Genomic DNA, 72,089 nt, shown 5'->3' with positions numbered 1-72,089 from the left:
AATAAATGGCTTGGCACATTTATCGATAGAAAAGACTCACTATTATTATAATGTCAGTTCTGCTCAAATTGGCCTATAAATTTAGCATAATATCAACTGAAATACCAACAAACTTTTTATAAAATTTGGCAAAACTTATTCTAAAATTATTATAATAATATAAAGGAACTAGAATAGCTAAAACCTTTTTAAAAAGATTAACAAAGATGAACGAAGTTAGAAGATTAGACACATAGATCAATGAAACAGAATAAAGAATCTACAAACAAACCCATGCATGTATATACAGTCAACTGATTTTTAACAAGGATGCTGAGGCGATTCAATGCAGAAAGAATAATCTTTTTAATAAATGGTACTGGAACAGTGGAATATTTATATAAAAAAAGTGAGAGAGAATCTTGACCTTACCTCATGACATACAAATCAATTGGCAATGCATCACAGGCCTATAAGAGCTCGAACTATATACCTTTTAGTAGAAAGCAGAAGAAAATCTGCTATATTGGGATACACTTACAACTCCTCAACACAAATGTAGAAGGGAATTAATGCCCATGGAGTCATCCTGACCAATAGGGTAGGAGAGCCAATATACAAATGTAGTCAGCTCCAAATCATTATTGTATAAGCTCCCACGGAGATGGCCAAACTGCTAATGCACCCATGTGCTGCCTTCTCTTCCTTCCTTGTTTTACTCCTCTTGTCCCTCACTCCTCCCCTGGGATCATTTCACAATAAACTGCTTTCATGACAGTTTCTATTTCATACTCTGCTTTTGGGGGAATGCAGGCTAGGATACCATAAGAAGGCAAGTAATAATAAAATAGTGATCGTAGCTAAAAAGTATTACATGCTTACTATATGCTAGATACTATTTTAAAATTTCTACATATGTTATCTTATTTAAATCTAACAACAACCCCATTTTATATTACAAGGAAACAGAGGCAGAAAAAAAGATAAGTGGTGGGTAGGAAAGGGGTCAACAAGGACAAATACTACCAAAAAGACATGAAGTTCATTAAATTTTACATAAATTTAACTTTATGAAAGCAACTTCAGTGGAGTAAAGGGTATGGAATCTAGATTTGAGAATTTTTTTTACCTTAACTGAATATCAGTTCCCAATTATGCACAAACGTGAACATCATAACACTTAGAGAAATAGTAAGAAATATTGTCTTGAATAAGCTTAACAAAGCCTTCATATACACTCAGATTCTAAACTTCAAATCTTTTCCACACAGAGCATTTGATATCGAGAACTTCAGAATATGTAGTAAAGGAATTTTGTTCTTAGACTTCCAGATATATGGGTAAGGTAGTGAATAAAGTGAAACAATAATAAAATGTGTTGCTGTAAGAGAAAGAGTATTGAATACAATACAACCCAAAAACGATTGAATACAATAGGGGTAAGAAGAAACCGAAAAATATCCAAGGCCAACTCTGTGACTTCAGCCATTTATCATGATAGAACTTTTGTATCTCAGAGTAAATTCACCAAAATAATACATTTCATATTTTAGTTTTCTTTGTGATAATGCTGGATTGTATACTGTTTCTCTGCAAATGCTAAATTAAAAAAAAAAATTAGAAAAAAAAAGCATGAAGTCCAACAAGAACTATTGATTTGAAAAAAATCAAAAATCTATTCAACATTTGTCCTACTTTTGCCAGTCACTGTCTATATTCTTGGTCAGAGGTAAACCTTGAGACTTCAAATTTCTGGTAAATAAATGAGCATGTGCCATGTTTATAGTGAAGTTGCAAGGTCATGATCATTAATCATCCTTTTCTGCTATGGAATTCAACATGGCGAAAAGCTACACAGTTCGTAATGCAACAAGTTCTAAACACCCAAATCCTGGCCCCCTGTTTTGACCCTTATCACTGCAAAGTTCAGATTGGAAAGTTAGTATATTTAAATATAAATCCCAATAAATGAAACAGCAGCTAATATTCTTAGTAGTCTTGTGGCAATTGGTGTCTATCCACCAGCTCTGATGGCACATCGGTCCACTAATATTCTCATCATTGTAACAAGTGCTGTCATTTATCAGGTGTTCATTACATTAAAATAAAAGTAAACTTGAAAAAACTGAAAGCAAAACTTCATAAGATGTCTATGCACTCTAGAAATAAGAGGAGGCTTGGCAGGAATAAATATATGCTGGCAACACGTCTCTTCTTATATTTCAAGGACAAAATTGAAACCATATTTCCATGGGGTACAAACATTGATTGCTACATGTTCTTATAAACAGAGAACTACAAACAGTACAGTGCATTCTCTTGATCCTCCTTTACTTTTATGTGAAGTCCAAAAATGTATCAGTTAAAGGAGGCTTCTGAATTCAATTCAGAAAACAGACAGGGATTCATATGTCAAGAGTAGAGGCAGAGTATACCCTAGGTAAGAGTAAAACAAACAAAACCACAGTTGTGTTCGATTTGAAATATTTAAACCTAATGTTTACTAATGGATATAAAATGAGTAAGCACAAATCGTAAATTATCTCAAAGCTTCATTTAAGTTGTGAGTTTTGTCCTTTCATTTCTCTTTCTCCCTTCATGAATGGTAAGGTCTGGTCATTCAGGTCCAGGCAGTCGAAGTACTTCTTAATCCCTCTCCATTTAATTTCCTTCAGTAGTTTTATCATCACCTACAAGGCACTGTTTTATTTAGCTCCTACCACCCTTTGGAGCTTCATCTGTCACCACCCTCCCTTTTTTTCTCTAATGAGCATCAGCCACAACAGAATTTTCTTCAGTTTCTCAAATTCTCCCTGGGTCTTTCTGCCTATGATGTTAACACATGTTACTTACTACCTTTGCCTAAAAAACCATTTCCCATCAGAGTTCACCTGGTTTACTTCTATGCATTCTTCAGATTTCAACTATAATCTACTTATACCAGGCAGATGACCCCCTACGCGTAAAGATTGTCTCAAGTCCTATCATGTTCTTTCATCTCTTTATTTCTTTATAGTACTTACAATTATAGCCAAATCATTCATTTTGAAATTATTTATGTGGTGTTTGAGTGTAGGTTTCTTAAAAGCTGATACCTTGTCTGTCGTGTTGGGCATTAGGTCCAAAGTATCAATTAGTGATCAAAACACTTAAATGAATGAATAATTATTTGGGAGGAAAAGAGGGTAGAAAAAGAAGGAAATAGAATGTAGGAGGGAGGAGAAAGAAAGCAAGAAATCAAAGAGAGAAAAATGGAAAGAAGAGGAAAGGAGTGAAGGAGGAAAGGAAAAAAGAAGAAAATGAAACAACGACTGAGTGCCTATTATTGAATGTTCTATATGAGGATACAATGTCCAGGTGGTAAAATTATGCTTAAAACCTATCACAAGCACGTTTCAAAGTCAAGGGAAGAAAATCAGAGGCACTCAAATAGCAGCAGGTAGGAGTACATAGTGTGCTGGTTAATTTTATGTGTCAATTTACTGGCCATGGAATATACTCATTAAACATTAATTCTGGGTATGTCAGTGAAGGTGTTTCCAGACAAGATTAGCATTTAAATGAGTGAAATCAGTAAAATAGATGGCCCTCCAAATGCGAGTGGGCATAAATTAACCAATTCCTTGAAGGCCTAAATAGAACAAAAGGCAGAAGAAGGAAGAATTACCCCCTACACCCCACACCACCCTTTTTTTTTGGTTTTTGATTTTTGATTTTTGATTTTTGCCTGTTGGAAAAATCTCATCTCTGGCCCTGTAGCTGAGATTTAAACCATTGGCTCCTCTGGTTTTCAGGCCTTTGGACTTGACCTGAATTACACCACTGGCTTTCTCCATTCTTCAGTTTACAGACAAAAAATTGTGGGACTTCTCAGTCTCCATAATCAGTTAATCAATTACTCATAATTAATACACACACACACACACACACACACACCCCTACTGGTTCTGTTTCACTGGTGAAGGCTGGCTAATATATATAGATAGAATCTAGAGATGAGGAAAGCAAGAAGGGCGTGTCTGCACACTGTCTTCAGTTTTGCTTGTATGATAAGCTGGGTCCATACAGACACCTACATAAAGTAACGTTAGGCCATTTCTTTTCATCCAGATTTTGATTCTGGTCAATCTCAACAGTTTAGTCAACATATACTCCCTGTCTGATTGTCAAGTATTAGACATACGAAGTTTAACTTCTAGTAAATTAGACAAGTGTTTTTAAGTTAAATGAAATCTTACAGACCCAGTAAAATGTTCAGTGAGGTTTTATTCCCTTTAATAGGTGTTATACAAATAGTAATGTTTTTGTTTTTGTGATAAGTGAATTTTATTGAAATGTAAAATTCTGGTTATTTTTAATTGAATTAATATATTTAACATATATCTACCACAATCTTAAAACCATTTCTTCTGTTTTAAAACTTGTTTACTAATCACCCAGTAGAATTTGAAAGATACAAATAAGAAGATTCAAGTTGGAAGAGTCGAAAGTGAACAATTTTACTTACTAGAATTTAGTCACTAATATTACTAGAATTTGGTGAGAAAGTGTATAAGACCCAGGCCTTGCTACAAAAATAAGCAAACAAAATACCTTCTTAAGGGATAGTGCTTTCCTGAATTTATCTGTTCTGATTATTATAGAATTGTCTGGCTTAATTGTGTGTCAGTCTACACAGTCTCTCTGATATAACAAAACCTGAACATATTTTGAATTTACAACTTTATAAAAACAAAGGATAATTGCACTCTGTAGTTTCTGATCTCCAAACATAGTTGCCATTAATTCCTCCCTTCCCTGTTTATGCAGGCCACTCACCTATGAAGAGGTGAAGTTAATTTCCCCTTCCTTTGAATCTGGGCTAGCGAGATGTACTGCTTTGACCAATAGAAGGCAGAGGAAGTAATATTCACGGACACTGAGTATTAGAGGATGCCATACTTCATTATGCAAGAATCTATTGTATTAGTACTAAGAGGAGGGATTTCACAAGCTAATTAATTTGTCTTTTCTCTTGTTATCCCTAAACACTCTTGCTGCTCAAATCTTCCTCTTACTTCAAAGCTGTGTCTACCACCAATATCAACAGTTGCATAACCCACACAGTTTCAAGGTATTCAGAGGAGTTCCTTTTTGGTCGAAAAAGTAAGTCAAGAAACATGGAGAATCATTTCACTGTGGCTGGAATAGTTTTAATCTCAAAGGTAAATGTTTAAGAGTATGGGACTTACTGTGCCAATGCTGAATGCTGGATCCAAGTAAAAAAAACCCTCATTTGTTACTTTTAAAATAATTTTTTACTTAATTCATTTTAAAATGAAAATTAATGTATTACATGTGAGCATAATAGCATTTTCTTATGAAACATAACTACATTCTCTTCTAAACAAAAATAGTTAATAAAAATGGTGTTTAATATTTTTGCAAATCTCATTTAGTGAAGACAGCTAGATCGTCATATTTGTAGTTATATTCAACCTGCTGCCATGTTATTTTTAAAGTGCGTAAAGAAAATCTAGCACAACATGTATGTGTAATAAGAATAAAAAAGAGTATTTTAATACTCTTTTAAGATAATTCTAGAAATTCTTCTTTGATAGTACACCAAAACTCAATAAGTGGAAGCTTCTTAAAATTTAGGTACAATGTCAACAAACTTTTCATACTCTGTAAAAACTTTTTGTAACATTTAAATCCCTTGGTTCCTCTTATACTTTAAGTGGATCATTTTATCCATGTGCCATTTTGTAACATCCTTATTGTTTAGAGAAGAAAAGTTCACTAAGTTGAGCAGATATTCTAAATGTTTATTATATTTATTATATAATCTTAAATATATATATATATTTGGTTTTAAATATCATTTGATTTATTTTTATAAAATATCTACCAAACACCTACGTCTAAATAACCATAATTTTGTCTGCAAGTCATTTTTTCAAGTAAAAATGGTGTTCCCTGAGAAAAGTGGCCATTTCAGTTTACAACTGAAACAATTGTAACTCACTGCAGAATGAGTCCTATTCCTCTTGACAAATATACTTGTTTGCAGTAAAAGTACTTTATGCATACTTCCCATTTTATCACATAGAATATTTTAAAAATGTGCTCAAGGGTTAAGACCTAATAAAAAATGTTTTACTGCTTCATCAAGGACATTCTTAAGTAAAACTGGTTCCTTTTTTTCCCAATGTGTAGTGGTAAAGAAATTGATGACTACTAATATAATTTGGGGCCATGGCTTTGATTTGTGCCAACAGTTTTACTCAGCAATTCCTTTTGCACCATCAGAGCAAATGTCGAACTTTTTTTTCAGAAGACACAATATGACTCAAAAAAAGATATTCAACAATTTTAATATTTTAGCACCATTTTTTCCTTGACACACTTAACATAAAAGATCTTCAGTCATTGGTTTTTGCTTATATTGGAATATAAGCAAAATGGCAAGCCCGGTCATATCTGTATTTCCTTTTTAAGCAAAAGGTAAAATTCTACAGAGATGATATTGAGTTGATCTTCGGCTTTGCAGTTAAATTTTTAATTTGATGAAATACTGTAGTGTTGTAAAGTGGCAGTGCCATGATATCTTTTCTCAATTTTTTCATTGCACAGACATTCAGCAATGTCAACTGTACAGGCTGTATAGTGTGTGCTTCCCCAGATAATGCAGTATGATAACCTACTTTGCATGAGGCTTCTGTAATAACTTTTTAGTTTCTAGTTTAAAAAATTGTAACATATTTTCTTTTAAAGAGTTTATTATGTCTACATTTAAAATTTTACTTTAAAAAAAAAAACGCTGATTAGTCTCAAAATGCCATTGTAATGTAATTGGCACAATAATACTATTTAAAATGTTCTATGGATCAAGACACATGAAAGTAAATTATTAATGTCTGTAAAGCCTAAGAAAGAACAGTTTTCATTTTATTTATGTTTTAATTTACATTTCACACCATTTTTTAAATCAGATTCCTCCCTTCCATGAATTAAACTGTACAAATGTCATTTCTCTTTTTTCTTGAAGCAGCTGTGGATTGAGAAAGCAAGACTTCTAATCTTCCTTTTAAAAATCAAAGTTCATCTTTCTGATATAACCACTCTAAGATACTGCAAATGAGAAGTTGGGGTCTTAGTGCCACACATGGCCACAGGTCACACCACCAAGAACATAAGAAAAGGCCTCATTTGTTATTTAAGTAATTTATTTTTGTTCTTTGGGGATATGTAGAACACACTAGAGTGTGGAACTCAGGGAAAAGACCCTTCTTTTATGAGTCTAAGGTGTTACAAGGACACCCTTGGCAAGACAGCGTAAACAGTCTAAAACTTCTTATGTAATCCTTTCAGACAACCTACCTAGCCAAGAATGCTCTGAAGGTTGATGCAGAACTTGGGGTTTCCAAGCATACAAACTTGAACCAAATGCATTTTCTGCAGAAAATCAATCTATTAATCTCTCAAATATACAGAGCTCCTATGGTCTTGTTGTGCAATTGAGTCTTTAAGATGTCTATTAAAAACCAAACCATTTTACTTAAATAAAATAAAATAAAATAAAATAAAATAAAATAAAATAAAATAAAATAAAATAAAATAAAATAAAATAAAATAAAATAAAAAAATAAAATAAAACAAAACAATACCTCTTAAAATTCCAGGATGGGAATGCTTTAATTATAAACCAAACATCTTTCCATTATAATGAATTTCTAATCTAGATCGACATCTCATTTATATTTTATAATAACATGTATGTTCTGTCTGACCTAAGGAGGTTCTAAACCAGGACTTTCCCAGGTTAAGGGTTAGTGCCAAATCAGAATATAGATATCTATGCCAATCAACTCCCAAGTTCACAGAATTTTGGCCTCTGAAACCCCATCGAACACCCGCTACATCACTTCATCCACCCATATCCACAACCACTCTTTTGTCTTTACTCAGAACTACTTAATCCTTTAATTTTAAACTCCCATGTTTCTCTTTATTTTGTCCAGAGTTTAGCTAGTGCATGTAAGATCAATGTCTATCTTGCTTACCACTGTATCTTATACAATTTATCTTTCAGAGCCTCATTCGCTGATATTATATTCTATGTTTATTTTTATTGTCTCTCATTTTTCTTATAAGATCCATGAGTGCCTGAATTTTGTTTTATTCACTGCCGTGTCCCCAGCATCTAGAACAATACTCATCTCATCATATGTGCTCAGTATTTTAGTTGAATGAAAGGAATGCCAGTGTTAGAGCAGCACCCTGAACATAACCTGTGGTTAATAAGTGAATAATAAATAATAATGAGTAATACTGAGTGTTTAATCTGTGATGGGCACATTCTAATTTCTGTAAATGGATCAATCTCATTTTATTTTTTAAATGCCCTGTAAAGTATGTAGCATTATTATTGCCGTTTTGCATATAAACAAATTTAATTGTGAAAATATACAAGCAAGCCAAAACAGACTTACATACTGTGTGATTTCAACTAATGCACAGAAAAAGAGTAGAAAGGAACACCTGAATATTCCCACAACTTCCCACAATGGAGCAGTAGGCTATGCCTACTGAAAGCCATGGGGTGGAGGTAACTTGCAAATTCATTCCATCCACAGCAAAAAATTTCTGTACTCCAATTTTTTTTTAATTACTTATTTTAATGTCTACAAATATTCTTTTGGGAGCAATTGGAAGAATAGATGTATAATGCTTCCGTGGCCAAATATCCCAACATGGTTAGATGATGCTTACAGAGAAGAAAAGGCAAAAATTTACAATTCTCAAGTGTATATTCTCAATCACCTCTCCTCTAACTCATTCTCTTTTTCCAAAACAAAAGTGTATTTAATGCTTCAGACCTTCAGAACAATGTCAACTCATGAAATCTTCAAGTAGTGAACTATTTCTAAGATGACTGGGCCCCATCCACTTAGTTCTTAGGAGATTATATGTAACACTTTTTTAAAAATCATCTCACACAGAATCTTTGCCATGTACTATAATGCAGTTTTGACCCATATCGAGGATTTTTTTCTAGAAGTTTCAATTTTGAATTTTGCTTGTGGATAATTTATATTAACAAAAAAAGAGGTGAAAAGTTCTTTTTGGCTTTTGTCTTCACTCCTACTGAAAAAGTAATCACTGACATTAAATCACTTAGAGGAAAATTAGCCTTACCACTGAATTAAACTTTATGATCTGTGAATTTTAATTAGGTAAGTTTTCAGTCTGTCCCATAATGAGCTAAGTAGTCAAGTAAAAAGAAACTGAATCATGGACATAGATGTCAAAGATCTAATTTAAAAAATAAAACAGTAAAATAAGCTGTAGCTGAAATGATTAGGACTTGAGTGGTAGACAGCACAGAAGTAGCAATGTATTTTGAAACATTTATAGTTTTAACTTACGACAGTCACATAGACTTCTGTTTGTATAGGAAAAAGTTCAGAAAGAATATAAAGCCACTGCAGGTGGTAGTCAATTTTTATCTATCCAGGATCACCCATCAACAAAAAAAGAAATCAGTCATAAGCTATACAAAAGTTAAAAAGCAAAATTAACTTGGGCATTTTGGAGATACAACACACACAAACTTTTTATTCAGTTTTTAACTGCATAGAAAACATAAAGTTACCTTCGATAATCAATAAAATATGTCTCACATCTCAAGCTATTGATTGGTAGGGAGACAAGGACATGTTTGAAGAAATGTTGCCTTGCTCAGTTAAGACTCTTCCTTCCTCTGTGCTCTGGGATTCACTCGACCATCTATCATCCTCTTCTTTCTCTATTTTATTGGTTGTTAGTAGATTCATTAGTTAATAAGTGTCCTCAAAATTACTGCTTCCTTCCCTTCCAATTGCAAAAACAAACTAAAGAAAACTTCCCTTGGTTGTGTGGCTCCCAGTAGCAATCAGTCCAACTCTCTTGTTTCTTTTCACCAAGCTGAAAAGTTTTACTCAGGGATATAATAATCTGATTGACATTTTGATAAAATCACTCTAGCTGTGAGGAGAAAGATTGAAAGGAGGGACATAATTTAAGGTGGCTAGCAGTCTAGGTTATGGATTGCAGAAATGGAGAGGTGAACAAATTCAAGGAATTCTGTGGAGATTGAGGCAAAGAGTCTTGCTCTTAGGTTGGATGTGCAGAGTAAAGAAATGAGACAACTCAAGAATAAATGGCTCCAAGTTTTTATGCTTAAGCAAGTGGTCAGATAATTGTACTGGATTTGAGAAAAAGACTATAATAGGTAGATAAAGGTGTGGGGACTGAGGACAACCAGGTGATCTGCTTTAGACATGTTAAAACTTGAAATTCCTAGTAGACATTGCTATGGACTGAACTATGCTCCCCTACCCCCAATTTATATGTTGAAGTCCTAACCCATAATGTGACTGTATTAGATATAGGGCCTTTAAAGAGATGATTAAGGGTAAATGAGGTCATAAAGGTGGAGCCCTTATCTAATAGAACTAGTATTCTTATAAAAGAGGAAGAAACGCCAGATATATATCTGTCCTCCTATCTTCTTCTTCTCTTCTTCCCCTTTCTCCCTCATTTCTTCCCTTCCTCTATCCAACATGTGAGGTCACAGCAAGAAAGTAATTGCCAGCAATCTAGGAAGAGAATTCTTATAAGAAACAGAACACTGCCAGACTTTGATCTTGAACTTTCCAACTTCCAGAACTATGAGATAAAATTCTGTTGTTTAAGTCACCCAATATATGATGTTTTTGTTATGATAGACTGAGTTGACTAATACAGTCATCTTCGTAGGATAATAGCTTGATATGTTACCTGATGTTTACTTTTCTTTACTCCCCAACCCTTACTCAAAGAGCCATACTATTTTGTACTTAATTGATTTAAGGTAAGGATCTGACTGTAGCATCCAGAGAGAAGAGGGAGACTTCCTGGCTTTGGATCCCCTCATACCATAGTGAAGATTCCTTGCTTGGATAAAATGTTTGGGAGAGACATAATTAGATGGATCAGGCCCTTACTTCACCATGCCCTCACCCATTCTTGTGATCCTTTTCCCAATAGCTAGGGTAAAAAAAAAAAACAAAATGAGAGAGAGAGAGAGATTCCCTGACATAAAAGGCACAACAACAAAAAAAAGAGATGATTAGAGTAGAGAGGTTGGTGGTTTGAGTCAAGAGCACTAGACCTGAGTGTACCTGGTGAGCAGAAATGAGGATTGGCTCGGCAAAGGATACAGTGAGGAGCATCGCTAAGGTGCCTTGCAACCATGTGGAAGTCATCAACTAATGAGTGCCCTGGCCTACTTTATTATTATTATTTTTTTTTATGAAATCACTGTCCATCCCTTGTGCCCTGAGATCATGCAAGCTGTTCTTTTCATCAATGGTTAATAAAGGCATCTCTTCAATAGCCTCTGGCACTTCTCCAGCCACTGCTCAGCAGGAATGACACCTGTTGGTGCTTCAGATTTTGCTTGACCCCTCTCTGACTTACCCCATATGGACAAATAGACAAATCATTTTTGTAATATCCCAGTGACTCACGTAAGTTAAAACTATAAATGTTTCAAAATACATTGCTACTTCTGTGCTGTCTACCACTCAAGTCCTTATCATTTCAGCTACAACTTATTTTACTGTTTTATTTTTTAAATTAGATCTTTGACATCTATGTCCATGATTCAGTTTCTTTTTACTTGACTACTTAGCTCATTATGGGACAGATTGATACTTAGTGCGGAGATGATGGTCTGGAAGGGAAGACTCCCCACACATGTAGTAAATGGAGTGGAATGCCAGCGAGACCACCTTATGATGCTTTCTAAATTGAGACAATGATGAAATATATTCAAGTACATAATTGAATGTGAATCTGAAGCTCAAGAAAGTCATGACACAACAGTAAAATATAAAACCATAGAAATGGGCGAGATCACATAATGAGAGAGGTCAGCCAAAGAAAAAGAGAGAGCCAAGTCTTGAAGAAGAATAATTGTTAGAGAGAGCATCAAAGAAGAATGAAAGATGAAGTGGCCAGCGTGGTAGGAAAACAGCCAGGAGAAGAGATATAGAACCCAAGGTCAAAGATGGCTATGAGAAGGACCTAGAAATCATGTTGCATGCTGCTGACAGGTCTAAAAAGATGAAGATAGAAAAGAGTTCATTGGCTTCAATGGCATAAAGATCAACATCAATGATGAAATGGATATATGGATCTAGATTGGAAAAGACTGGAAAAGTAAAGTAAAGGAGAGGTTGGGAGGTGAAGGCAGAGTGTGTAGAAAATTTTTTCAATACATTTTGATATGATATGGGACAGAGAAATGGGTTGATAGAGTGCTTAAAGGACAAGTTTCCTTTCCTCTCTCCTCTTCCATCTCCTCCTCTATCTTCTGCTTTTTCAACATAGGAGACATTTGAAGATGTTTAAGCTGGTGAGAAGGCTCCAGCAGAGAGGAAGAGATTAATTTAGTAGAAAAAAAGTAATAGTAGAGATAGATTTCTATATAAGGCAAAAGTGAATAGACTAACCTTTGATTGAAGGAGGGATACTTTTTCTAAGATTATAGGAAAGAGAAAGAGAAAGATAGTGCAGATACAAGTAGCCTATATGTTCGTTTGGTAGTGGGAAGATGAAGATGTTGTTAAATGGTCTTCTATTTAAAAAAAAAAAAAATGAGGTAAGATTATCAACAGAGAGTGCAGTGGGAGAAGACAGAGGTTTAAGAAAAGAAGAGAAACTGGGAAGACTTGTCTTAAGAATTTCAAACTGAACCTAAAGAAAGACATAACAAAATCGCTGAGTATTGTTGAGAGTTTATTTGGAGTACATAATCACAAATTTTAAATTAATCTATTAGTTTGGTTGTATAATTTTCAGGTATGGGTCCTGTAGAGACAAGAAGGATGGCATTCTTTTCAGGTGTTTGGTGGACGGTTAAAGGCCAAAAATTGGAGAGTATTTTGTGATTACTGAGGAGATGACTCTCCTCTGAGAAAACATTGCCTCTTGTTCATACTTTGAGCATATTTATTATCATCTAGAACCATGACTGTTGGTCGTGTGCATGCTTTGTTATTAGACCGTGAGACCATTTCAAATAGTTTATATTTCACATCTGTAGTTTCAAAAATCAGTGAGGACTAAAATGTTTGCTCGAGGATTTTATAGAAAAACCTTGGGAGATGGGTCGATATAGAAAATGACATTAGATTTTTTTAAATTTCACAAGTTGTAGAGTGGACTTCAGCATCTGAGTTCCCACAGAGATGAGAAGCACAACCATAAACATGGAATGATCAAACCCTAAGAGAAAAAAATGTTATCAGGGAAGAGAATGCTGAAAAGGCATGAGGCCCAGGAAGAGCAGTGAGCTCGAAAGACCAACGCCTTCTTCAATATGAGCAGAGGTAGTGTAACATTGAGAAAAGTCTGACAGCTAACAGCTACAAGATCTATTTCAGTGTCCTAGGGATTCAGAGTTAAGGAGTGCTTTGCAATCATCAAAAGAAGTCTTTGCTATAATACAGAAAGTTAAAATATCCTGAGCAAAGGGTTTTAATTACAAAGGATCATAATAACTTAGCTCATCTGATCACAGGCTAAAGAAGTTTCAGTGAGTGCTGTAGGTAACTGGCCACTGGAGATGGAGGGGAGAGTGAAATGTCTAAAACATAAACTCAGTTTACTTCAGTAGATACGAGTGCCTATTGTGTTCCAGGCACTGTACTCAGTGGCAAAACCTCCAGGTATACAGCTTATGTCAAGACAGCCCATTTGACTTCATCAGGAGCAATGTGTTGTGTTTATTATGTGCACTTCTGTACGTATAATAGATTATGTTTATTTTTATTCTATGTCAACTTCTTCCAGAAAATGTTTCTTAGAATACTAGAGTTCCATGAGATATTAATAAATGTTCTGGATAGAGAAGAGTTTCCAAATACAAATAAGTTGGAAAGATTATGTTGAACAAAGTTAAATGGATTTCTTATGACAGAACTTCTAGAAGACTTTAAAGTGCTAATAAGTGCTAAGGTTTTCTAAGAAATGGGGAATAAAATAATAATTCAGCACTACCAAACTTATTTGATTGTGGACTCTTTTCATGAAACAAGTTTTAACACCTCAGAGGATTACTGTTTCATTACTTAAGAAATTCTGAATCATATAACATTGTATGTTTTATATTAAATCTGCATAGTGTGTATTATATATGTATATTCATATGTGTTAATTATCTTCCATTCTCATTTTCAGCTCCAACTTTGAACAGATTGTAGAGATATTTTACATCAGTTTATTTTAAAAATATGAACATTTTCATCCTAATTAAATTTAGATATTTTAATAAATAGCAAATAGCTATAATTATACATATTCTTAAGAAGCTTATATAAAGGATTACAGAGTAAGAAATAAAACAGGAAATATTTTATCTCAGACTAAAGCACCAAGTAAACCTTCAGTCCCAGAAGATGTACATTTCAAAATATCAATTACTCCAAGTATTTTACAAGATAAAAAACTATTAGGATTATTTCAAAGTCTTGGATACTCAGTGAAATGATACCTGATGCCCTACCCAGAGACTTTTATCCAATAAAAGTAATATTTTGCAACTATTCTGATCAGTTTTACAATTAATTTTCAAAACTCATTATGCCCACAGAAACTTGGTTTGGCCAACACAATTAAACCTGCCCACATTTATTAATTTTAAGTTTTTATCTCTTCCAGATATTGCCATGTTTTATGTGTTATATCAGCCATCTTCAGCTGTGTAGAACCAGCTGAAGTGACTGATGCTCGAGTGGCAATTATACAGTTAATATAAATGCATGGATTGTCAAACATAATGATTCAGGAATATATGTTACACTGCATGATTGAGTTATCCTCAGGGGTTACATTTACTATATCTTTTCACTTGGGTACAATGGGCATGAACCTAAAGGCAGTTTATAATGGAAGTAATTCAGCGGCAAAGAGAAGGTCAATGAGGCTCTGAAGAATACAAAAACGATGACACTCTGAGGATCCCCATAACAGGTCATGTAAGCAAAACTAAGGAGGGTTATAAAAGATTATGTACATTCACTCTTAAATATATTGAGTTTTTTAAAAAGTCATTTTTAGAGCTTTATTTCTTTTAATGGTTCCCCATTATCTACAGGTTCAAGTTCAGACTTTCTGATCTGGCAAACGAAATCTTTTACCATGTACCTTTTCCATATTCTTCCCTCTCCTCATTTGCCTTTCCTTGGGTTATACTAAGTTTCTCATTGCTGCTCAAAATACTCGCTTTTCCCCATACCTTTGCACATTGTTTCTTTTGCCTGGGATTCTGCTCACTCTTCCTGCCCTTCAAGATTCAAGATTTCTCTTCTTTACTTAAGATTTCCCTGACTCTCCTAAGCAGTTTCTTTCTTCTTTTTTCACCCACAACACTTTGAACATTTCTCATCTGTAGAACGAGTTTTTTCTCCTACTAGACTGAATTTCTTGGAAACAAGGACAAATGACTTACTCATCTTTGTATCTCCACCACCTAGCCCACGGCCTGGCCAATTAAAGAAATCCAGCAAACGTTTCATAAGTAAATACCAAATGAATGTTTACATAAACAACTCGAACTAAAAAAATAGTCCTGATGCCTTTTATTTATCTATCCTCAATGGGTAAACTGAAATATAAAAGATATTTCTTATCTGAGATCACATCATCATTTTTGATACAATTTTGTCAGGAGAAGAAGTATTTTTTTTCTCCATGCTTTGATTTTATCTGAAATTATGTTTTTAAAAAATATATAGAAAAGAAATTCAACCAATTTTAGCTTTAAAATCTCTACAATGCATTAACAATATAAATTTTCTATAAATTTTCCCAAATTTTGCACTAGTTCTCCATAGCACAAAGAATATACAAATTTATACTTTGTCTTAGCTATACTTTGAGACTGTCTTAGCTGGAGCTGTTATAACAAATATATGACTGGATGTCTTATAAATGACAATAATTTATTTATCACAGTTCTAGAGGCTAGAATTCCAATATCAGGGCGCTAGCAGGGTTGGGTTCCAGTGAGAATTCTCTTTGGTTGCAAACTGCCAACTTCTCCTTGTGTCCTCACATGATAGAAAGAGGGTGAGCTCTCTCTAATCTCTGGTTATAAGGGTGCTAATCTCATTCATGATCTCTACCCGAAGGCCCCTGCTCCAAATATCATACATTGAGATTAGATTTTAACTATGCATTTGAGTGGACAGAAACAGTTAATTTGTAACAGAGACCACTGTCATCAATTTTGTTTATTCTAAACCATGGCAGTGGCTAGGGGAGTCTTGGTCATCACAATGTTTACTGATGGCTTTATGGTGTAAATTATTCCACCTTATTGGAAATATGAAAGAGATCTTTGTGAAATTACTTCAATAGGTGTTTTAACCTGTGCAGAATTATGAGTGAAAAAAATAGTAAATATTGTAAAGATGTTAGAAGGTAAGAACATACCCATAAAATGTGTGGCTCTCAACATAAATTTTAAGTGAGAAAAATTCAGGAGCCTATAGAAACACATCTCTAAAGCTACAGGTAGAAAAATTACCAGTTCAGGTACAGGAATAATTTTTGTCATGCAGCAAGATATTTTTTTAAATTGAAGAACCATATAATTTTACATATTGTGAGTAAACTGAAAAGACAGTATCTTTAGACCATAACTTTATATATATGTTTCCCTTTCAAGCTAACTGCATAAAGAAGGTTAAAATAACATTCAGCCCAAAATGAAACTGTTTAGAAGAAACTGTCTTTGTGAGAATACCTAAGGGAATGAGAGCACAAGTTTTCAGATGGCCAAAGCCAGACTGACCTTGACTTTAAGGCAGTGCAGTTGACAGGGTAGTTAAGCTAAGCTTATATATCATTCTGTAAAATATGGGGCACCAAGAGGCCAGATTTTCCTGGCAGACATGTAAGAAAGTATGGATCATAGTCAATCTCATTTGAGATTGGTTTAATAAATGTTTTAGCCAAAAATATAAAAATATATTACTTCCCATAACTGTGAATTTAAGGTTTTGCTAATAATACACCAAATATGCACAAGCTTTTCCATTTTTATGGATGAGTGTAAGTTGATATGGTGTTCCCTTCCACTAATATCATGACTCTCTTCCAGCCTTACAAACCAAGGCATAGTGGAATAAACACTACGGAAAAAATCTACACATTGTTTGGAAGAATGAAAACATCCCTCTATTACCACATTCTAAATAATTGATGAACATTAAGTCATTAATGGGTAAAGCGAAAAGGAAAAGTGAATTTTTTAGAAAGCTATTTGGTCAGAGGCAGGGTTCCATCCACAGGTGATAGTGTGATGCCCATTATGAGAGTTTCTGGGAAAGTGAGTAGTGAAGATTTTGTGGACATAATTGTAAATCATAAAGAAGAGCTGGTTAAAGGTGCAGAAAACCAAGGAATTGGTTTTAAAGTGGTAACAGTTATAATATTAAAGAACTAGAGCAAGCTATTTTGGACCTTTGAAAATATACTGAGGTCTTACAATATGCAAATGCAAAGCTGCTAACACAAATTCATTATTAATAATTAATAAACAAATATGTTGGCTACTTTCCAAGAAGTGCAAAAATAATTACAAGGGGCAAAATAACTACCGTTCATAATATTCCTTAATAGCCTATCATTTCACAGGCTACCTGCCTTCCAGTATCCTTTCATAAAGTGCTTTCCCATTCTATATCTCCTATTTTCTATTACTTGTGTTTTTCTTCCATGAAGTTCAATGTGACTGTCTCAGAGGAGTGTCAGAAGACCATTGTTAAGCAACGGTGATCCACTTGTACTTGCTGTACAATATATTTCACTATTGCCCCCACCTACTTTGTACATGCATTATAAAAGAAATTCTTATTCAAAATCACCATTGTCAGATAAGTTTAAAGTTTATATTACAAAAATAATAATGCCTATAGGGTCATGTAGAGTTTATTTTTATGGCAGAATTTATGCAAAGCTTTGTAAATGACTTTAGTCCTATATTAATTGAATCACAGTTAAATTGTCTGTAGGAGTCACATTTTTCAGTTATATATTACTGAATTGTGAAGACAGAGTAAAGTATGTATCATAAAGTTATTTGAAAAGTTGGGGATTCACAAATTTCCAAGGATATAGCTCAAGGACACACACCAGAAAGAATAACAAATACTCTTTACTGCTATCTCTTTGGAATGAAAATAGAATCTACCTGTTCTGTCCCTCATTTAAGTTTTGCAATCATATTTTCCATGTGTAAATGGAAACCATACTTCTCAGAATCTAAAGTTCTTGTTTATGTCATGATCCACAAAAGTCTTAAGTTAAAATGTTTAAGTAGCAGACAGAATCATGTCTACAGCCTATGTACTTCACTTTAGTTGATACTGTGTTTTCATAACTGTTAGATGTTAGGGGTAAATCAAGATTTCTTTCTGTCTCCAAACCGATCCAACTTTTATCACCACTTCTCTCTCAAGGAAGAGGAGGATTGGTATAATCGGTCAAATTCCCACCCTTTATGTCGGTCATAGTCGCAGTGGGTAGGATTTTAAAGGGGATAAAATGTGGAGCCCCCTTCATTGTGGTCCTTTTGAATGCATCCTCTTTTTCTACACAGCTCTGTAAAACAGTCCCAGAGTCAGGTGCCCCAGTCTGCTCTGCTCTAGGAGGGGATGTAGCTCTCTCACTCCTTTCCCTCTGAACCCTCTCGGTTGGCCTTTCCTCACAAAGAAGTGGCAAGACCAAAATAATTAGACTGAGTTTGCAGAACAGAGGTAGATGCTACAAAGTAGCATTTTAGCTCTCGAACTAAAACATATAAAGAGAGAAAGTGATCAGCTCCTAAGAGAAATAAGAAAATGAATAGAGTAAGGTGATTAGAGAATTTTTAAGTAGTTTTGCTGTTGTGGCACAATGTAATTTCCTCTTTGCTACCTCAGCAGGAGATCTGCAATAAATGCCTAAAATATTTTTAAAGTTTTATGTAGTTATATTTGTATTTCTTTTAGACACTGTGAGAAAACTGGCCTTAAAGTAAATCAATTTTCTTCTAGTTTTCTAGGTAATCTTAAAAACTTGGCCAAATATTGTCATTCGATTTTAGTATTTCTTATGTTGGCCATTTAAACTAATGTATTGTGAAAACTCAGATTCAATATCATCATTATTGATGCAAAAATATTAAAACATAGGAATGATGTAAGTTATTCTATTTTAAAAGGGGATGGGGCTTTTCTATAAATCATATTTTTGAAAATTTTCTATATAATCATTACGATCACTCAGTGTTTTAACATGTAGCAATATGATATCCCACCCTTAGCTAAAAGTTGCATTTATTTATAGCATATTTATTCTGAATTTTGATTAAAGAGTATTGAAATTAAGAAACTCAAAACTGTAATTCACTTGGAGCCATGATCTGCTCCCACTTAATAGCTTTCATAATGGCTGTCAATCACAAATGCATGCATGAATTAAAGAACAGATCACGACCTCATGAGTTTCTAAATACTCCACATGCCAAAGGATTTTACCTGGGAAATAAATTACATTGATATAAAAATTATAAAAAAATTTAAACTTCCAGTTTGATAAATCTTAATAGAAAATATTAGCTATTTATTGAGACCTTACCCTGTGCCAGCCACAGAGCTAAGTGCTTTATTTGCATTATCTTCACTTAACCCACTTGACAGATTCAAACTGAGGCAAATACAGCTTTGATCCTATTTCACAGATGAGGAAATGGGCACATAGAGGTAAAACACCTGGGCAAGATCATGGTTGGTAAGAAAGAGAGCCAAGAACTAAAGCAGTTTAACTGGCTGCCAAACCAGTGCTCTTAACTGAATGTTAGTTTCTGATAATTGTTTAAAATAAATCATGTAGATGGATCTATGGCAATATGTTGTAATGCTTGTGTCAAAAAACAATATTTGATATTTTGAAACATTCACATTACTAATCAGACACTGCTGAGAGAATGTATAAACAGGCCCAACATTTTTGTAGGGCAACTTGGCACTGGGTATCAAAAGCATCTACAGTGTGTATGTCCTCCAGGATCCAGTTTCTAAGGATTTATCCTTGGAATTAACTGGACATACATGTGAAAATGCATATGAAACAAAGGCCATCACATTATTTAATAGCAAAAAAAAAGAACAAAATTATCCTGAGCATTGGTTACCTAGATGATGGTACATTCATGTAATGGAGTTCTATGGCATAGAAATGTATTGTGTGAAATGGAAAACCATCTGCAATAATGTTTGCCAAAAAAGATGGTTAAATTGTTTGGAGAGCAGAATTCTATTTTTTGTAAAAACTAAAGATATTAGTCATAGAAAAACATATGGAAGGATGTGCATCAAAATGTTAAAGGAAGTTATCTCTGATGAATGGGATTGTGGGAAATTTTCTACCAAAGAATAATTTTTAATTACTTGATTATGTATAGCTGGTTAAAAGGAATCAAAATAAAAACATGATATGGCAACAACCAATATGAAAGCATAAGGTATCCAGTCATTTTTTAAAAGTATAATAAGGTGCTGGTTATTGATTTATTATCTCTCTGCTCCAAATTGATCCTTTTCACCTGCTCTGTGGAAATTGATCTGGACCCGTTAAATATTTTTTTGCCAGTGGACACTGAAACTTTCTCAATAGAGGGCTCTGAAGAGACATGCAGGAGGAAAAGAGTTTTGCTTCCTGATTTCCCTGTCCTCGCTGGGCGCACTCCCAGAGCTCAGGCATCTCCTTCCACACTAGAGCTACTATGGCCGAGGAGTGCCCCACCGCCCCCAGCAGCTCCCAGCACCACATCCCACGCTCTCAGCAGCTTTCCCTGGCCCTTCCCTCAAGTGGTTCTTCAAAGTATTTCTTTGAAGAGACACTTCTCTTTAAAATGCTTTCTCCAGCATGGCATCACAGTGACTTCTCTGCCATCCAGTGAGCCATGTCTCTCCTCTCCCAGAAGACGTGGATTTCAGCCTTGGGAAAATGGAAGGTTTTCATCAGGTATCTATCTTAGTCTTAGGAGTGGTGCCTGCTTCTTTATTTCTACTATTAATGTATCCTTTGGAGTTTTCTTCTTACTAGCCAATCCCACATTATAACAGTCCCTGATATAGTTAATATGTTGCATTAAATGTTCTTTATTGAAATTACATTGTGGTTTCTCTCCGTTTATTGGGCTCTGACAGGACTACTTATTCCAAAAGAGAAATTTGATTGAAAGTAATCTTTTGAGAAGTGATTAACTAGATGAATTTTGTTAAATAATAGTAATAATATTACTAGGCAATACACACAAAAAATATTGCTTACAAATAAATGTTCAAGTAGTCTATTTAAAATTATTAAATTACTTGAAAGGGAATATAAAATGCAATAAGCATTAATTAAGTCATGTTGAAATCTGTAGTATTTTATTTCGTAAAAAGGAAGTCATTTTGTCTATTATTTTATTTCCTATTATAATATTTAATGAGAAGTAAATAAGGAAAGCACCTAGCATAATGATCATGACCAAATATTATAAAGCATTTAAGTTAATAATTATTTAAATCTATTCAAAGAAACCCCCAAATATATCAAATTTAATAGATCTAGCCCATACTTTGCAAAGCCTTGAGAATGCTTCAAGCCAGAATGAAAGAAAAAATATATGTTTAAGTCCTTTCCACCAGTTATGCCTAGGGAAATACATATTGGAATGTAGAAAGTCAGTTTTCATGTGTTTGAAGTGAAAAATTAATCAGAAAGCAAGTGTGGGGAATCCGGTAATAGAGCTATTGGTAACTTTTAAAATCCATAAAAGTTAAACCTAAGGAAAAGTTGGCAGAGAGCAACTCATTTTCAAACGCGATGAGTTTCATCACAGGTCTAACCTATTCAGTTACCATGACTGAAAAGTAAATGTCTAGGAGTGCTTACCAAGTTCATCACCCACTGAAAACATATGACTCTTAAAACTTTTGTTTATGCATAGAAGTGTGACTTTAAGGATTGGAAAAATCTATATTAACAAAAGCTAAATTTTTCTGAAACTTAAGACCACCCTGTGCTGTGACTTTCTCAGTTCTCATAAAATAAACTAGGTCTTACTTTGTCATTACTTAGAAGGAAGACCACCAAAGAAAATCCAAGGTGTGACTATATACAGCAGTTCAATAAATAGCCCTTTTTGTGGAATCGACATTTAATATTGCCTTCAAAATAGTGTTCGAACCTGTCCCAACCACACACATAGTTTGCATGGTCTGCTTTGGTTCTCTGATTTCAGATTTAGACATTGACCCCTGAGAGATTATGCAGAAGTCAAAGACTAGAAGTAAAAATGCTATGAGGTTGATTTACTCTAAGTGTACTGGAGAAGTATCAGGCTTTAGTATGCAGTTCGTATTCAAATCATTCTGGATAGAATCTTGGCTCCTTCCCTTGGTACTGTCAGCCATAGGCAATTCACTTAACATTTCTGATCCTTGGTTTTCTCATCTATAAAAAAAAGAGGTAAGAATCCCATCCTCATAGAGTTCCTGTTGTGGAGTAAATGAAATAATCTATGTAGAGTGTCCTGCGCCCAATAAATGTTAGTTTCCTTCCCTCTTCACCCCCATTCCTGGGAATCTATTTTTGCCAAACACCAGTTCAAATGTTCTGGCAAGAGTTAGGTGATGACAAAAAGAAGATGGAAAGAAAGACATAAAAGTCATGAAAATTAGAATTTAAAAACGAGAAGACAAGGAGAGGAAAGTGGAAGGCAATATAGAAGGTAAAATGAATTTGTTGCTGTGCTGCTCAAATTACTTTTTTTCCTTTTACATTCTAAGTTTTCAGTCATTATTACATCACTTGACATTCAATAACAACTTGCAAGAGAAAGAAAACAATATACTTCACCACACAAGCAAAACATGGTTTTGCCAGAAACCACTGATTCCAGGTGTTGTTTTATTTATTTATATAATATGGGCAACTTCTAGGTTAATAGGAAAAGGAAGGCCCATGTAATACAAAAGATTCTAATTATTAGAATGCCTTTTTCTCTGTTATAAATTATATGGCATAAAACCAGTCACACTAATTTTCTGGCAACACACACTTGCTTTTCAATATTTGTATTATCATTTGTATTATTTCATTTATTCCTTTCTCATAAAGCACTTAAAATTGAAGACTTCACTAATCCATCATTGATAAGTTAATTTTAAGACAATGCAAAAACAAGTCAAAACTCTTATTTTAAAGTAAGTTAAGTCTCACAGTAACTGTACTCACAGAACGACATATATAGAAATTTTTAACAAGAAAGAAGCCACATGTACATGGAAGTATAAAATGGGGTCACTTACGTGGTTTAGGTTGCTTTGGGCACCAGAATTTTGTCTATAAAGCATACTCTGCTCAGTCCAAGCACCTATTGACAACATTTTCATGTGCTTTTATGTAGATACTTTATGAGAATGACTAATGGATTTATTCATGACTAAACCCATCTTTTGTACTAACTATTTATGTTTATATTTTACACTTGTAGATAAACTATATGATATTCAGCATTCTGATATTTGTCTCCAGTTTCTCCTCCTTAAGGAACTGGGAGAACCTATATCCAGTGTAGATCTGGAAATAGTCTTGTCCCCTTCAGATCATCTTGTACATTCCCTGTGTCGTTCTTGTCCAACAGTCTGGTCTTTCCTGATAGTTCTAGGCCCTTAGCAATGTTCACACAAAGACTTGTTAACCTGGTCCTGTTTCTCTTTGTCTCCCAGACAACTGCTCTGAGTTGGCATTCTCTCTGAGAAATCAGCATTCTACAGCTGTGCTCCCTGTGATTTCTTAGGTTTTTTTGTTTGTTTGTTTTAAGTAGTATAATTTTGATTGGAGAGGTTAAAACCCTTCTTGCTAAGTAAAATAAAATTATGACCTTCCAAGGGTCATAATTGAAAATGGATCCTCCTTTTACTAAACCCCTTGCCACTTTATGTACAATCCATTTACACTTTTTGATAACAGTGTCACTCCCTAAATGCCCAATGTTGTATGGATGGCTTATGTAAGATATTAAAACCAATATTTTGTTAAATAGCCTATATGTTTTTTGGAGGGGGGGGAAGATTTTAATATGACACAAATTTTATCATTTGTCAAATATAGCTTTGCATGTGATTCCTCTTAATGTATATGGTTAATGGTCATTAACATTTTATAAGAAGTTTCAAACATGGGTTATCTAATGTAAAGCTTTTAGGAAATAAGAAAATAAAATTATAGGACTGGAAATTATTAAACTAACACATAGGTTAGTTTTGCCCTCGGATTTTACTAAAATGGCTGAAATTTGTGTCCCAAACTATCTTACTAACTTTCTACAAAACAAAACCTCGCTCTATCTCTTGAAGAAATATGTGCAATGAAAACATATTCAGAAACCATATAAGAGACTATACTTCAGAAATATTTGTTTTATATGTATACAAAATTAAATCAATAAATATTTGAAAAATGCAACCAAAAAAATCAGAAGATGACAAGCTCTGAAAAGTAAGAACACATGATGTGCTTTTTAAGTATTCACAGATATAGAACAGATAAAGAGTGAAAAACATAAGAGACTGTTTTAATAACTGGCAATTTGAACATCTTAATTCCTTCTTTTTTTGCTCTTTCTTCCAATCCCCTTCCCATCTGGCAACCATCAAAATATTCTCTGTATCTGAGTTTGTTTCTGTTTTATTTGTTCACTTATTTGTTTTTTAGATTACATATATACATGAAATTATATGGTATCTGTCTTTCTCTGTCTGGCTTACTTTATTTAGCATAATACCCTATAGGTTTATTCATGTTCTCACAAATGGCAAGATTTCATTCTTTTTTACGGCTCATTAATATTCCATTGTATATATGTACCACGTCTTTATCATTTATCTGTTGATGGACACTTAAGTTGCTTTCAAATCTTGGCTATTGTAAATAATGCCATAATGAACATAGGAGTGCATATATCTTTTTGAATTAGTGTTTTGGATTTCTTAGAATAAATACCCAGAAGTAGAATTGACAGGTCATATGGTCTACCCAATAACATTCTTTATAATATTTTTTTCCCTTCAGTCCATGATCCAGTCTAAGATTATATATTACATTTAGATGTTATGTTCCTCTAGTGTCCTTCAATCTGGAAAAGTATCTCAACCTTTATCATTTATGACATTAAAATTTTTGTAAAAGATATATATTAGACACCATAAGGTCACTTCAATACCACCAATTTCAGTCCAATCTCACAGGTTCTTCCTTGCCATCCCTGTTTTATATCTGTGTCTTCCTTCCTCCACAGTGAGAACCCTGACTCCCCTCATCAACACACTTATTCATTTGCCCAATCCTACATTAACAACAAATAGTTTCAGAATTCCTACATTCAGACTACTAGAAAGAAGAAACCTACTAAAAGAGTTTAAGATATGGAGTCAACACATTGTGTTCAAATTACTTGTTTTAGTTCTTTTTCCCCCTTGGGTGTAGTTATGTCACTTATTTAAAATGCTGTTTGCAATCAGCTTTGGTTTATCTTGCTGATTTAATTTTATTTTAAATGTATAGAATATTAACATGCTTCCAAATGCCAAAATTACATAGAAATGTGTACTCAGAGAACTGTCCTCCCTTCTATATCTCTTCCACCCCATTCCTCTTTACAGGTAGCCACTTTCAATGTTTCCTGATTTATCTTTTTTGTGTTTCTTTTTAAAAAAGTAAGCAGATATGTATTTGTTTCCTTATAACCCCATATCTCTTACCAAATAGGTAGCTCACTATATAAATTCTTTTATACTTTGTTTTTTTCATAATAATATATCATAGAAATTACCTCCTATCAGTGCATAGAGCTCTTCATTATTCCTTTCTATCGCTGCATAGTATTCCATTGTGTGTATGCACATAGCTTCTTCAACCAATCTCCTATATTTAGGCATTTATAATTATTTGTAATTACAAAAAAAAATGCTTTGGCGAATAACCTTGTGCAACTGTAATTTCATATAATTGAAGGTGTCTCTTCAGAGTAAATTCCTACAAGTGAGATTGCTGTAAAGAGCACTTATAGTTTTGTTCAATTCTGCTTTACCTGATATCAAGATCCAACCTTCTGATTTTTTGTTTTTATGTGTATGGCATAGCTTTTCCCATACCTTTATTTCTAGCCTTTTTGAATATCTGTGTATATTTCTTATGTCTCTATACAGCGCAGATTGTATTTTGCTTTATCGGCTGATTTAAACATCTTTTTTATTTTTTTCTCTTTTTTCTTTTTTCTTTTAATAGATGATTTAGTCCCACTCACATTTTTTAATATGATGAATATGTTTTGTACCAATTCTGTCATCCTATTTTATGTTATAATTACTTAGTTTACTATGTTGTATTTACCATTTTTCTTTCTCCTTGCGGTGTGATTCTTTGCTGCATTTAAAATTTGTTTTTAGTTTAGGAAGGCTGTATTTTTGTCCTATACACCCAATTTTAACACCCAATTTTTATATCTAATTTTCATAAAATGTTAATGGATATGAATAATAATTTGGTTTAAATAAAATGTATCTGAACACTAACAAAAATTTTTATCACACATTAACCCCTTATTAGGCATATGATTTGCAAATATTTTCTCCCATTCAGAAGGTTGCTTTTTCATTTTGTTAATGATTTGCTTTGCTAAGCAACACATTATAATAAACTTAGTTTTAACTGGGCAGGGGAGTATAGGCCACTATGGCAGAATGTTCTAGCTGAGAAAGAATGAGGCTCAAGTCTTTCTTGCCCAGAAGATTTACACCATGGCAATCACTGACCAAATTCTTCTTGATTCTATTGAGCTCAGTTTGCAGATAAATGATCTCAAAGGATGAGGGTTCAGGACACCTCACATAACCTATTTGTAGAAGTTGGGTTATTATGGCTACACCTCCTGTCTCAGCCTCTTCTTTGTTCCCACACTGTTATTTTGATACAGCTAAAAGTTCAACTCCCCAGCGCAACTCCAGTCCCTCTTAATGAGAGAAGCGTAACACTATCCAGGCGTCTCCCAGCACAGTGATCCGAATTTTGAATTTCAATGCTCTGCACAGTCCGATTTATGTCAGCTTGGTTAAAAATCACCCACATGCTGGAAACCCCCTGTGGAGAGGTGTGTACTGGCCCCAGTTCCATAGCTCTCCTCTCGTTTTCTTCTACCTGCCCCAAATTTGTGGTTGGAGGGACCTGCTGTGTATTTGTGAAATTATCCTCACAGGAACCCAGAGAAGAACTTTGGCCTCCTTGAAATAATTTACACCTAATTTAGTTAAAGAAGCATAAATGATGGGACTGCTTTATACCATCAGTAAGAAGCATTACTTGCAAGATTTTTCATGCAAGGTTTGAGCACACACAGCAAACACTTTCTATCTCCTGGAGCTAGAAAAATCTCTCAGAGTAAGGGAATATATTTGACAATTTAGTTCTAAATCCTTAGGGTGGTGAAATGTCAGGGCAGATGGCCTGGGGCCAGTCAGGAAACCCTTAATCACCCAGAAAAACAAGGAACAGGAGAGGTCATTACTCTTCGTGGGCCAGATTGTAAAACAATGTTTTTAAGTCTTCAGATTTATGACAAAGCACCTTGAAATATCTCAGGCAATTATAAAGAACAAGACTGCTCTAAAAGGCATTATGCAAAATTTTCTTGCTCATTTTTCTTACACAAACAAAACTCCCTACTCATCTCATAATTTCACTAGAGAGCTTTTCTATTGTATCTATCACTGAATTCTTTCACCATGGTAGCTTTAGCACAATGACTAAATTAATCCTAAATGCCATGATAATTTAATGTAAGAAGAAAGTAATTTGGGGCTATATGGACACACTTATTCATTTTCAAGCATATGCTTTTTACGTAGTATCTTTTACTCGCAATTGTTAAAAAAAAGACTATGCGATATTGACTGCAAGGTTTTCAGGTGGGTGGGTGGGCCATATTGGACTAAGGGTCATAAATCCTGAAATTAAAGGTAGCAGTAGAGAATAAAAAGAAAATGAAATTAGTACTTGCTGAGCTCTTCAATGTGCTAGGCTTCCTTCTAAACCCTTTCATTATATGTTTATATCATATATACATTAAATCCTTTAATACGTATAACTGTGAAACAAAAGCTATCAACATTTTTATAATTGAAGAAATCATGACCTCAATAGGTTAAGTAACTTGACCAAGCTCATACAGCTGGTACATGAAAAAGTTAAAATTCATCCCAAAGTCCATGCTCACTCTGGTGTTCCAAACTGGCAATGGGCAGGCCCATGTAGAAACAGGGCCCAAAACATGATATACCAAAATATATAACATTTTACCATAAAAATTAACAAAAATAATGATCTATTTACATGTCACTCTTACTTCCAGGACATTTTCACCAAGACACTCATGATACTGTTTCATCTGCACAAACAAAGCAGGTAGAATACAAAAGAAGAAAATCTATAATCTTTAACTGTTTGCTTGTGCTGTCATGAATCTAACTCAAACTATTAAGAAACTGTGATTAGAAATGAAAGGAAGTCACTGCAAAAGAATAATTCTCTTTTAGAAATAGGATGAAGCCAGGAAAAATTGTTGAAACCTTTAGAAACAGTTGATTACTATAGCAATGAAAATAAAATTTGAGACGATGTTAACATGTAGTTTACAACAATAATAGGACATAAAAGGAAGAGATCTGGCATCTCAATTGTGTTATCACTTAAGGGATAAAAAGAAAAAGATAGATAGCTTTTATAAAAAGGAAACCGCACACAGAGAGCAGTCCTAAATTAAAGAACTGAGGCCTAAAATAAGTGAACATAGGGATTTTTGCATCAAGCACAAAAATAGAGGATTTCTGAGATGTTCGAGTTCATAAGAACTTAAAATTCTTGAAACCACACAAGAAAAGCTGTCACTATTAGCTGTTACGCACAAAATCCCTATAGTAATGGACCAAGTAGGTACCTGAGAAAGCTCTGATGCAGAATGGGAATGTGGCAAAAAATGATCAAGTCACAGATTAAAAGTTTACTATTCGCTTTCTAAGTGATCCAAGTAATATTTCTGATCTTGGAATTTTTCAGGGCTCTTTTTATAAGGAAGGCAACATACTCTTCTGAAGAAATAACTGTGCTTTACTCCAGCTGAGTCACCAAGATAGGTCACTAAACTTACCTGGGCCACAGTTTCTTCATCTACAAAACATAAATACTAATTATATTATTATTAATATTAAATAATAATAATTACTAAATAATAAGTAAATTAGAGATAATCAAAGACTATTTATAAGGGTAAACTTCTGATTATGAACTATATTTTCTAAATAAAGAATTTTTCTTTAAAAAGATGTTTCATAATCCTGATTTTTTTAGACTCTATTCCCTGGAAGAAAATCAGACTAAAGGTTTATGAAAACGTGGTGGGAGATCACAGTTAGAGACAACTCCAACAAATTATAGACACATGTGCCTTTTGGCCTTAATATTTACAAAGTTATATCCTGCTGATATGGCTTAAAATGTTATATTATCTCTCTAGAACATAATTCTTTTTTCACAGCTGGCATACAAAGGTGGATATTATAGATGCTAAGATCAAGTTTCCTGGCTCTCAGCAAGAATCATTGCATTTGTGTTAATTAACCATTGGAAATGTAAGTAGCTGCTGTTAAAAAAGAAATGGAAGATTAAAAGTATCAGGTATCTCTCACTGTCCTCGTCTCTATTGTCACAGTCCTCTCAGTGCCTTTACTCTGTCTCTCACTGTCCCACTCACTCTCTGCCTCTGAGAGGAGATAATACTCTGTCTGTGGAGTGTTACTCCTTTTCTAATAAACTTTTCTTTTGACTCTAAAAAAAGTATCAGGTAAAGTTACACATAATAGGTAAAAGCTACAAATTCTAAAACTATAAAGTGAGATGGTAATTAAGGTTACATGAAGAATTTAAATACAAAGCTTATAAGTTATTAGAAGAAACATACACTAAGCAATGTGAAAAAGTATACCAACAGATAAAATAGTGAATTTTTTTTTTATGGGAATGATGCAAATAGAAAGTGGAACCTAAATTACGGTGAAAGAATTAAGATCACATGTCTATAGATCAATATGAGCTAAACTCATATTTTAAGGGGAAAAAAAAAAACCCTAATTTGAGATCACAAAGTAAACCTTATTAATTGTTGTTTACAATAAACATTTTCAAAGTTGATTCAGAAAAGTTAATAAGGATAGTAAAAGACATAACATTAAAATTATGCACACAAAATGAAAAGGGAGTATGGTAACCAGAATTCTAAGATAGCTCCCAAGATTTTCTACTCCCTGGTTGCATGCTCTGCACAATCCCCGAGATAGTGAAAATGATAGATTTTACTCTAATGATTAAATTATGTTACATGGCACAGCAGGACTTAAATAGGAAAATTATCTAGGTATGCCTAATCTAATCACATGTTCCTCTAAAAGTATAGAGTTTTCTCTAGCTGGTAGAAGAAGAAAAAGTCAGAGATTTGAAGCACTGGAAGGATTTAATGCACCTTTTTTGGCTTGAAAATGAAGGGGTCACTTGGCATTATCTAAGAGCTGTGAGCAGTACCCAGGTGACAGCCCAGAAAGAAGTAGGACCTCAGTCTTATAAACACAAGGAACTGAATCATGCCAACAAGAAGAAATATGGAAGCAGATTTTTCTCTAGAGCCTCCAGACAAGAACTGAGCCCTATATCTTGATTTTAGCCTTGAGAACCCAGCAACACTGTTCCAGATTTCTGTCATACAGAACTGTGTGCTAATAAATGGTGGTGTTTTAAACCACTAAGCTTATGGTAATTATTATACAACAATAGAAAACTAATACACTGAAGAAGCTTTTTAAATATTAATTTAAGATTGAATTGAAGCCAGGAGAGATTAAACAAGACAAAAAAGCATCTTATTACAGAAATGATGTAATTCATAATAAATATATAAAATAGGTATAAATGTGAACAGATAACCACAAAATAACCTGGCTCAACATTCATAGTAAATACTTCAGTAAATACAAAGATACACACACACACACACACACACACACACACACATATATATACACACACACACACACACATAACTATATATAATATATACACATAAGTAAAAGTAAACTTTAATTAACCTCTTTCAGTCCTTACTGGATCAAGTAGACAAAAACTAAGTAAAGACATAAAAGACCTAATGACGTAATTAGTAGAATCATTCTAATGAATATTCTTGAACACTGTTCTCTAAAAAAAAAAAAAAATGCAACTTGCTCTTAACTGATAATGAATGGGGTTTTTATTTTAATTTCTAGTTTTAATAATTTACCAGAAAAAAATTATCTGAGTTTGAATGATACATTTTTTTGTGAATATTACATGATCACAGTTAAAGACTATTACTTCCATCATAAGTATACAAGTGTTAATTGAAGTCAATAGTAGAGATGACTTCAAGAGACTCTACAAGACATTAGAAAATGAGAAAAGAGTCTAGAAGTCCTTAAGGAATTCCAGTAGTTGAACAAAAGAAGAAATGAACAGTTGAGAAGGTGTTCACAAAAAGTAGAAGGAAAATCAAGCACTTAAGTTTCTTACATATGGGAAAGTTTTGGGGAAGATTATATGGATAATGTAAAGTGCTGCTGAAAGTTCAAGAAAGATAAGGAATAAAAAAATTCTATTGGATTTGTTGACAAGGTTATTGATGACCTTAGCAGGGGACATTTCAATAAAGAATGTGAAAAAAATGAATAAGGCAAATTTTTTCCAGAAATTCGATAACTAAAAGAACAGAAAAATTGAAAGTAGCTGCTAGAAGGGAAAATGATATCAAAGGAGAATTATTTTTACATAGATGGAAAAAATCTGAGCATATTAAATTCCTGTGGAAAGGATCTAGCAACCAGTGGGGTGGAGGAGAGAGAGGGAGGGAAGGAGAGAGGGAGGGAAGGAAAGAGAGAGAGAGAAAAAGATTTATGAGAGGTGGGGCTAATGGAAGGATTTTTGAGATGGAACACCATTTTCACTCAAAGGTCTCCCAGTGTCTAGATGTGAAAGAAATAAACAAGGCTGATGATTAGAACTAGTACTTAACCAAAATGAAAAGGACATCTTTTAAGGTGGTACATACAGTTTATTCCAGAGGCCCTTTAGGCGTATATGAGCAAGAAGGGTATTTTGTGGCATATTCTTCAATGACATCTATATCCTTACCATGGTATAATTGGAAAACAGAATTTTAGAATTATACACAAGTTTGTAGTCTCCTACACCGTGTGCTAGATGTTTGATGTTGGACAAACTTCTCTGAACCTCAGGTTTCTCCTCTGTAAAATGAGGGTGGTAATTTCTATTTTACAATATTGTGATTAGGTAATTGAGGTGACAGACATAAGGTACATAAGACAATGGCTGGCATATAAAAGATGAGAACCAAATACTAAATGTACACCACCACTCCCCTCCATGGACATACCCACACCCACACATACACACACACACACTCTACCATATACACACATACCCACACCCCCACATCCACACACATACATACACATACACACACCCCTAAACTCTTTAGCTACGTTCATACACCCTAGTCCTGACCACTGTGCCTCACTTAAATTGTATCGCCAAGTATAAATCTAAGCTGGAACTGATAACAATTAGAGCCATGATATACCAAAGACAGAGACTGGCAAATAAAACTATAAAACTAGCTAATAAGATAGATAAATAGCTACAGGTAATATTACTAGAAATGTTCCCTATTTAGGCAATTTGTAGAGGGCCTTTGAAAATAGTATGCCATAGTTTTCCATAGTATTTTGCTACAGCTTCATATCTTAATTTTCCATATTTTTGTTTTAGATGTTTCACTTTTATAGTCATGAGTAAGTGAAAACTGAATAATCAGAATTATGATTATTTTAACACTAAAAATTTTTTTAAATCTTTCGTAAAGCCAAATTTGGGGGAAATTTAGGAAAATGTTCTCAGTTAGAAGGATTTAGGCATAAACATTAGATTTTAGGGATAAATTTAGCTCATAATAATATCAGAGGGGCAAAATATTCCTACCATGCAATAGTAAGTATGGTGAAATGAGTCAATCTTCACCACATTAATTATATTTTGAGGATAAGATTCATCAATCATTCTCTTTATTAAGGAGTTCCATAGCAAAAGCCAAAACTTAATAATATATATATATATAACCAAGACCACATAGCAGACACTCAATAACTATGTATTGACACATATGCAGGTGTACATTTGTGTATATAAACATAAATGTGAACATGTAGTAACAAATTGAATACAAACTCAGTAAGCAGATAAAAGGACGTGTTTGTAAAAAATTAGTTTTCCTATAATGCTATGAAAGTCAGCAGAATAGGTCTGAACCTTGGCTTCCCAACTTACCAGCTGTATTAGTCAGGGTTCTCCAGGGAAACATAACAAACAGGATGTGTGTATATACATAGAAAGAGATTTAGTTTAAAGCATTGGTTCACATGATTGTAGATGCTCAGTGGTTCCAAAATTCTATAGGGGAGACCTGTAGGCTAGAGATTCAGGAAAGAGTAACAGTTAGAGTCCAAAGTCAATCCGCTGTTGAACCAAGAAGAGCCAATATTACAGACTCCTGGCAGAATTTCCTTTTGATTAAGGAGGGTCAGTATTTTGTTCAGGCCTTTAATTGATTGGATGAGGAACCCACATTATAAAGAACAATCTGCTTTACTCAAAATCCAATTTAAATGTAAACCTCATCCAAAAACACCCTCACAGAAATATCCAGAATAATGTTTGACTAATTATCTGGGCACCATGGTCCAGCCAAGTTGACACATAAAATTAACCATCACACTAACTGTGTAAGCTTAAGCAAATAAACAGACTTTATGAACTTTAGTCTCTGTAAAATTAAGTTAATAATATTTACCTCTTAGAGTTGTTATAAGATTATGTACATACGGTTAGCACATATTAGGCAATTAACAAATATTAGTGTTCTACATCTACATGTTTATATATTCAAAATACCTCCACTGTAATTGATGTATTTAAAGTGAAATAAAACTGTAAAAATGAAAGAAAAAGCAAACAGAAAATGTGTTTTGAATGTGGGTACTCTTCACAGAGTTGATGAAGAACACAATAGAGAATGTTTTGTTCTTATTTATGCTCTATGCTTATAGTGAACTATATTTTATGATGTTCCTACAACTTGATTTAAGGCTCCATTTGGTGTGATGCCCCAAACTAAACCTAGGTATGCGTTAATGATCAATGACACGCATTTTGCCATTCTGCAGCAATCACTGGCTGTCGAATTCTCACATGGGATATGTAAAACCCACAGAGTTTCACTGTTTAAAAGAATGTTTTACTATATTGCTCAATCAAAAACAAAGAAATATTAATGACCTTTCATTTAGAAGAATAAATTAAAAAAAAAAACAAAACACTTTTTTTAAAGGATGGATGAATGTAGCCAGATAAAATAGAAGTTGTTATTAATCCCTAACCTTTGCTCCAAATTTAACCAAAGCCTCTTTCTGAGGTTTGAGGCAGTTCAGTGTTTCCCCCCAATAATTCTTTAATTTTGCGTCTCTCTGCAGTTTTAGGTTCCAGCTGGAATCAACAGACCCAAATACCCCAGATGAAGCTGTTCTCTTAAGAAGTCCAGCCCAGTTTTTAAGATTTGAAAGGTTCAGATAGTTCAGATAAGGTTTAGGATCAGCAGCCAAGCACTTGGATGCTTAGCTAAAATGAACCTTCCAACTTCTAACCAATATTAGCTGTTATAACTGGAGATAAATATTACCTCTAATTAGCTCTCTAAGTCTTAGACACATCTGGATCTCACACGATGTTGAGATATTACACATTTGACATTTTGCATGATTTTGTGAAGATTTTTGTTTTGTAATATTTTAATAAATTAAATTATAATCATAAGAGGAAATAGATAAAAAGTATTTACTGATGTATTTATATTTTTGTCAATTATAAATATTATTTATACTCAAAGATGCATGTGTTTGAGACTTAGAAATAGGGATCACCTAATTCTATGGCAGAAAGGGGCATATGATACAGTTGTTCCTTCGTATCCATGGGAGATTGATGCCCAAGTCCTTTATATAAAATGGCTGGCATATTATTAGCATGTAACCTATGTACATCCTCCCGTATACTTGAAATCATCTCTAGATTACTTTCAGTACTTATTACACTGTAAATGCTATGTAAATAGTGGTTATACTGTTCAGGAGATAATACAAAAAAAAAAAAAAGTCTTTACATGCTGAGTGGATGCAACCAAGGTAGGCCTAACTACATATAGTACACATCAGCAACAATGTAATGTTTTTCAAATATATTCAATCTGTGGTTGGTTGTATCCACAGATGTAGAACTCACAGATATGGAGGACCAACTGTAAGGAACTACAATATGCTAATTTTCCCCCAATATAACCAGCATGAATAACAGGTAAATGTTTCAGAATCTAGATGGAAAATCAAGAGCAGCTAATTAATTTGCATTTAAAATGAAAAAACAGAAGTAATAGATCAAGATGACAACTGAGCTGGACACAACTCTCCCCTTCCACTAAGAATCCCAATAAAAGGATAGTAAAGGATAAATCTTTGACAGTGAAGATAATAGGAAGTGGATAATAACAGTTAGGAGATTGCAACAAATTTATACAAATCTGAAATAAGATTGAAGGGTGTGGATATGGTTAAAACAGAGCTAGAAACTAGCTGCCCAGAATATACAAGAGCTAGAAACTAGCTGCCCTTGTATATACAGAATATACAAGGATTACAGTAAGAAGAAAGCCGACCTTCCACCCAAGTGCAAAATGGTTGCAAGTACTGGATCGGCAAGTCTGAGTCAGTGGTGTGAGTGAGAGGGGAGGCCAAATATACAGGCAATGTTAGTGTTGTGATCTGCATCAATCATCAGTTACATTATCAATGATCTCATTCCTTTCAAAGCATAGCACTACCCTAGATAATTTCTGTGGGCTTCCAACTTCCAACTTATTCAACATGTAGATATCATTTTCCACTCATGAGGGAAACCTCTGCCTCTATTGTAGAAGGAAGAAAAGGTAATGCAGTAGACCAAGGTCAAGGCAAGAATTACAGAAAGTAAATCATCAAGAGGAATGAATCACAGCTCAAGAGATGAGTAGCATTATCAGATTATTGAAGAGAAACAGTCTTGCTTCTGATAACTTCACTCTAATATGTTTGTGGCTTATGAGGATTTCCTGAGCAAGCCATTGGCCCTTGTTTTAAATGACCTACAGCAGTGTGATGCAATGAGACATGGGAGTTAAGTTCTGCTGAAGAAGTCAGTTAAGCACTTAATGCTCATACAGACACCTCTGGGTTTGAGATTCCTCATCTTTAAAACTAGAAAGGGAGATTAGTAGGTGAATTTTTCCTCAAGTACTCTACAGCTCTAATAATAATCAATTGTCCTGAGAAAAATAAAAACCAACATTTTTTTTTACTAAATGAAGAGAAAAAAGATATTAGAAACTGAAGATTATTGAGTGTGATTATAAGACTTTCAGGAATCTTGCTCAAAAATCTTGAGAGACTAAAAGAGGGATTAGGTCAAAAAATATTCTATAGAGGCATAAATAACCAAAGAACTTAAATCAAATAATATTTATTAAGTACCATGTATGTGCAAGTATTTTGGAAAATGTAGGAATATTCCCTACATTCCTGGTGCCTACCAACAAATGTAGAAAAAGAGAAAAGAAGCAGGTGATATGTGATCAAGACTGTATTAGTGTGAAATGCTATGGAAATATATAGAGAAATAAATTGTCGTTTATAAGCCACTCAATCTATAATACTTTGTTGTAGCAGCCCAGACTAAGTAAAGCACAGTGTAATGTTCTGGAGAATAAATTTTTCAAGGAGAACAACAATAGGGTGAAGAGGTGAAGAGGCAGAGAGAGGGAGACAAATGTCAGAAATGTCAGAAATCAAATTCTTCCTGCTCTGTTAAAAATCAGATGAGGAGAGAGTTTTCCAATAAGATAAAATATTTCATTATGATAAATAACGATACCTAAAAAGATCTGTTGAAGAAAAGACAAAGTAAATAAAAGAGACTAAAAACTGAAAGCTAGGACTGCAGTCTGTCGAGATATATGCAAAAACATTGATATTTATAAAGTGAAAATTGGTGGAATTAAAGGATGAGCAACAGAAAAGTACTTCCAATCTTACAAGAAATCTTCTAAAATAGGTCAGAGACCATGCCTGATCTCTGCCACTGCAAGAGGCTTTGAAAGTAGAAGTTCCGAATAACAGATCAAAAAAAAAAAAAAAAAAAAGAGTGCAAATGTACAAAAGGTTTTCCTGGGATTTATTAAACAAAAGAGGGAGAATTTGATGAAACCAGAAACACTGATCAGGACTTAAGAACTCTAACAGATATGGAAATATTTACATAGACATATCCAAAAGCACTGGCAAAGGAAAAATCGAAAGGGTAAAACACACTAGAAAACACAAGAGTTAATTCACTGAATGGGGGAAAAATTAATAATTGAGCTTTAAAAAAATGCCTACATAATATTTTTGAAAACCTTTTTACTTCTTTGATAATAAAAAAGGAATTACCAATAAATGAACATAGGCAATATGTAAAATAAACACATTTTATAAGTAAAACATTTGAGATCAACTGGGGTAATAAATGTGAAAACATTTTACAGTGTATGAAGTATAACAGATGTAAAACATTGTCATTAGATATTCAAAATCTATGAGTAAAATTTATCATGTACTGTGTGTTATGTGTGGTGGGAAAAAAATGAAACAGAAGAAAAGAAAAAAGACTGCATTTTATAAACCTCAAACAGCACAACGACCAATTATCAAATTACAATCAAACAACACACCACATCTGCAATCACTTAGAAAGTCAAGTTTCATCAGATTAACAGTTGTAAGATGTTAATGCTGGTATAAGACACTTGTTTATTAAAATAAAACTTACTTTAAAAAATGTTTATAGCATAAAATCATCTTCAAATTACTAACCAATAGAAACTTTTTTTAGATAAAGCATAGTCATAGCATTTTTGTCTTTCTTCCCCATTCTACTAAGCTTAGCCTCTCCTTTTTATATCAAACTATTTCTCTCCTACCCAAGAATAAAAACAAAAAGAGGGGGGTGGGTTATGCCATTTGATTCAACTCTATTAAACTACTAATTATGTCAAGGTGAGGAGAAAGCAGTGAACAAGAAAGGCAAGGTCTCTGCTCTAACGTATGATACTTGTTAGTAGGAGAAATAATAAATGAAGAAGGAAAGATAGGTAAGTAGATAGGTATAAATAAAAACAGTAGAGGTAAATACTATCCAAAGAATCAAAATAGACTAACCAGTTGACTATTCCAAACATGATAGTTTCTCTGAGGAAAGGCCAAATCTAAAGTGTAAGGAGTCAGTCATGTAAAAATTAGAGAGAAATCAATTCCAGTAGAAAGAAAAAGTTAGTGCAGAGGCCCTGAGGTGAGAGAAAATGCAGCATTTTTAAAGAGAGATTGGAGTCTTCTTTGTAGGACAGTGGGGTAAGCGGGAAGATAAGAAGCTCATAGAAGCAGGTTGAGGAAAGATCATGAGGGATTTTGTAAGCCAAGAAACACATTTGGATTTTATTCTAAGACTGATGGAAAGCACTGCTAGGTTTTTAACAAGAGCGTGGTAAGATCTTATAAAAGTTTGATAGAAATGACCCAGGCTGCTGCGTGGGACTAAATAGGAGGCCTCAGGACAAAGATGGAGCTACTCTCAGTGTTCAGTGAGAAATGATGATAAACTAGGCTGCTGGTAGAACAGACAGAGAAAAGAACAGATTTAAAGTTTTTAAAGGAAATTTTATTAGGAAATATACCACTTAGTGTAATGTGTCAAATTGAGATACTCCAGAAAGGAAATAAACTCTAGAATATGTTTCAACATCATTTTTCCATAGAGTTTTCTGTCATCAAGCATCTTGCAGAATAAAGTTTAATAGGGAACTATTAAAAACAGAAAAAATGATTCTTTACCATCTAACTGACAAATTGCACAACAGACCAAATTACCGGTTTTCTCATAGTGGCAGAAATTATCACATTTTGAAGATCTAATGTTTTAGATCTCTCTGTGTCCAATTTGGTGGTCCCAAGACCAGATATATTAAATATCAAAATCAGTAAGTATAATGAAAGGGAAGCTGAGGCACATTCATGAGTACCTGCCTTTGCCAGAAACTGTACTCTGTATTTTTTCATGTATTTCTAACAATCACCCTCAGAGGTAAGTACTATTACACCCATTTAAGAAGTGGGGCTTAAGAAAGTTAAATAATTTGCCTAGATTCATAACTAATAACAGAGCCAAGATTGTAAGTTCTGTCTCAATTCAGAGTCTAAGTCCTTTCTACTATGATATCCCTCATTTCTTTTTAGCACTGCTATGTAGTTTTTGTCCACATGATACTAAAGTATTCAATAAAAAAAAAAAAAGAATATTCTGGTACACTGTATTTAAGTATCAATGTCTTGAAGATAAAACCATATGGTTTTATCAACCTTCACTACTAGTGAATATTTTATAAAACTGTATTTTAATTATTAAATTTTTTCATCAATTTTCAAAGGTTTCAGTCTGATTAGTTAAATAGTACTTTGAGAGTGGTCAGAATAAATGTTGACCCAACTCTTTTTCCTCCTGTTCAGCCATAAGTATCCCATAAAATCCTTACCTTTGCTCCCAAATCCTCACCACCTTCTTCCTTCCCTCATGAGCTCCCAAGCTGCAAAGCTAGAGAAAGCAGGATTCAAAGCCACTTTAAGAGACAAGCCTATTAAAGTGGCCTTCTATGAACCCAAACTATTTGCTCTTCAAAACTGTTTCTCTGTCTAGTACACTGCCCCCTTTAATATATGATGTCACATCTACTTCAACTAGAACTTCTAATCCTTGAGAAATTACGCATATAGTAAAGATTCTCGCTTAGGGTCAACATATGGCTCTTGTCTGCATTGAAAGAACATAAAAAGTAATAAAAAACAGAGAGTGAAAAGTAACCATCCCCCTTTTCCTTTCATATTTGAAAGCGCCAACAAAGTTCCTCAGTGCAGGGATACTATATAAACATTTATTTTTAAGAAAAAGCTGATGAAATTTCATTAAAAATGTTTGTTCAGATTCAAATGTCTTGTTATGCTCCATTTTCTTAATCTGTAAATATTTGATCCACATTTGTCTTCCCTACCTGAATCATTTCCAAAACCTTCATCTCTAAATTTCTTCTTTATATAACTTTTACCCAAACTGAAAGGCCAAAGGTTGAAACTATTTTTCAAAGAAAACTATAAAAATAAACTCTTGATTTTATAGCCCCCCTTTTCCAAACAAAATGAAACAAACAAACCAAAATGACCTATGCTACTAGATTTTTAAAAATTATAAAAGATACTTGGGATGATTTGAATATAGACTGGATATTAGATATCATTAGCCAATTACTGCTAATTTTATCAGGTGTAAAAATGGTATTAAGATTAAGAAAGAAAATGTCTTTATTCTTAGAAGTATGAGGAAATATTAATGGGTTAAGTTTTATCATATCCCCAAATTACTTTTAAATAATTCATTTAAAAATGTCTTACACACATACAGAAAGTTAAAGGAAACATAGCAAAAATTTTTACTGTTGAATCTAGGTAGTCAGTACACAAATATTAGTTAGAACTAGTGGTTAGCTAGAGCAAGAGTCAATAGTGAGGTGACTGTATAAAGCACGCGACGTTATTTTACTATTCTTTAAACTTCACTGTATATTTGAAATTTTTGTATTAAAAAGTTGAAAAATAAAATAAAGTGCATTATTTCAAAAATAACATTTGAGGAAAATGTTTAAAGTGGAGAGAATGTTTAGAGTGAATGGTTCATTATGAAAGTGGAGACAGTATCTCCTAATGTTAATTATTTGTTCGCCAACCTGGTCAATGTCTCATCTATACAATAGGCAGGTAAAAACAAAGTGAAAAAAGTGTATTATAGAATTAGAAAACTTCTGCTTCATATGGCTAAGTGGCAAATCAAAAGTCAATAATACTTAAAACACAGGAAAATGACCTCGATTTATAGTAAAGGTCAGTCCATAAATAAATTTGCCTGCAACTGCCATCTTGGAATTGTAACATATGTATGTTAAAGAATATTGACTGTTTCAACACTTCTCAATGTACTTTTGAATCATCAGAGGATCTTATGAAATGTAAATTTCATAACTACCAGTGAGACCTGGAACTCTTTTTTCCTAACAAGCTGTCCATGGACCACACTTTATAGTAAGGGTCTATGTTATGTCAAATAACAAGTGAAAGTCAAAATGCAAAATTCATCTATTCCCAACTTGTGTATGAGTGATACAGTCTTCCTATACAGAGACGTATAGATACTCTCTATATCTATATATTTGAAATCATGAGACCAATATGCATAAAATAACTGAGATGTCCCTTCTCATCCAAATGTCCACCAACATGGAATTATATTCCATTCTGCCCTGTCTTTTGATTAACTATATACTATACGAATATAAGTAAAAAAAAAAAAAATTAACTTTAGTACAATTGTATATAATATTCTAAACAAAAGATAAAAGAATTTGTATTATTCTGAATATTTAGTAAAATTCTTCTCAGATTCAGTATTTTTAAAGCAATTCTTTAACATTTGTTCTTACTTTTTCAGATTCTATTAAAGATTTAGCAAGATTATAACAGCAGAAAATATTCACATTTTTATTAAATTATCTTCAGTTATTTGTCCATATAATATTCGTGATTTGTTTGATTTTTTTTTCAGTAAAATTAGTAGAATTTGGTATGCCACCTTAAAATTTAAGAAGTTTTATATAGATGTATATATATAGTGATTAAATTAGAGGTATACTATATATTGCTTGGTTTGATGTACATGAGTGTTTTGTTCTTGCCATGACTTAAAGCTCTGGTGGCTGTGGTAGATTGTATTTTCCAAATATGGAAAAACCTATACAAACACCTATATGTTATCCCAGCCACAAACTCTTTTTACAATGTGGGCATGGGAGCTTGTGACTGACCAGACCAATGTAATACATCAGAAGTGATGCTATGTGATTTCCAAGACTAGGTCATTAAAAGGATACAGATGCCTACAGGCTATCCAGATGCTTGCCTTTTGGAATTCAGCCACTTTTTGTGAAAAAGTCCAGGCCACATGGAGATATTATGTAGCTGGACAAATAACATCCACCTAGACCTCCAGCCAACATCAGCATCAACCACTCAACATGCAAATGAACAAGTCTTCAGTTGCTTCTAGCTTACAACCTTTGAGTCTCCTAGTTGAGAACCCAGACGTCATGGAGCAGAGAAAAACTATCCCCTCTGCACTGTTTAAATTCCTAATCTACAGAATTTGTGAGAAATAATGAATGATTATTTTGTTTTAACCCACTAGGTTCTTGGGTAATTTGTTAAACAGGAACAGATGATTAATATACATTTCAATATCTGGAAGTAGATATATCTGCTAGAACCTTAAAAATGCAGGAGTAGCATAGGAACTGTATTATGAGTAAAAACTGGAAGGACTTTGAGGAGAGTGTAAAAATCGAAAGGGTCTTAAACAGACTCTAAGCAGAAGTATAACAGTCTTCTCTACAAGGTTACTGGTAAGGGTAAAAAAGAAATAAGGAAAAAGCTATTGGAAAAAGAATGGGAATTTCGGTTATGTTGTGGCAGAAGGTTTAGCAACATTTTTTACTATGATAAAGAGGAAAGGTAAAAATTGTACCTAATGAACTGGGTAATAGAGCCGCGGAAATTTCCAGGCTGTGTTGACAGTGCCACCTAACAACTTCTTATGCTATAGGAAAATGCAACAGGAGAGAGAAGTGAAAAGAAGGATTGTTAAACATTTAAAAACGACAGGCATTATGGCCTCTCCAGACTGCAAATATGCTAAAATTAAGAATTTGTATCTAAGTAGACTAAATCCTAGACCCAATAAGGAAACATGGTACAAAAATTAAACTAAGTGTGTCACTGTAAAATTCTTTGTTTTAGATCTCAGAAGATCTAAGGCAGCGCCTCAGAGAACTGTCAAGTTAGGCAAAAGGTCTTCAAGGGATTTTAATGGTGCACCTTGCAGATTCTCTAAATAAACATTTGAGCTCGTGAGGTGTTGTCCCTCGACAACCTCAGCAGAAGCCCACAGTGGAGCAAAGCCTATTATCCTGAAGTTTTGTGAACCCCAATAATATTTATAAAAGACTCACAAAGTTCTTAAGAGAGCCGTATTCGTATAAATACCACCAGACTAAACTAAAAGGGTTAGGGACCATACAAAATGAAAAGAGGCCTTTAGACTTCAAAATCTAAAGGGGGCTTAGAAAATTATTCCCTTGGAAACACATGGACTTTTAATAGTAGACAGAAAAGAGGAATGAATCAGAGAATGAAACTAAAAGCCCAAAGAATAGACCCAGGAGCCACTGAGAATCAATCCTGAGAACAAGTAGGAATGAGAGCTTATCAAAAACAATGCCAGCATATGGTTTTCAGAATTGTTATGAGCTAGTGATTCCTATGTGCTTCCCATTTTCCTTTTTTTTAAAAAAAAACAGAAAGCCATGATCCTATTCCTGCCTAACCACTGTATGTTGGGTGAAAATGTGAAACAGCTAACTCGTTTCTTTAGTTTACAGATCTTCAGATTGATAGGAATTGGAGGAGCCTTACTTCGGGAACTCTGTATAGGGAGCTTCATCTGTACCTGAACCTGACTTACATGATGAGATCCTCATTCTCAAGCTGATACTATAATGAGAGGAAACCTTTGGGATTCTTGGGAGGTGGTGAATATATTTTCTCCTTGGGAGAGACATTAACCACTGGACATCAGAGAACAGACTGTGAATCCCAATGATGCTCACCTCCTGGTATTCACGTCTTTGTGTATGACCTGTATGACCAAAAGAACACTACAAAAGTAACCATGTGTTACATCTGAGGCTAAGTCATAAAAGATATTGCAGCATTAGCCTTGGTCTCTCAGATTACTCCAGGGGAAGGCAACCATTATGTCTTAATGACACTCAAGCTGCCCTGTGGAAATAGCCATTTGGAGAGAAAATGAGACCTCCATGAACAGCCAGCACCAACTTGAAAGTCATAAGGGAACCACCTTACAACTGCATCCTCTAGCTTTAGACGGGCTTTTAGATAACTTGCCTCATCTGACAGATGACTGTAACCTCATGAGATACTACTGAGCCAGAACTGTCCAGCCAAGCTACTCCCAAATTCCTGACCCACAGAAATCATAAAAGATAATAAATGTTCATTTTTTAGCCTATAAGTTTTAGGATGATTTGTTACAAACCATTAGATAAGTAATACAGAGTCCTCAAGATTCCCCTATATAAAGTAACATATACCACTTTCTATCCCAGTATTAATAGAGCATGAGTTTTTGTAGCAGGATATTATTTTGAAATACCACCTAATTATTTTTCTTTCTCATTTTTTAACATTTCTTCTCCCCTGAAACTCTTCCACCATCAAAATTTGTCCAGGAACCTAAGGCTCATTGCATCAGGGAAGGGAAGGTCAGATGTTGTCCAGAATTTAAAAAATCATTGCTCACATTTCTTGGCTGGGTTTCAAAATAAACCAAAGTCCATAACAAGTCGATGATCTGGAAGTGAGAACATTTGATTTGCAAGAGGTGAAACTTGTTACTAGAGATGGGTTGTTCTTTTTGGAAGTCTCAAAGTTGAGATTTACTTATACATAATGAAACTAGAACAACTATAGGTTAGAGTTTTACTCTAAATGATATGAAAATGTGATATAACAATAATTCCTGCCAGATTGGCTCTAAGAAGGAGGAAGTGTGTGGGGGGACAAAATGTAAATTGTACAAATTGAGAAATGTTATCAGTTAACATGTAAAGTGCTGAAGAGGGCCAGTAATGTTCACTTTTAATCTTAGCTATAGCTATTCTCAGGATAAAGGTATATATGATATAGATGAGATAAAATCATCCTACCTTATTACTCTTAATTATTTTGTATTATTTGAATTAGTCTATTAAGAAAAGAATTGTGAACAAAATAGAATCAGATATATTGGTGTCTATTAGGAAGTGAATAACAAATCTAGAGAAAAGTGATGATTACGAAGCAAAAATAAAGCATTCTTTAGTTTCCAACATTGATACAGCACAATTGTGATAACTAATCTTCAAAAATTATTCTATTTCTTAAAAATATTTGATTATGGTCACATGAAAACAGCCCCAAAGTGAGACCACTCCACCCTCTGTCTAGCTCACAGCTGCTAGGGCCCTAGGAGGCAAACGAAAAAGTTGTTCGAAAAAGTTTTTTGTTGTTGTTGTTTTTTGCATTTCAAATCTATAGAAATAAAAGGAATATTTTGTGAGTTCTTGGATAAACAGAAGATAACACATTTATAAGTTTTGGTAGTTGAAAACAGAGTGATAAGCTAATAGCACTTAACAGTGTCACATTTGCCAGTAAACAACGATTTTTATTATATCAATAATTTAATAAGAACCAGCATAACACCAAAGAAAAAGAGAAATAAAGGAAAGGGCTGAGGGAGGAAAACCCCTCATTCTCTAAGTTGTACACATTTTGAGAAAAGAGAAAGGTGATGTTCTTGAGATGTTAACTCTCTTGGGCCAAACAAACATTGTAGATTATATGATCTGCAGATTATACAGCATAGACACAAGTCTCTTGTGAAACCCACAAAGGTAGAACCCATGTCTCATTTTACTTGTAATCTGTAGTACGTAGTTCGGAGCTTGGCACACCTAAGCATTCAAAAGATCACTGCTAAATTCATGTTATCTTTATAAAATCTAGAGTAAAAGGGGGATGAACATTGATATAACTTCCTTCACATCCTCATTATCTCTCCTTAGAAATGCATAGTGTCGATTCACAATTTTTTATAAAACCACTAGCATTTACCAATACCCACCCAGGGTTCCAAAGGTCATTTCTTTAGCCAACGTACTCCTTTAACTGAATGGTTAAGGGACACCATTACCTTGAAGAGCTCCAAGGGAGCTCTCTTCTCTACAGATGATAGCAAAGAACACTAGAATGAGTTGGCTTTTCTGATCTCAGTGAGAATAATGAGATCCCAATATGGGAGAGGCCAAGGATGGAGCATTAATATCAGAGACAAGGTGGGAGCAATAACCATAATAAACCACAGTGTTAGAATGGCAATGAATGTTTTACCCGAAAAAAATCTATGGTGGTGGCAAGTTGATCACTGGGTCTCTAGAAATAAAATACAAAAATAAACAATCTATTAAGGTGCTGCTTGACATATATAGATGGAAAAATTCTAAGTCTGCCAGGAACAAACATTATATAGATGGGAAATTTCTAGGTCTTAAAAATCATAAAACAAGCCTTCATAAAAATGTATTAGATACTCGCCTCATCCTAAATGGAAAGAGATAGGGATTACCTTTTCTTAGAAAAATCTTTATGTGACTATTTGATGTTCTATACATATCATGATCCTCTCACTTTTAAGTTAAAGCTATTTGATACAACAGCTCTATTTTACAATATATGTACTCATTAGATAACCATGTTCTTTAAATGTTAGCTATTGAGCTTTCACATATTCTCTCATTTCCCTTGTTTATCAAAACTTCTTGAAAATAATTTATGTTTATATCTTCTGCCCCTACTCCCTTTCACTACTCATTGAGGAAAAAGTTCCCTTGAAACTTCTGTCTCTACACTCTGGAAATTTTTCTTTGGGTCTCTTCTCAATTGCCAGATCCAATTGAACTTCTAGTTCTTATCTTATTCAGCATTTAATTCTGTTGCCTATTGACCTTCCTTTATATAATAATATATAGATTTTTTTTTGCGTAATTTTATGCTCATTGCAAACACATAATTGAAAACCATACTGAGGAATAAAACAAAATCCTCTCCTTGCTATGCCTTCTTCCCTCTTGCTGGGGGAAATCAATCAATGCTCACAGCTGAGGTTCATCATATCAGATATGTTCCTGTGCACATCTAGTATATAATTAAAATTTTCAAATTCAAACTTAGAATTTGAGATAAAAAATAAAATGTCTTTCACTCTCAATCCTACTCCTCATTTTGATAATCACTTTAAAATTTTTACAGGTTTTTTTTTTTTGGTGGTTATATCCATAATGTTTATATTCATTCATTTGTTTATCAATTTAAACTATATCTAACTACTCTCCCTGTCGTGAAGAATGAGGAGTTTTGAAGGCATATTTTTATTTATTAAGGTTTTTTTTTAATTTGCTAACCTATGTCTTTAAATAAACACAACCTTCTATTTCTTGACTCATTCGTTTTAGGCATCATCTTACACTTTATAACATCCAATTTTATATCACTTCTCTTCTTATAACTGAAAGTAACTCATCTTTGTTTTGTCCGCAGATTAATCCTCCCTCCGAAAAAAGCAGCATTTACAATAACATAATTTTTTAAACGTAGTTCTCTGCAGATTCAAGTAGTTCAACTCTACTGAGTGAAGATGAATCCCGCCATTAACTTTGTGCAGCTGGAAAGAGCACATAACTAACAAACAAGGAAGGGGAACAGTACATGGCTTTTAGTTGTTTATTTTTATGATGCTATCCTTTATCATTAAGGTCACCTAGCTTCTTAATCACATATGTTATTACTTGAAATTATTTTCTTCTTGGCAATGTTCTTCTTGAAGCTATCTTATTCCCTGTTCTAATTCCACTCTACATCTGCTGTATGTCATGCTAAAATTATTTTTCCTTTTTAAAAATCTTTTGCTATTTATCTTAATATTTTATTTATACCTTGTTCTGAAAAAAAATTAAGTAGCAAACCATCTTCTCAATATTGCTAAAATTGCAAACTAGAATTCAAAATGTTCTTCCCTTAGATTGACTCAAAGAAGGTATCTCAGAGGTCAATAATCTTCCAAGTGGTGTTTGAGTAGATTTTTTTTCATGTAGAAATTGTAGTGAAAATTGGTAATCTCAAATCATAGGTGATTTGGGGAGTTGCAATTTTAGTATTTAAAAAGCATTAATAGTTCATAAATAATGACATTTTACTTATCACTAGTCCCTGAAATAATGGGATTATTAGTTCACTCAACAAATATTTATCAAGAACTCAGCATGTTCTTAGCACTGTTCCATACTCAAAGAATATAGCAGTACAGAAAGCTCCTCATGAAGAGTTTATTCTAGCTAGTGAGGCAGAGACAAGAGATAAGAAACATAAACAATAATACATACTAGTAAGTCCATTGTTGATTGATGCTACGAAGGTAGAATAGAGAGTGCTGGGCAATGGAGGATGGGGATGGAATTTTAGATAGTGTGTGCCTTGTGTGTATGGGAGGGGGACACTGGAAAGGTGACTTTTTTTTTTTACCTTTGACAATTTCCTACTTTCATTTTATTTTTTAATATTTTTTTCTCCTCCCAAAGTAATCAGAGTTATAGAAAAGTTGGAACTACAATAATACGAAGCAAATTTTTTTTTTCGGAACCATTTGAAAGTAAGTTGGTGACATTCATTTCTGAATACTATAGTGTTTACCTCCTACAAAACGGAAATTCTACCACATAAACACAATACACAGTAGGTTAAGGACATAATCTATTTTCGTAGATCTCACTTTTTTCTCTTCTCAATCTCCTTTATTGATCTGTTGGATACATAGTAAGCAAGTCTTCCAAAAATGATGGTGTACCAGTGGTAAATTTTTCTAAGTTTTGAATAGTTTAAAATGTCCTCAGTTTACCTGAATTCTTGATTAGTAGTTTGGCTGGTATTTAATTCTAGATTCTAAATCATGTTTTTCTCAACCTCATTCCTCAAACATACAATATCTCTAATGAGAAGTTGGATTCCCACTTATTAGAAGCAGTAGTGGAGACTTTCAGTGCCTTGTCTTTATCTTCCACAAATCTGTCTAGATGTGGACAGATTCTTCTTCATTCACACGCTCGTCACTCTACATCTTTTCAAGCTGAGAATGTATGTGTTAATGTCTAAAAAAAAAATAAATCTTCTTCTATTATTTCTCTGGTGATTTCTGTATATATATATATTCTTCTTCTAAAATTCTTTCTGAAGGATTATAGCTTTCCCAGATGGATCCTCTAAAACAGGGGTCCCCAACTCTGGGGCTGTGGGCAGGTACCTGTCTGTGGCCTGTTAGTAACCTGGCCAAGCAGTGGGAGGTGAGCAGTAGGCAAGCTAGAGAAGCTTCATCTGTATTTGCAGCCACTCGCCAGCACTAGCACCACCACCTCAGCTCCACCTCAGATCATCGGGCATTAGATTTTCATATGAGCCCTGGTCCCTGGTGCCAAAAATGGGGACTGCTGTTCTTAGACTTTAAAATTTTCCCTTATATGTTCCTATTTTTCTTTGCCCTGATTTCTAGATTTCCTCAGGTTTATATTCTAGCACTTCTTTTTTATTTTCTCAGTTTCAGACATCACATTTTTAAATTTCCAATGTCATTATTGTTCTTTAGTGTATATGAAGGTATACAGTTGACCTTTGAACAAAAATTCACATATAACTTTTGGCTCTCCCAAAATTTAACTACTGTTGGTATCCACAAGGGATTGGTTCGTTCCAGGACCCTCTTTCCCCATGGGTATTAAAATTCACAGGTGCTCAAGTCCCCTTTATAAAATGGCATAGAACAACGCACACAGTTAGCCCTCCACATTCGCAAACTCCCAGCTCTGGATCAAAAACAATACAGGTATTAAGTGAAAAAAAAATCCCCATATAAAGTGAACGTGCACATTTCAAACCCATGTTGTTCAGGGATCACCTGTATATAAAATTATACTCCATGTTCAGAATTATCTGTTCCTTTTGGGGTTGATTCACTGGTTCATATTGGCACTCTGTGTGTGTGTGTGTGTGTGTGTGTGTGTGTGTGTGTGTAGGCAGCATGGTTTTCCTAATATATTTTTCTATTTAAAACCACGAACTGAGAGCTAGTTTACTTGTTCCTTTTGGCTGTTCGGGGTTCCCTCTGCCAGGATGCAGCCCTATTCTTCATCAGGCCTCTTTTCAGTGAAAGGTGTAGGTTGTAAGATCTGAACCCACAAACCACTTTCCTTTAAACTGAGTAGGGAGCAAGGACCAAGCTAATCCCACACTACTTGGGTGTATCCCCCACCCCTGGGAATTCCAAACCAATTTTTTTGGCAAGCAGTACTAGAAGAGGTGCTAACTTGAATAGCTGCTCAGAAAACAAACATCAACCCTGATCTCTAACCAGTACCTACTCCTGAAATCGGGCCTTTTGTCTTCAGGTTGGGAGCATTTCAGAGGCACTGTCATATGGGAGCATGGCTTCCATCTACATATCAGGCTCTGTGCCTGCACATTTGGGCTGTGCTCCCGCTCTTGTATTTCTTAATATATCACATATTTTTCATCTTCCAGAAATTCATCAGGGTTAATGGTTTGTGTATGTCTCTGCCTGATTTGAGAACTTTTATATTTTACTCTTGGTACTTTTAAATTTTATTTCAATGGGATTTGTGGAAGGAGATGAGATATATGTATGTTCAACCTATCACCTTGAACCAGAAGCCTCAGTTCCTCAATCTCTAAGTCCTTTCTCACAGCCTTCTGTTTGCTACTTCTCTGATATTTATTTGTTCCATTAGTGCTGGCTTGTTTCTTTTAACTTTTCTTTGAATGCTGATGTTCTATCCTTGACTCATTCATTCTCACGGATTTAACTCTCATTCTAAGCCAGTGAACCCATTATACATGACCAACTTTCACTTCACTTCTATATCCAGTTTTATATTCTCTACTTGCTATTGTCAATCGTATGTTAAATGGCAGATAATTTTAATTAATTAATTAATTAACTAGCGAATACTTAAAGAATCTATAACTTGTTTTAAGGTACTGTTTCTATGACACCATAGTATTCCCCAATTATTTTTCACAAATAATTGGGAATAATGAATGAATATTAAAGAATAATTAATAAATTATTTACTCACCTTGGTGTGAGCTCAATCCTGAGCCTCCTCTATATCAAAATTTTTATATAACTCATATTCTAATAACACAATGTTTCAAACTTCAAATGTCTTCCCCCTCCAAGAAAATTGGAAACTAAAAACTTGAGAGGACCAAAGAATTATACCAGTTTCCAGTTATAATAGAGCACTGTAATTCTACTTCTAATTTCGGTTACTATAATCAAACTTCTGTTATATCAAATTTTTGAAGCTAAAACACTCAAAACAGAAGTTTTCACTTACCTAATTGGCTACCAGTGCAAGTGCAGATTCAATCCATCTGCTCCTAAGTGGATATGTGCATCTCTGCCAGTTTGCCCTTTGTTTTGGCTTTAAATTACCCTTTGCAAGCCTGATTTCCCATGGAAGAAAAGCTAATAACAGGCACTCTTCTGGTCTGAACATTTCAACTATAATATCTGAGCTTTTCAATATAATATAAGATTCCATCAAATTCTGCCAGAATGAGAAAAAGTTTCAAATTAGCTAAGGTTCCCCACTACTATGGATTCTTTAGATGCAAAACAACAACTGACTAAGGTTCTTCATCCACAGAGCACAGTTATCTGACCGGTATTTAAGTGGTGTACTGTAGACAGTGATCGCTCTTGTTCCAGCAATAATCATTAATGGGTCCAGCCACTGTGCCCTCATATCCAAGGGTCCCAAGGATGATTACTTACATATTCTTCCATAAAACCATAAAACCTTTCTTAAATTTGAGAAACTATAGACAAATAGCATTTTTCACAGATTTGGAACCATAGATCACCCTTTCTCTGGATATTGCAAATAGAAAACACTTGTTATGCATAAATAGTAATAATAGAGGCTAATACATGTTGAGTACCAGGCACTACTTTAAACTTATTACATAGAATATTTCATTTAATTTTTCCAATAACATTGTAGATAAGTCTTATAATTAGCCTGTAAAGAATTGGGGCTTAGAAAAGTTAAATGTCTTGCCCAAGTCATTTCCCCATCTCATAAATGGTAAAGCTGTGACTTAACCCAGGAAATCTGATATCAGAGCACACATTTTTAAACTAAGCAAGGATATCAAACAGGTTTAATCTTGTGTGTCAGCTTTGATTGAATGATAGCAACCACAAGGAGCAGGGTATTGAAAAAATTCAAATCACCAGACTCAGTGTGACAGAGTACCAAAACTGAGCAATAATGTCAACCATGAGTGCATTAAAGTTATGGATCTTATTCTAGGTACTCAGCCTCCTAAGAGAAAGAGACTGACTGATTATTGACCTGTGTATCTATAAACAACTCTTGGAAAAAGCATAGTTTAAACTAGAGAAATTCACAGAATGTGACAAAACCTGCCAGTAATTTGTCTTTCTTTACATTAAGCTGATAATAAAAAACTACTAGCAGTTTGAATTTATGTCCTACTTTATTTTCTTCTCCCCATACACTGATGGAATATTTTTTTTTAATAAAGGAAGTAGTGTGAAGAAGAAAAAGAAGACACACACACACACGTCATTGTCACACACACACATTGGCCACACATACAAAGTAGACGGAAAACCACTACTTGGATGATTTAACCTAACTTTGTTCCAAAATCCAAAGAATTTTCAGAAAATAATAAAGACTAATTTTCTTCTTCAAGGCCTGAGATATAAAGAATCTTATATGGGAGTACTCTGCGACTCTAAAATGTGGGTGTGAACCCCATATTTGCCATATATTCATCCATGTCTTTTTTTCTCCCATTTCTTTACTTTTCCTTCCCCTTAATTTGAGTTACATTTTCAACCAGAATTTGACTTAGGGCTTAGATTTAATGCAAGTTTCCTTCAGTTTTTGTTGGAAGAGACTTTTTTTTTGCTGAGGTACCTAAGTTGTCAGGGGACTAGGCAGTGGTTTTCTCAGGAGAAAAGGAAGACACAGAGCAAAATCCTCCTGGACTGGCCAGATGAGAGGATCTTGGTTCCCATCTCACAGGAAAGCCTCAAGTGAAATAGGAGAGAGAGCCGAGATATTTTGTGAGCATAACTCCAACTTCCCCCCTAAAAGTACCTGGTCCTTTCTAGGAAACCAGAAACCAGAAATTATAGATTGTTTGTTTTGATTGTTCCAAGATTTTTTTATAAAATACGCATGTCAATAAAAAAGCATTCTCTCTCTCTCTCTCTCTCTCTCTCTCTCTCTCCCTGTCTCTCTCTTTCTCTAGGTTGACAGGTACTTTGAAAGGGAAAGACTCTGTGACACGTTCAGCACTTTCAGTTTAAGAGACCACAGACAGCTTCACAGAGATGTCAATATCTCAGCATGGTAGAGAGAAGCTTCTATGAGAGACACTAAAGCAGGAAAGAGAGCCTTCACAGCCAAAGAAGGTATGCCTAGAAACCAAGAACATTTCAGCAGCAAACCACATGGAGTGATAACTTGGGATCGATTACAAAAATGGGTATCTCATTTGCTATCTCCATGAAAATATGACACAAAGACCACATGGATCCCCTCCTCCAATGTCTTACCACTGCATATATACTCTCCAAAATTTTAGATATATTTATAGATATATACCTTAGGGAAATCACGAATTAATGAAAATATTCTACTCCACTAAAACAGGAAGCTCAAAATAGAAAGTAACTGAATTATATAAAAATATAAAAGTTATATTTTTTACACTCAACTTTGTAGACAGAGATTCATTCTCACTACATCCATTTTTCCAATCTAAGAAATGATTAGGAAAATTATGAATAGTAATCTAAGGCAAGATAATTTCTTACCTCAGAGTGGCTGAATACAAGTCATATAAAGAAGTAAAATTAAATTTGAATATTAATCAAGTAGTCAAGTAAGAAGGTAACATTAGATTACAGAGTGTGAAATCATACTCATGTTGAAGAAGTGGAGTCCCTATCACTCAAGGACATTAATAAAAGGTTTCGATGAGAAACCACACAGTTTATTTAATCTTGCCTTTTTATTCTATACTATGTCAAATACTTAAGGGCTAATGAAAACATTTTCCAAACCTAACCTTTCATATGAATGAAAGTTTATTTCCTGAGTATAACTGGTTAAGTCCATTTAGAGGAATCAACTTGTGTCACAAATATCTACTTAAGGAATCAAAGTAATAAATTATTAAATAAGACCTCTGTGACATGTGCAAATACACATGTTCCAGGTGTCAACATACTCACACAGAATAACCTAACAAGCTCTGTCCAAGGCAGAGAGAAGAAGGTCTCAACTGTCAAACACATTTTCAACTGATCAAATTCATACAGATGATTTCAAATAGGCAACAGAAAACAACCATCCTTGCCTAGTTGGAAAGAATTGGTTGAGCCAATAAAACTGCTAAGTACTTCTTAGTTGCCAGAAAAAGACCAAGAAAAACATGAATTTGTTAAACTTTGAAAACAAGGATCTTTAGTAAAAATCTCGAACCACCAAAAGTCTTTGAAAAAAAAAAAATAAGGTAGGATTCAGGCAATTTGAGACCTGCCCTTACCAAAGGACATAGGCATATGTTATAGATAACCCAAGTTCTTAAAGATACGAAATTCTGATGTTGCGCTTGACTGCAAAACAAATGGCTTTGTTGAGATGCTGGCTTGGATGGGCTCATCTCTAGATACAATCATGAGATAGTGTCTCTTCCTCAGTGAGCTATGATTCTTCCAGTGTAATGGGCAGCTGGCTAATTGCTAATTGATTGTGTCAGGTCTCTGTTTCAAATGGCCAACCCAGGTGTTCATATCATGTGCAGTATCCATGTTCTGAAGCTGAATTAGGTGGAAACTCAAATATTTAAAGTGGCACTGCTCAAACTTTTTGCTGAAATAATTTTAAGGGCGAAAGAAAATAAGAACTCTGCAGGCAGACCCAAGAGTTTTTATACATGTTTATCTGCAAAAGTTTTTGTTTCAAAAATTCATGTCAATATCTCATTCTACTCCATAATATTTTTGTCTTAATCTAAATATAACATGGAGTAAAATTTATGCCTCAAAAAGATGCACTGTGTTGATCCTGTGATTTCAAATACTCTATTAATATATATAGAATATACTCTAGCTTAGAAAATGAGGTATTTGGGTCATTTAAAATGATTAGAACATTAAACAGGCTTTGAAGAAAGCATGAATAAAAATAGGTTGTCATTATAAATGCTGCTGATATGATTGAAAAAATATATTTATACTTTAAAGATTAAAGTATTGACATTCATAGATATTGCATTATTAATATAAACACATCCCAGTGTTATTCAGTAGAGCAAATGAATTGCCTATTGACATTTTTTGGAAAAATAAGGAATATAGATGATACAGACAATCCTTACAAATCTGGTATCTTCTTGATTCCCTTCCAGAAGTACTTTATTCCATGATCCCTTACCTATGGCCTATTCTCAATCAAGAGACAATCTTCTTACTCAATAGAACAAATTCTAATGAATTGTAACTGCCAATTGATCGATATATTTAAAATTTAAATTCATACTTGTGTGTTTTGGATATGAGTCATTCATTTAAATTATTAAATTAAATAAATAAGAAAATAAATAAAATCTCACCTTGCAGTGGAAATTTTGTAAACATTTTGTTGTTTATCTTTCCAGGTAGATGAAAATCTAATATTTCACATTCTATTTTGAAATTTTGTGTTTGTGTGTTTTGAATTTTTTAACTAGGGCATGCCAGAGTCACTGCCTTAAGCCAAGGAGTGTCTCTCACAGAAAAAGTCAGTAGATGAGAGATTTGGAGGCAAGCATGCCTTTTGGTGGTTCTCACATTAGATGAACTGTCTCCCCATTAGATGTAGATTGGACTATGCATGGAAGAAGTTCACTAGAAAATAAGATGATGGTGTTAAACTCAGAAAATTTAGTATCTTTGGAGTAAACTAATGCAACAATGATAATATAAGAATTAAAGACAAAATGACAATAAAGGAAAAGTAATTCGAACATCTATTTTGTCCTACAATAGCTCTACCTTTATACAATACCATATAGAAGGTTTTATCATCCCTGTGGCTCACTCCACATCATGACTTCCATGGACCATCGGAACTTTTTCCTTTATGATCTTCTTCTTCTATAAGAAAATATTAACATGAATTCATTTATTAATTATGCTAAGTAAAATAAGTCAGACAGAAAAAATAGAGAACCATATGGTTTCACTCATATGCAGGATAACAAGCTGAAAGCAATGAACAAACAAGACAAATAATCAAAAACTCATAAACACAAATAACAGTATAGTGGTTATCAGAGGGAAAGAAGAGGTAGAAAAGGGTAAAGAAGGGTAGATAGAGGGTGATGAAGGGAGATTCGACATTGGGTGTTAAGCACACAATGCAGTATACAGATGATGTATTATATAGAATTGTACACTTGAAACCTATATAATTTTATTAACCAATGTAACCCCAATAAGTTTAATAAAAAGAAAAAAAGAAAAGAATTCCCAATACCCAATGTTGATTTAAATTGTTTTTATCATAATGTTACCTAAAAATGTATAAATATGAAACTATAAATGTCTTGCACTTATAGTTTTCATAATATAAACTAAAACACATGTATGAAATTAATAAAAACAAAGCAATAAAATAAAAAAAGAAACTATAAAAAACTATATTTTGTGACTGCATTGGAATAAAGGCAAATATAATCCAAGCCGAATCCCATATCTATTATTATCATATTCATTTTTTTCTTCTGATTTTAGCAGAAATTTAAATTTTTTGTGAGACGCTAAAAGTATTGTGGGCACTAGGTACCTTGTCTTCTGGCTAATGTATAAATTGGTCCTGCCTATGGCAGATAATGGTAGTTAAACCCCCATAGCTATTCACCCCTCTTCTAGAATAATGAAAACTGCCATTTTTAGACAGGCACATGGACTTCCAAAATAAAGACTATAATTCCCAGCCTCCTTTGCAGCTAGATGTGGCCAGCTGTCAAGTTTAACCAATGAAATGTGAGTAGAAGCAATGGGCACAACTTCCAGTTTGTGTTTCATTTTCCTGCAGTTAGGATTCAGCAGCGGTAGGAGTGAATCATTTATATGTAAATAGGAACAAGAGTCTAGGGATGCTGGAACAACAAAGTAGTAAGCCTGGATCTCTGACACCTCAGGGAGCCCTGATAACTTTCCAGAGCAGAGTCACAATACCAGCCCAGATTTTATATAAACGAGAAATAAATTTCTATTCAGTTTAAGTCCTTACTATTTTGGGTCTTGTTACAGGCAACCAAACCTATATACAAAGTAATACAATTGTCTTTTACAATTAGGAAATTGAGACACAAATGTGATTCTCTTAGTATGATTTAGTACAAACTAAAACATGGCAAAGGTCAACCCTGACCTATTTATATCCAAATCCTATGCTCTTTCACTGTCTTCCCACATCATCTTCTCCCTTCACAGAAACAAAAAGCATGAAGAACAAAGCGATTATGAGAGAAAGAACATAAACTTTATGAAGCAATAAGTGTCATCAAAAGAGAATCCAAACAAAAAACAAATGGAAAGAAAAAAATAAAACAGATTCAATGTGAATTTTTTGCCAGCACCACATGACTTGACATTTTGAATTATGACTACTTACAGGAAGTATCAGGAACTTTCCAAGAAAAGACTAGTTCACATAGATGATGAATCTAGTACATTTTGCTTATTTGTTAACTTTGACTATAACTTTGTTATAATTTGGCTCTGATAATTTCTGATTTCCACTGACACAAAGCATTATACTGAGGTGAGAATCCACAAAACATATCTGGAAAAAGCATCTTAGTGAGGAATATTTCCAAACACAGATCCAGTCATTTTCTTCCAATCTTCGAAATACAAAATCATCTCTCCTGAGCCCTTTCCTGCCTTACCAGTGTGTCAATCAGGGTGAACAAGGACCCTGCTCAAACAGTTACTTCTGTTCTTTGAATTCTAATTACTAACTAAATTTCACTTTTTAAAGATTAGGTTATTTCATATGCACACCCAAGTCTCATATCTTTTTTTTCAAAATAGAAAGAAAACAAAGTTTTTTACTATTCTATAAAAGCCATATTTTATATAAAAAGTGTCTTTCAATGAGTCTGGAGGTTTTCTTCTCTTCATTGTTCATTAAAGAAAATGAAAGATCACAAATGTTACTGGCTCCTCTGGAATCTCTTACTATTTTAGGAGAGTCCAGATCATCTTAGAAGTCTTTAAAATATCAAGCTTCTCCCTCACAAATATATTCATGGAACATGCAGCATTTAGCTATATTTACTCTATCCTCTAATAATAAATGTTTTAAAAACTTTGACTTTTTTAAAATTTTGGTTATAGTAATCGGAGTATCACTAGAAGACTATCTTGTGATTATATACTTTTATCTCATAAAATCACAGCTAATCCACAAAGACAGAAAACCACTAACTGAAGTCATATTATTGACCATCCTGTCATTAAGATGCCAGAGACAGAGCTAGATTAAAAAAAGAAAAAGAAAAAGAAAAAAAACAGAGCTAGAAGTAAAAATACTCTTCTCCTCTCTCCAGGAATAGCCCTCATAGTAGTGTTAATGAAAGACAATTTGTTATGGTGTGGGGAAAAATATTAGAACTTTATTTTTTATCTTAGCAGCAAGAAAATAACTAAACTTTATTACATGGATCAACACCATTTCTTTCATTCAGTCTGCATGTCAGAGAGCCCTCAGCCACATGCAGTGAGCAAGGTATCTGGAAATAAGAGAGGAGGAGCTTGTTTCAAAACATGTCAAGGGTGGCAACAATATACTGTTTCATGTGTTTGTTTCCAGTATATTCTATTTAGTTTTTGTGAATCCAGTTAAATAGACTAATCATTTATTGGGTTTTAAATGAACATGCCCTCACAAAAGGTCAAGTAGTTAAAAAGTTTCTGTAAATAATGCATGGGTAAAAAAATACTATCAGTTTAAACAAAAGTAAACCACCAAAAAAATGGTAAAATTAATGTTTTAGCTCCTAGTATAAATTTTTTTATCAGCACATTATATATATATGATGTACATACATACATATATGTATATATTTTTTAATCACCTAGTCATGTATAAAAAAGATCTCAGTCTAAAAACTTTAAAATTATCAAGAAAACCATTTGAAATATGGGTTTATTTTCACTATTTTTAGCAATAAAGAGCTGCAATTTTTATCAATGAACCTTATATTAAGTTCATATTGCACCTTAAGATATTAACACAATTATAAGAAGCAAGTTTTAATGTAAGCATATAAAATATAACATAATCATTCTTTCAGTAATGTTTAAAGCCATGCTATTGTCAAGCCAGTCATTTATAACATTTTACTAAATTTACTGATAAATATTTAAGAGCCACTTCTGTGGTTCCTTAGTTAATAGCGAAAGCCACACGTCAGTGGTGAAACACTCTTTCTAGTAAAAATGTCTGATATAATTTATAGAAATCAATACACTGACAAACTACAAAGATTCCTTTATCGATAAATAGATAGATTGGGAAGGTACACCGAAAGCGTTGCTGACAATTTGACAAAACAAGCATCAGACCACATTATTAAGTATGGGAGCTTTGCTATGGATTGGATGAACATAGTGATGTTCCCAAATATCTCAGATTAGGGTAGCTGTCAGATTTTGTTTAAATGAAATATGCAAAAAACTTTTTTATCAGCCATCGAAAGGTGAAACAAACAAGGTAGCTTCTCAATAGTATAAAAATTCTTTAGTAAAACAATGCTTTATACAACGGTATAATATAATCATTGGTAGAGCCACCGCCTTGACTAGAATATAAGAAAAGGATTCAAGGTTAAGCTTACAAAGATAACACTAGCAGAGACTGCTTCCTGAATTGTTCATAGGCCAAGTGTGGTAGCAAAGAAGTTAAAGTCAGAGGTGCCCTTCAAACTGTAGGTTGTTAATAGTATGATAGGTTTTACAAAAATAAGGCTTTTTTAAATAGTAGAATTTTTAGAATATTCTGGACGAGGCAAAAAAAAAATCAGGAAATTTCTTTTGCACCTCAGTTTTTCTTGTTAGCTCATGGGAAAGTTCTTAGAAGAAATGTTGAACTTAAAGGTAGAGTACATCACTTTTAAATATGTAAAATTTATCAACCTTTTTAGTGTGATTACAATGACTGCCCATAATATCCTCTCAAGAAGATTTTTTTTTTAATTCAAACACATATAATCTGTCTGTGAGATTTAAAGTTGGATGTTTCAACAATGAATATGAGTGACTGCTTTTCAAAAGCAAACCCTGCAAAGGAGACAGCATTTTGAAGATCTTTGGAAATGTTTCTACTTTTAATAGTATTTTGTTACAAAAATATATATAAACGTGTCATCTATTTTGAAAACTTCCCTGTATCTTTCCTTTATCTATATGTTTATCAGACTGTAAAACAAACTGTCTAACCTATTTAATGATCTCTCAAACAAAGAATTTTCATCATTTTGAACTCTTGTTAAAAATGTTAAACTATAACACATTTTTGTTAGTTTGCAAGAGCTTAAATTCTGAGCCAAAAGAATACAGAAACATACACATTTCATGCAAAGATTATATAATTGGAGGATGCTATTTAAAACATGAGTACCTTGGTTTTAAAAGCATAGCCACATATCTTCATGAACTATCTTTTCTACTATAACAACCATTAAATCTATCAGAAAATTTAGCAGGCATTAAAATTACCAGAAGTACTTTTAATGGAAGAACCACTGCATTGCAAAGGGTTAAACCAAGACTCCAAAATGTTAATGAGAAAGAAGTTGATAGTAACTACAGGAAACCCAAACCTGAACAGTCTCTTTAACTGTCAGTACCCAAATGCTTGTGGTCTGAAGGCTTGCTTGCATTTATTGGAAATCATTAAAATGGTGCACTCTCCCCAGCTGATATTAATAAAGCCACACTATTCTTGCTGCTCCAAGCGCCTCTGTGTAATTCGCCGCTGCCCCCAATTATCTGTGGGCGATCTGCAGGCCTGTGGAGGGGGTTCCACATGGGCAGGCGCTTAATGAACAGACTGGCTTATAAACACAGGCTAATCTCTCCCACATGAGCACCTGAGGAGGATCACAACTGACAGCTGTTTAAATTTTCAGGAAAATTAATGACCCCTAAAGAGGCAGCGCTTATCAGGCTTGTAGTAGGTTTGATAGAGGAGAGTTACCATGGGGAAAAATGTTTATAATCGTCCATAAGTGCCTCATTCTATGGCTTCATCTTGGGAACTTTTATTGACACGGTTTCTTCTATTAATCCTTGTGTTGGCAGAGCAACTTGGTTCAATCTGGTCCTGATATTGGGCTCCTACAGCCACTAATGAGCATCTCTCTCAGATCACAAGCCATTTAAAACGATCAGAACAGTGGTTGGCATCCTGACCACTTAGGGGAAATCCCATCAGGCACATACATTGTTTTGGTCCACAAGGCATTTGTAATGCATCGGCTCAGACCCAGAGCTGGGCCTCCTAGAGGGAATGGGGAATAGAATGGCCACACTGCTGGCTGTCTGGGGAATAGAGCAGGAACAGGTAATTAAATGCAGATTGGCCAAGGGATCACAAGTGACTTTTAAAAAACAGATCTGGAGGGAAACAGCACATGGCAAAACTCACCACCCTCTTTTCACACTCATGCCCCCTCCCTGCTCTGATGTGTTATAGCTTTCATGCACAGTAGTTCCTCAAATAACGCCATTTTGTTCAATGTTGTTTCATTATAATGTTGATGAGATGTCATAGGAACCTAACTCTTGTTTATAATAATTGTTTATTTCAAAGCCTATGGTAAAATTGGTTTCATTATACATCGTTTTGCTTAAAGTCTCAGAATCTGTCTATGACATTAAGTAAAGACTTACTGTATTATTGTAGGCATTTAACAGGGAAAATATAACAGATTCTTGTAAATCAATGGAGAAAACAATCAGAAAAATCTTTCGTAAGATAAAATTTGTTTAAAGTGTGTGTTTGAGAATAGCATTTGGCTACATATACTTAATAAAACTCATTCTTTATCTACAGTGTCCAATTATGTTAAGGTGGGTAGAAATAGGCTTTTTCAAAAAATTAGACTGTAAAAGAGACAACTGGTATATTAGCATCTGACTACTTAAGCTAGTGCAGCAATGGCTGCATGCCTCTTCCCTGGAAGCAAAATCGATGACAGAAACATGGTTAAAACTTTGTTCCTAGAATCCTCATGAATGTTTAGGTCCCAATGTGGACAAAGAAGAATAATGTAGAGCTCTGGGTTGGGGCAGGAGGTCAGACTTCCCAGATTCCATCTCTAGCTCCCTCTCTTTCAAGCAACTTGTTTTTCCCTATGCCTGTTTACTCATTTATAAAATGGGAATAATAAATGTGATAGGACAATATTTTATCTTATCACCAGTATTTCTGATTCTCTCCCTGCCAGGTATTTGGTATGACTATATACACCCCTACCTCTTGTCATTAGACTGGGCCAGGTGACTTGCTTTGACCAGGTGTGTCATTTCTGGACAGAAGCATTAAAAAGCTCGTGCATAATTTTCCATCATCTTCCCTGATTCAATAACTGTGGAAGTATGAGTCAAGATAGAGCATCTGACCTGGTTCCCCGAGTAACTATGATAAGGCCTTCCACCTGCTAAATATAATTATACATGAAGCATACCAAGAAACAAACTTTGGCTAAGATCGTCTTATACCACTGGATTTATGGGGTTATCTGTTACCACAGTATTGCCTAGTTTGTCCTAACTGATAGAATAGAATAATCTTACCTATCTCATAGTATTTTTCTAAGGATAAACTGAGTATAAATCACTTAGAAGAATATCTAGAATATAATAAGTGTTTTATTCATTATTCGGTACCTACTATGTACCAAACTCTAGACTGGGCAGAAGGAATATAATCTGAGTAAAAACAAAAAGTACATGTTCACATGATATTGACCATATAGTAGGAAAGGCAATTGTTAATCAAATGATGATTCAAATATAAAATTGCAACTCTGCAAACTGGAAACCCTAAGGGGCAGATGGCACAAGAAAGCATGAGAAAATTGACCAAGGCAGGGAAGTCAGCAAAGACTTCCTCGAGGAAGTGCCAAATTAGTTTAGATCTGGAGGTCACAGAATGATGCTGAGGAAAAGTACTTTCCTGTGGAAGGAACTTGTGTGCAAAGACTCATGATGGTAAGGTAAGGTACATGGTGCCTATGAGACACTAAAAGTTTCCAGCTGGAGTCATGACTAAGGGAAAAAGAAGTACAAGATTAAAATAGAGAGTTACGTAGGGGCCAAAATTATGGGCTAGTAAAGATTTTGGTCTTCATATAAAGAGTAATGGGGAGATATTGAATATTTTAAGTGAGTGAGGATGATATCGTGAAAAGAACATTCAGACTGAAGAGTAGAAAGTGCATTATAAAGGGTTATGAGAAGCCATGGTAGATACAGAGGTTAACTTGCTAAGAGGCTATAGTTAGAGTCAATGCAATAGATGACAGCTTATAAGAGGATCATGGTGATGGTGGTTGCAGAGATGAAGAAAAAAGGTAGATTAGTTGACTTTTTACAAATATATCCATCCACCTAATCTAATATAAGTAAAAGGAGATAGATCTCTAGGTATTAAGTAGCTTATAGAATTTTTAGAATCAAAGCACCAAGATGGAATTCTCCACAGTCAGAAACAATGCAACATAGGGAAATAACCACACAAGATGGACTGTTCTAGTGGAAACCTCATGGCCCTCAAGATGCCGAGAACCAGACAGTACAACTGCTGCCATAGCTGCCCCAGAAGAGCCAATAATCTCCACAACTGGGCTTCCTAGACGGTCTGAGCACCTGATACATGACTGCCACCTCTCACTGCTCACATGTTACAGAATTCATATAACTGCATCTGTCTTATAAAACCTCAGTCTCACAAGAAATCTTAGCTAAAAAAAAAAAGAAAAGAAAGAAAATTTTCTCTTTAGCGTTTCACCCTTGAAAGTACAGAGAAGTCATACTTAATGGGGGTGGAGTAGATGATGAGTGAACCAAACTAAACTAGTCAGAAAGCAGTAAAATAAACTGAAATTGCTGATGGATTGTTATGTAAAAGACAAAGCTGAAAAATGTATCAAAAACAATTCTTAGATTTTTTCCTTCCCAACTTGACAGATTCTGCTCACTGAACTTGGCTTGAGAGTAATGAACATGAATCTGTTACTGAAGACCCTGAAATTGAAGTACCTTTGAGATAGAAAAGAGAAGATGTCAAATAGACAGTTGGATATGTACAAGAAGGTCTTGCTAAAGATAAATTTATGAGTCATGTGGTGATAATTAAAGTCATGTTGTATTAATTTTCTATTGCTGCATCACAAATTATGACAATTTAGCAGCTTAAAACAATAGTTACCTATTATGTCAGTTTCCATGAGTCAGGAGTCCAGGCAGGGATAAACTGGGTTTCCTGCTCAGGCTGCAAAGTGTCATCCAGGACTACAATCTAATCTGTGGTTAGGGATCCTCTTCTAAACTCCCTGGTTTTTGGCAGAATTTAGTTCTTTGCAACTGCAATCATAGGACTAAGGCCTTCTGCTCCTAGAGGCCACCCACCATTGCCCACCATGTGACTCTCACCAAAACATGGCAGTTTGTTTCAACAAGGTCAAGAAGAGAGCTTCCAATCTCCCTCTTTTCAAATCTCTCTCAATTTGAATCTCTAGACTCTCTTTTAGAGGGCCTACCTGATTTGATCAGGCCTGACCAGGATAATATCACTCTTGATTAACAAAAGCCAATTTATTAGGGACCTAAATTATATCTGCAAATCCTTTTGTCTTTTCCATTTTGCATAATTTAATCACAGGAGTGGAATCCTCCCATCAGGTTCCTAAGTCCCACCTACACTAAAAGGTAAGGAATCTAGAGCATGTAAATACCAGGAGGTAGGAATCTTGGGAGCCGTCTTGGACTTCTCCTTACCACACATGCCCAAAAGTGAGATATCAGGGAGGAAGTATAGAGTGAGAAGAGCATAGCATCTAGGAAAACAACCATGAAGATCTCCAATATTTAATGATGGAAAAGAAGAATCTGAGACTGAGATAGAGAAGTAGAAGCTCTATTAGTCATTTTGTTATCATAATTGAAAATCCAATATACTTAACCAGAATACATCAAGCATTTGAAATAATTGACTTGTTTCAGACTTTGCAACCTAATAAAGAAGTCCGATGTGAAAAGATTATCAATATTTTAGACTCGTAATGCAGTAGAGATTCTAAATAGAATAAAACTTAGAATTGACCTAGTAAAACCTTTGATTTTACCAATAATGATACAGATAATATTGATTTTGCCAGTCATTCAGTCATTGAAGAGCCAAACCACAAGTCTCCTGACTCTGAAATAGTACTGGGTTGTTTTTGTTTTTTTTAACTATTAAGTGTGTCTCACAAGATTAAATTGGTCATGATGCTTTATGCAGAAAATTATACGCAATAAAATTTAAATCTTTTGAGACACATCTATTTTTCACTTTATCCATACTTTAGGATATAGCAAGGAAACTTGAGCATGCTCTGTCTTCAAAGGACAATCCTCATAAGATATCTTCTCTCGTCTTACCAAGTACACTTTTGAATAGCATGCAAGAGGTCATACAAATATTAAACCACACTTTATAGAATTGCTACATGCTCTAAAATTGATGCTTTCATCTTTTTCCTTACTGCTCCAGGAAGTTTTCCTCAATAATTTCCTATATATAAGTCATCCGAGGACGGAAGGGTGGTAGGGAGCGGGGGGCACATAAACATGAGTTGATTCTATGGCCTGCATATTGTCTTCATCTCTGCTGAAAACACTTGAACTATGTTATAAATTCCTTTCTATTGAAAGCATATTGTATCCATTTAGGTCAAACTCTTGAACTGCTTTGTAAATTTTCTATATTAGTCTTCTCCTACCAGTTCTTTATATATATGGGCAATCAATAGCTATTTGTTACTCATCCATGGAAGATTAGAAGGTTCATTGGCTTGGGAACAGACAATAATATATTTGAGTCCAGCCTCTATTACATAACAACTGTGTGATTTTGAGCAAGTTGCTTCTTTCAATCACCATTTTACCTGTTAAATACCTACAATAATACAGGAAGTCCTTACTTAATGTCATAGACAGATTCTGAGACTTTAAGCAAAATGACATATAATGTAAGCAATTTTATCATAGACTTTGACATAAACAACTGTTATAAACAAGAGTTAAGTTCCTATAACATCTCATCAACATTATAATGAAACAACATTGAACAAAATGGTGTTATTTGAGGATCTACTGTACCTACCTCATATTTTATGATCTAATAGGTAATAGATATAATGTATCCTATAGAGTGCATCATAGATTCTTAATGTGTCAGCCACTTTCTTTCCATTGCTTTTTGATTCTTTCATGGGCAGCTATTCCCTTTCATCATACTTGTAGCCTTTTTATAAACAATGGAGACATCTTGTCTTTGTTTGCATTATATATGCTTTAATTTTCATATAAATCATTTCATTTTTTATTAAATAAGAACCAGCTCTTTTATTCAGTCTGAATTAGTAGTTATTAGCCTTCATTAAAGTTCTATACATCTGAGAAACATTATACATTCTCATCAATAACTATTGTTCTCCTATTGAGATTCTCACCTGAGAGTGGGATTTGGCATGGAGAAAAAATACATACTCCGTGAAAAAGCAGATGAGGAGCTCCAAAAAGGGAGAGCAGCATGTGTAGTTTGAAAAGCCCTCCAGGTGATTTAGAGATCTACTCCCAATTATAGACTGTTGCTTCCCCTTTTCCTCGTCCTCACTGAGATCCCTAGATACTATTAGTAAATGTTCTGATGCATGTATTACTGACAGTAAAATAAATTCTTTTATTTTTTCTTCTTTTTCTTCTTTGAGGCAAGTCATCACTCACTAACAATCCTTTTTTTCTATTAAAATTGTTCTAAGCTGCTTTTTTCTTTTTCTATTTTCAAATCTGACAATGGTCTGACCTCATTTGCTTTTTGAGCCAGGCAGATTTCTTTTTCTATTTCTTTAATCAATTTCTTTAGTTTAAGCTTAATGTTAATTTTATGTACTTTGTATTCAAATGTTCATCTTCAGTCGAATTCATTGTGACAATGACTGTAATTATTACATTTTATTTTTCAGCCCTTTGGTATCACTTACTAATGTAATGCACTTGCTGGCAAACAAAGACATGTTTCAGTTGTTCTTCATTAATTCTGATCCTTATTTGCAAATTGAGTTTGCACACACTGACTACAGGATGGCCATGAGATACAGCAGCCTCAGTATAATACCTCTTCGCATTACTGTCCTAAAGAAATGTGTGTTAGATATTTAACAGGCTTCATTTAGTTATAACAGTTTGAATACCCAAACTGTCTTTACAAAAAGGAATTTAGTGGCTCATGAGATATGAGAAGCTCAGAGATTTGAAAGAAGAGCCAACGGGAATGAAGACAATTCTGAGATCTGCAGTGACTAGAACTAATAACTCATTCCTTTTGCCTTGTCCCTTCTATAGCTACCCATCTGTCATCTCTTCTTGTCTTTGAGAGGTTTTATTCTTTCCCACCAGAATCAATATTATCTTGCCCTCTCATTCATCTCCTACCAGCTCCACAACCCAGATACAATGCACCTTCATATACAGCTCCTGACAGAATAATTCCCAGGAAGCCTCTGATTGGCTCAGTGTGGGTCTCTTACCCTTCTTTGGACTAAATCATTTTAGACGGGAGAATGCAGCAATACAATTTGTAACATGTTCACCCTTGTAGATACAAGGCAGAGTACCATGAAAAGAAGGCCTACAGAATCACTTGATTGAAAATGGAGAGAATAAATTCTCAAGGATGAAGGAACCACATTAGACAAACAACATCATGTCCACCACTGATATTAATCATAGATGTGAAAGTTCACATTAAATTATATGGCATGAGGCCTTCAACTTTTCTGACAAGAATTAGACAAAAGGATACTTGGCTAAAATATACTATTTTAATTGACATTTTATTTCTTCAAGGAAACAATTTCAACTTTGTTACAGTCAAGAAAGAGCATAGGTATTTTCCAAATGAAAACAGAGTTTAATTCAAAGTTATATTAAATTAAGGTGAATTTCTCTTAAAAAAAATGACTAGTGGTCAAATATGGTCTCATTAACAAGGTAACCAGAAGGCTATGCACAAAGACCAGCGTACTTTGAAAGAAGCCTATGCTTTGGTGTAGAGGCCAGATCCAAGGGAGGCTTAAAGAGTCCTACAAATATTACAGTTCTGAACCAGCGGCACTCGGCAAATAACGCAGTGCAGATTAAAATTAGTTTCTCTGCCAATGTTTTGAGCAAAATAATGAAATGTTTTGAGCATTAGATGACTAGGTACAGCCAAGGCTTATCTTTCTCACATCCCAAACCTATAAGAAGTTGAGAATAACATTAACAAGATAACAAAACATCTCTTGAGTTGTGACTTAAAGTAAAAGAAACTGATTCTGGCTGCTCAAAGTGTCGTCCACAGACTGGCAGCATTGACATTCCCAGGGAGAACCTTTGGCCCTGAAGACAAGACTTCCAACAACTTTAAAAATCTGAGAAGCACTGATCTAGAGTAAACCTATGAAAGCATCAACCAGAAGGCAGGTTATGTTGTTATGTCAAGCAATCTAAACTAAATGTAAACACTGGGAAATGGCTTTGGCCAGCCTGACGAAAAACAATCAGAAGAATGGTGTTTCCTACATTAGACTTCAGGTCTCAAAAGGCAGAGTTCTAAACAGAAACAAATCCCCCCGTCTCAAATAACAGTGGCCATTATTACTAAGACTACATTTATATGAGGACACACCTACAAACTGAAATGGGGAACCTCAGTAACAGTATCTTTGAGTGGGAAGCTCTATTCCTGTATGTGTATGTAGACACATTCTCACACGTGCATGCATGCCTGGGCTTGTTGTCAGTGTGTCTGTCTGACGTTTCTGCCATCTTCCTGTTGCTTCTCCCACCCCATCTCCTAGATGTTCTCCATAACTGACATCTTCTGGCACAACTTTCCCTTCAACTTCTCCTGCCAGGAAGAAATAAAAACAAGGAGATTTGGCTAATAATGCTTCCTCAATTTATATTTTGTTACATTCAAGGAACAAGTGTAGGTACTTTCTAAATCAAAACACAGTTTAACTGACTACAATTCAAATCAAAGTTATGATAAATGAAGGTATATTTCCCTTAAAAAATGACTAGTGGACAATCATCTTTAAAATGCTATGCTCTTTTAATTTAAAACATTAAAAATATATATGTATATATATTTGCATTACTCATCTTTGGAGATCAAGAAAATGAAAAATAACTGATTTTTTCATCCCATCTATAAAGCATTTATTTCAAACTTGTGCATTTATTTAAATCTAAACTGGAGTCCAAACACACTAGCATTAAAATACATTGCTAATTGCAATATTAAAATATAATTTTCATCATTTATTTTTAATAGATTTCTTTAGAACACCTGTCATTAAAAGAAAAAACTATATAGACCGAATGAAAAGAGAAAGGGTCCTTAGTTATAAATATTTTACAATAAACTTTAACAGATCCAGTTATCATTAAGATTCTATCAAAAAGCAAACAGGTTGGGGCAAATAGACCTGCCCAACTTGTTAACTAATCCCTGGCTCAAACAGGTGTTGCTATTGCTGTAGGAAAAGCTATAATATATGATACTATATATTAGCATGTAGTACTCCATAAAATTGGCAGAAATTTCAGGTAGAAACAAAGAACCATAATTCTCCTCCATCGACACCCAAGGAAATAAAATTTTCCCACCATGAAACAAGTTTGAGCTCCTGCCAGTCTATCATATTAAGCTGTAATTGACCTATGACATAAAGATTTAATAGGAGGGAACACATGCATATAAGTACAGACAAGATGATATTACAAGATTTCAACCTTGTGGCTGCCTTCTAAAGTGAAGTTCAGAGTTAAGTAGACTGTATCTATCACAATAGCCTGTGTTGGTAGGAGAAATTAAAGGAACATAAACCTTCTGGTATATACAATAACTTTTCTTCCTCCTTGGTTGTGAGGGAGCCAAGTCTAAGAACAGAGAATAAAGATCTGGTCCGGAATCTTTTTTTATCAAACTGGCAAGCAATGCAGTTCACAGATGGGGGCTTTGCCACTTCTCTCACACCTTTATTCAGTAACAGCTGAGCTGATTCATTCTGCACCTGCCACAGCTTCTGGAGAAGTTTCAGAGGAAGGCCAAAGAACATTAAAATATAGCTGACTAGCCAGAAGAAAATGAAGATTATTATATCTTTAATGGGTAGAAAATATTATCTCATTGAAACTTTCTTTTACACACGGTTGTTTCTTCAATGCTTAAAGTTTGTAAAAGAAAATAATAAAAAGTGATATAGTTTTCTTGAGCATGGAAGCAAAGCTTAGCATGGTTGATTGTTTCTTGTTTGCTTTTCTGATTGTTCATAACTAATATTTTTCTCTAAAAACTTATTCTAAAAAATTTTGATAATACTAATATGCTAAAAAAAGAATCTATTATCCTACCACTCAGAGATAACTACATTGTGTTGGACAACTTCATAAACTTTCTATCTATGCACAGATTTTTTTAAGTGGCTCCTACTATACATAGTAGATTGTAATATGATTTTTAATATTTAGTGGTATACATCTATAATGTCATTTTAATGGCTGCCTGATATGACATCAAGTGGAGTATAATTTAGCTAAGTAATTACCTATGTTAGACATTTAGTTCATTTCCAATTATTTACTATCATAAATAACATTGTAATGAACTTGCTTGTACATAGCGCTTTGTACTCTCTGTCCTAAGAGTAAAATTATTAAGTTAAAAGGAATGCATATTTCAACATACAAGTTGGTTTTGAGGTAAACTTTTCCTTATCACTATATAAATTGCTTCTCACTTCCCAAGAAATGGGTTGCTCTCAACCAATGGTGGCCAGGGTGGGTTGAAAGAACAAAATATATTTATAGTACATTTAGAGGGTCTCAGATGAAAGGCTACTCATCACTGATATTTCTACTCACCCTTTTTGAACCTTATGTTCTTAATATGATTAGGAAAAATCCAAGTAGTCTCCCTTAACTTTGAAGGTGGTATGAAGGGTAAGTCTCATGCAGTACCAGCTAGATAATTTGCAGAGCTCACTGCAAAATGAAAATGAAGAACCCCTTGTTCAAAAATTTTTGAGAATGTCAAGACAGCAACAGTAGAGCATTAAACAAAGCATGGACTCTTCTGAGCACAGGGCCCTGTGCAACTGCACATGTCTCAGGTACACAAAGTGGCCCTCGTCTCATGCTCACCTGGGAGTCACCTTCCTGATCACTTGGTCATGTACTGCCAATTGTCAGACCTACAGTTTTATATCTCAGAAATTCATATTCTTGAACTTCTTTTGCAATTGCTGATATAACCATTTGTTACTTCCCCTTAATTATATCCCATCACACTTTCCATATACTTTACACAGAGAAAAACATCATTCTAATTCTATAAACAAATAATGTCTTCATCTGTCAGTGAGCAGTTTAAATTTACAACAAACACACTTAACCTAGTAAAGATGAGG

The 72,089-nt window shown here is 34.1% G+C and overlaps 2 long non-coding RNA genes across 3 annotated transcripts in view; both read right to left on the bottom strand.

Moving 5' to 3' along the window:
- Window positions 1–33,584: 33,584 nt before the first annotated feature.
- Window positions 33,585–52,771, bottom strand: LOC120596255 (uncharacterized). Its single transcript, XR_005651123.1, has 3 exons — window positions 51,596–52,771; window positions 46,524–46,565; window positions 33,585–33,713 (listed from the first exon to the last, which is right to left on the bottom strand). It is a non-coding gene; the product is annotated as an uncharacterized LOC120596255 (long non-coding RNA).
- Window positions 52,772–68,446: 15,675 nt separating this feature from the next.
- The window catches only part of LOC120596254 (uncharacterized), a 7,820-nt gene continuing 4,177 nt past the window's right edge, over window positions 68,447–72,089 (bottom strand). For both annotated transcript variants that reach the window (XR_005651122.1, XR_005651121.1), the window contains 2 exons: window positions 71,545–71,664; window positions 68,447–69,523 (listed from right to left, as the gene is read on the bottom strand). This is a non-coding gene — a long non-coding RNA (uncharacterized LOC120596254). The remainder of the gene's footprint in view (window positions 69,524–71,544; window positions 71,665–72,089) is intronic.

This window comes from Pteropus medius, unplaced genomic scaffold (genome assembly GCF_902729225.1).
Source record: "Pteropus medius unplaced genomic scaffold, Ma_sr-lr_union100, whole genome shotgun sequence".
NCBI classification, from domain to species: Eukaryota; Metazoa; Chordata; class Mammalia; order Chiroptera; family Pteropodidae; genus Pteropus; species Pteropus medius.
Note: the sequence above shows the minus strand (reverse complement) of the source record. Positions and strands in the feature narration are given on the sequence as shown.